The following is a 72,089-nucleotide window of genomic DNA, read 5'->3' as shown; positions in this document are numbered from 1 at the left end:
TCTTAAGCTGTTTATATTGTATGAAGTAAATACTCTCCAAAGTCGTCCTTTTTATCTATTTGTTATTTATTTGGTATAAATTTTAAAAATTTAATAGATTTGTTTTGAAAATGATTATTTTGTAGTCACTATTTAGTAAATATATTTATTAATTTAATATAAACATCTTTCGTATTTATTTTGAATTATTATTATAATTATTATATGTTACTTTACTCTCTTTTTTTTCAAAAATAATATTTTAACTTACTTTCATATATAATTTCAAATTAATATATTATTTTAAAATATAAAAAATCATTATCAACAATAAATAATAATTAAATATACATTATTTAAAAATTAGATGTGTAAAATCACTGCATGTGACTTACAAAGTAGCATTTTAGAAGACGAGATGATTCTTATAAAGAGAACAAAATAAATAAATAAAGCAATCTCAAAAAGGTAATTAATATATAATATTATTTTATTAATATAGAATATACTAATAGAATAAATATAACATATAATATAATAAAATATATATGACTAAGTTATAAAAAAAGATATTTAATATATATTTTTTATATATATAAAACTCGACCATAAGCTAGAATAGATGATAGTAAACGACTAAAACTGCAAACAAACCTATTCAAGCAGATTATCAAAATTCATTACTTTTTTTCCCTGTATATGTCATTGTCTGTCTCACTGTGTTCTCTTTTTTCATTTCTGTGCTACAAAACCCCAAAGGTAAATTTGTACTATGGTAATTTTTTTTTTAAGAAAGAACCTATACATTTTAGGGGAAAGACTCTTGAAGGGGAGAAAAAAAAAAAGCAGTAGCTTTCCAATTGCAATGCTCAAAATTTCATCACTCATGCTCTGGTTTACGGATCAGTCGAATTTCTGGGACTGGCTTCTGCAGTATGGATGTACCCTGGAAGACCATCATTTGGTAGTCTCTTCTATACTTGTCTAGCTGCAGCATATGCATAATCGTAGAGAGAAGATATGTTATTTTCATCTGTAGATAAGACTACAATTTAACCAAAGAAAGCAACCCTGCAGGCTGACAGAAATATTACGATCATACCTCCTCCTTTGTTATCTTGCTGAATCCGAATTTCTTCGTCCATATGGATTCTGCTTCATCAGCTGCTGGAAGCACGAGGTTTTTCACATTTAGGAACCCAAGCAGCTTTTCTAGGCAAGTGAAAAGGCATTGGAAATAACCCTGCATAGTCAAATCTTGTTTTAGTTACAAATTTCCAAAGAGCTTGGTTGGGTGGGAAATGTTTTTTCACAAGCAGTGAATGTTACCTGTCCTTCACCTTCGGTACTAGTTGCAACTAAGGGAATTTCAGCCACCTCCTGCCCAAATATCCTAAAAATACCAGCTGACACCACCACTTGACTGCATGATAGGAAAAGAAAGATTCAGGGCACTCAGATACAGCCCTCACTCTATAAAGATAATACTGAAAAGAAACTTGATGAAATAAGATGAGAGACTCACTTGACAGTTAACATTGCACAGTACATGCCACCAAAATCTTGGTCCTTCACACTTCTCCTGCAATACCATTTGGTGATATTATTCACAGAGCTGACTTAATGGGAGTTCAGTGCTACATTATTAGCAAACATTAAGTAGACAAGAATAAAATATTGCTTACCCATATACCATTGATGGAATGAGATCACCTTTACTTGATCCAGAGTCGCTTATAGGGTCAAAGCGTTCCTAATAAAAGCACAAACATCACATCATCAATAAATTAGTACTAAACCAGATAGCTTCTGGTTTACATCAAAGACAGATCAACACAAATTACAAAAAGATGCGTAATCCCTGATGCACTGCAGTGACTACAAGAATTAAAGCTCACATGAATGCCATAGAGGCTAAAGAAGATGGCCAAAAACAAAATGTTTCCTAGCTAATGATGCTGGTATCGAAATTGATCATCAGCAAGAAAACTACATACATGGAAGATCGCAACAGCTTTGGAAAGCAATACTCTAGTGTCATCAGAAGATATCATTTTTCCACTGAGAACCCTCCATCTTATATCAAGACTGGCCTTGCTCTCCAACCTATTTTTTTCATGTTTCTTCTTTACAACAAGCAGAGACGAGTCAGGAAGCTTCTCTTCCCCACGAACTATCAATTTCTGTAGAGCAGAATGAATTCTATTGCAATCTGTGCAACAAAACCACTTTCCTTCTGGCAACTCCTGTAGAAAGCATGGTGTCCAACTCATTTATTAAACAGGAAAAATCAGGAAAACGATGAAACTATTTAACAGAGAGAAATGGTACCTTAAGGTCATCCATATTATGATCCCTCAGACAGCCCACGTGATACTCTCTCTCACACTATGGAAAAATAAAATAAAATGGGTCATTAAGTGCCAGTAACAGGGTTAGAATATTATGTACAAGCTTGAATTTGACAACCACATACACAAACAGAACCAAGAAGCTACCTGATCACAAAGTATAACAGTGCGTGGACCAAATCCTGATTTGCTAAAAGCATGACCTCTGCAAAATTTCAAGCATGTTAATACAGAATAACCATACAAATTCTGAAAAGATTATAGAGAGGAGAGAGAAAAAAACTGAAACAGCAAAATTTAAGCCTCCGCTTGAGTACAGCACCAGAACATGTGGAGATCAGAAATTAGTCAATTTGCAAATAAAGACAAGCTTTAGTATTGGCTTAACAAGCAATTTCTCAGCAATGCAGACTGTGAATCAATCCAGAGATTTTAAAAATCTAGAAGATTCCAGGTCTATGCTATAATGTTAGATTTAACAACTGCTTGTAAATGGAATCCAGTTAATAGCAAATCTTTTGCTAAGCATAAATGTTATAAAATTATTAAAGCTAAAAGATTCCCATTCTTTAAATGAAGTGAGGACAGGAGGGTTTATTGAGGATGAATAGGAATGATTCATAACAACAAAGACATCTTCTAAATGGTAATAACAGAACGGTCCTGACCTGCATAGCACACATACGCTGGGAACTTCTGTCTCAGGAGTTTTGATGATTCGAATGGATCTCTTTGTTATCTGTTCTATTGGATCAATTCCCGCAACTCTTCCAGCAGCTAGAGCATTGGCATTACGTTCCACAAACTTTTCCTTTTGGAAGGTATTCTGGCAATATCTACAGTGCCAAGTACCAGTTGGAATGCTTGGTAGAGAAACACACTCTGCAATCAGCCAGTATCAAGAGCTCAACAGGAATCCATACCCATAACAAAAATGCATTTCTGGATAATGAATTAATTTTAAATGCTAACCCCGTCCAAATGACCCAAGGCACAGTGCACACAACCCAAGAGAAACACAAAAGCACACAAAAACCAAATAGGAAGAAATCCTAAAAGTGGGCACAATATGGTAATAGATTCTCATCTCCTGATGCTAAATTGAGTTGCAAGGATGGGGAAAAGGTGGAGGAAACACAATCCTCATATGACAAGTAAGACCATTAATCACATGGGTAAGTAACTGGAACATGTCACCAGAACACAATTAGGACTCCACTAGAGCCATTCCCTTAAGATTTTCATTATGGGCAAGACAACTAAAGGCAAAAGCTGTAACCCTCAAGTTCAAGGAAAAAAGACTCTAAGATAATAGTTATAATTTGACAAAACTGAAGAAAAAGAATTGGATAGACACATGCATGCGTACACACAGGAAAAGAAGGCAGACACTGAGAAATTCTTTTGGAAGTTGTTAAGGGTAATAATCATGTAAGCTTATCCCCAAAAAAGAGAGCCATCATTAAGTTTGGAAGATAATAGAATATTGAAGGAAAAAGTTGAAAACCGACCTTTGTGAAAAGCCCTTGGACATGTATTACAGCAAAATAGATTCCCTCCTTGCAAACAGATGCTACATAGGTCATCACTCTCATTTGTAGAGTACTTCTGATTTTTCAACAGGGATATTGACAATTCATGGAGAGATACTCCATTTGATGTGTAAATGTGTTGAAAACTGTAAACAAAGTAACACCACGTGAAAAACATATTCATGTTTATAGATATATACATACAATAAATGCACATAGTTTCCTTATATTCCATCCATGCTTAAAATTGGTGGTACTTGCCCATCCCAATATAACCATAATATCAAACACTTTTAAAAGATATACAGAAACTACATGCCCTGGAGCTCACAACTGGAACATATCAATCATAAGATTAAAGATGACCAAAAACAACAAAACTTGACAACCTAGAACTGAAGAGAGACTTACGGCTTGCGACGACTTGCCCAACCAGCATGAGCCTCAAACTGAGAGGGGCTTATCTGCACATTTAACATGAAGACTATAAAAGGACTGAGAAAAATTAGGAAGCAACATTTAATTGGGGAAAACAAGTAAGGTACCTCCGAATTGCAACAGGTACAAAGTATTCCATATCCCCTTTTATAACCAACAAGCATTTTCTGCAACACACCAAATCACCTCTTACATTAGACATGTTAGAATAAGACAAGGTTTATGGTAAAATAAACTAACACTAACCTTTCCACGAACAAAATACCCTAGTTCAGCTCCATTTGGCAACCCATTTTCCTCGAATACCAATTTATGCATCCGCAGATCTCTAAGAAAAAAAAATCAAGAGATTAGCAAAACAACAGAAAGATAAGTGACCACATCAACTATATACAGTAGTGAAACGTTAAACACACAAACAGATTATGATTATAATGATAATAATAACAACAACAATAATACTTACTTTCTAGTTACTCTTCCCTGACTCTTAGTTTGTGACGAGCTGCATTTTGAAGCACTGATTGGTGACTTTGGAACCACAGTTGATCTGGGTGATCTGAATTTAACCAAACCAAAAGAAAATGAGGGGTGAATAAGTAAAACTTTAAGAGAAATAATATCTTATCTTTGATCCTACAGAATGAATGAAATACTGCACGAGTAAAAGCAATGCAGTCAAAGCGTTTCAGACAAACAAATGCGAATGCGACCAAAGGGTTATAACATGGTAACATTCCCAAAAACAGTAAGAAGTTTCCATATAGGATGAAATTGCAAGAATGTTTTACTTTGCCTATTACTAATCTAACAAGGCCATTAAATCATAGAATTCTTGGATTTTGTACAAGTCAGCATGGTGATGAACCAAAAGACGGGTTCAAAACACAGAACAAACCATACCTATCACTAGCACCATCAGCCACTTCAATTGAGCTGTCTTGAGAATCTTTTACATCCACACATGAATTACATAGAATCATAGGTTTTCCAGAATCAGCATCAGTAATAGATGCTACAATAATAAAAGGAACTGAATGTTAAACCCTTGGAGGACAAACAAAAATAGAAAAGAGAAAATAAAATATAAAAGAAATGGAAGATTAACCTCTACAGTTCAAACAAAAGCTGGATTTCTTCATTGAAGATCCAATCACCATTCTCAGAGCATTCTCTAATGTGGTCAATGAACTATCTTTGCAGGCATTCATTACATCACGCAGGGTATGCCCATTCTCAAGGTAAATGTACTCTGCAGGACGTTTGTTTGAGCTACCAGCATGATTCTCATATAAGGTAGGAGTAACTACCTACATTCATGATAAATCATCAATAAAAAGAAACTACCATATTCGCTAATACATAAAATAAGGCATCTGAAAAAAACCCATTAATAAATAAACCCTTACATTAACCCCCTTGCAAGCACTGCAAAAACACAATATTCCAGAGCCCTTAATTACTCCTCGAAGCTCATTACTTCCTGAATTTCTTGTAACCTACGATAACAGAAACATTCAAAACCCAACATATTCCAAATAAAAGAGCATGAAAAAAACATTTCATCTACAAATTCTTTTTCCAGAACCATACCTTTGAGCTTCGGGCATACCTCACATTTGCCCCTTCAAGCATCCCTGAATCAAAAAGATCCTTTAACTTTGTAGGGAAGTTTCTAACAAACTTAGTAGACACATTAATTTCGGGCGTTATCAGACTATCCACACCTTTAACTCCATTATCATCACGACCACTTTTCACATCACTGGCATTCACAATAACAGCATCTCCTAAAACAGCTCCCTCCACCGTCTCCACCTTTGGCTTCGACGAGGATCGGGTATATGTACGTAAAGGTTTCTCTTCCTTCACCACTTCCTCTACCTTACTACTACCCTCGAGACTAGCAAAAAAAGGCACTATCGAATCCCTTTTACAGGGCTCACTTTTTATCACCAAATCCTCCTTTCCCTTTTCCCCGTCTACATTCTTCGTTGCATCCTCCAATTCACTTTGTTTCTTTCCAATGTCAACATCCATTTTTGATACCTTCTCTTCCTTTTCATCTAGCGTACCTATTATTGTCTTTTCGGGTTCACTTTCTCCCTTCCCTTCATCGCCAACCACATCTTCAAACATTGTTTCAATGACCACACTTTTAATTTCCTCTTCCACCCTTTTTGACTCCTCTTCTTCACAACCATCCACCTCTGTCTTCGGTTCTTCCACATCCACGACGTCGCTTTTGGCCTCTTCTTCACTCATCAAATCTATCGGTTCTTCCTCAACCTTAGGTTCTCTCTTCAATTTTTTGTTACTCCTCTTACCTGGACTCAACGCTGGTCCATTCTGTGACTTCCTAGACCGAGTCCGACCCAAAGACCCACACATCTCCGCTTGAACCTTCAAAGCAAACTCGAATTCGCGCTTCAGACCCGTTCTTACCCGAGAGAGCACCACGAAATCCTTCCCGTCAGTATGAGTCGCCATTTAAATTTAAAATAAATAAATAAATAAACAAAACCCTCCGATATATCAAGAACCCTAGAGCCAAAAACAAATCAAAAGAGATTCACAAAAACATGCATTTGAGATAAATCAACGGAAGGAAATTTTAGGGTTTTAGGGTATTTCCAAACAGCCAAAAAAAGAAAATAAATAAATAAATCTTAGGGTTTTTCGTGGGGTTGTCTGAATCACATATTGTGCAAGAACACGAAAACCAAACGAGGGAGGAGAAAGATTTATATACGATAACATTCGTAGATGTAGGATGACGAAACTACCCCTTACAGATCGACATCGTTTTAGATTTGTCTGGTGGGTCATGTATTTTTGTTATTTTTCAGGTGGCACCCTCAAATTTAGGTTTTTGAGTTAGTTAGCCCTTCTATTTGGGAACTTTGTAAACTTCAAATTCTAATTCTAATCCAAGTTAACTATAAAACGAATTTATAGGAATTAAATCCTGATTTTTATCTTTATATTTTGTATTATATAGACTTTTGGAAAATAAAATAAAATTTAAATATTTCATAAAATACTACTTTAATGCAAGCGAAAAGTTTTAAGGGGGAATGTTTATAAATATCTCCTATCAATCAACTTTAAAATTTACATAAAATTTTCTATTACTCACAATGTCTCATCAACTTATCCATCCAAAAAGGTTTTTGACTTCGCTCTTGCTCGTATGTTTCATGTACTAAATGAGATATTATACATTAAATTAATGATTAGTTAAGTGATTGTGAAAATACACACCCAGTTAAAATTTTCCATTAGATAAAATCAAATATCAAATAGAGCAAGGAAGTAGAAAATCAATTGTGCTTCATTTTATAAAAAAAACAACAAGTTTTAGAATGTTAGTATATATATAATTCAACATCTACCATACATCATACTTCAATTTTCAAGACATAAATGAATATTATATGATTTTTATTTTATGAAAACTATCTTTATGATTCACAAAATTAGCCAAAGCATCCAACAAATCAATATTGAACCCTATATTATTATATTTCATAGAATTTAAATTCAAGATATTATTATATTTCATAGAATTTAAATTCAAGTATTCTTTTTTTTTCCAGAAGATATGGTGTAACTCTAATTCTATTAATAGATGATATATCAAACTATAATTATGCATTTGATTTCAGAGTGAAAATTGTAATAAAGAAAACGTATAAGGACTTGTTAGCAAACATCTAAAGATAAAACCTCAGACTAAGGACACGAAATTAAAAACTCAGCAGATGTAGGGGCATTCTCGACTGTTACCAGCTGCTCCTAGTTTCATTTTCGCGGCTGAGCCAATTAACGTTTTCTCCCACCAATCAGATTGCGCCAAATAAGTTTGCGAGCTCTTTAGCGGGAGACACGTACGTCCACATGGATTCATTGCTCGTGAAGTTCACGTCGAGCAGCCGTTGGTTTGAATTACGCGTTCCTCACTAGAGTTTGGCCTACTGTTTTGCGTGGCGCGTCAGAGAAAATAATAGATTATGCGAATGCTGGAGAATACCGGGGAATATGGTCGTATAGTGAAAATGAGAAATTTTTACAGTGGTGGCGGGAAAGGATATGGCCGTTTGTTTATTTAAAATATTGTAATTTTTATTTAAATATATTCATTATTTATTTGTGTTAAATTGTAGATTAAAAATTAAAAAATTAAAAAATACTCTAATTCTATTTTTATTTTCAAAGATTTAGAGTCTCTAATTTTTTGAATTAAAAAATTTAGATCCAATTGTTGTCATTGTTTTTTTTTTTTTGAAAATGGCTTCCATAGACTATTGGAGAAACATAAACATACATGGGCGAGATCCAAATCCAAAGACAAAAGCAACAAATTGTAGCATGCCCTAATACAAACAGGAAAATACCAAAGAAAAAATAGAAGATAAAAGAAAAAGAAACTCGAAAGGCTGCCCCATAAGCGGTTGATGAAACCCGAAAATCTCAAAGCCAAACCAATGAGCTTGCAAGCACGACAATGGAAAGAAAAGAAGACACAACAAGGACAAGTAGAGAGATGCGACAGTTCCGACCCAATGTATGCAGCGAAATTAAGGCAAAGCAGTGTTCAACCCCCAGTCTGAAGTCACTGCACTTTCCACCTGAAACAGAACCTCTTCAACCCAAAAACGATCAGATGTCCAACGAAATCCCAACACCACGAGTTGGTGAGCAACTCGATTCTACTCTATAAAGCAATGGCAGACTATAGCCGCTGCAAAAAAAAAGGTAATTAATTGTAACCTCCCTTCTGTAATCAGTGCCAGGATCTTTGACCAGTCGGCCTATGTGCTATTGAGTTTGCATATCACATGAAGAGAGTCCCCTTCAAACACAACCCAAGCTAGACCAAGGTCCTGAGCGAATTCTAACGCCGATAAGAGAGCCAACACTTCTGCAGCAAAACCCGACGAAACCTGACCATAGATACTAGTACAAGCGCCAAGCACACACCCCTGGGCATCTCGCACCACCACCCCCGAGCAAGAAGAGTGTGACCCCTCTATATGCAGCATCGAAGTTGGCCTTAACCAGATGTGCGGTCGAAACATGCCAGCGTGCAGTATGCAAAACCCCCGGAATTGTTCCTGGCATGGCTAGCACCGATAGGCCACCCATGTAGGATCGAATAAAGGAGACCAACTCAATAGACGTCCAACCAAAGCCCTCGTGATAGTACTTGTCGCATGACCACCATAGTGCCTAATCGTGGTAAGGATAAGTGCTAATTTGTCCTAAGTATGTGCTTGACAAAGAAAACCCAACCAACTCACAAGATCTGAATCATTATAAGTACCAGTCCAGGATACGAGGAGTTGATTCCAAACCGAAATGGCAAAAGGACAGTCCTGAAGCATGTGAATAGGCATCTCAGGTATGTGGTAGTGATATATCAATTGTAAATCTTGTGTAATGTGGGTACATAATTGTAAAGGAATCTCCAAACTATTATGTGAACTTTAGGAGGGACCCGAACCTTCCAAATCGTTGTAAACAAATCACGTGAACTCAGTGGGTTAGAGGGACCACAGGGAATAGGGACTTGTTGCATAGGCCAATGAAGCAACCTATAACCACTACGAACGGAGTAACAACTTGTTAGATCACCTTTCCAGACCATCAAATCATGTAACATCCTGATTTTAGGCTTAGTTGGAATAGTGGTTTCGGGACCACAAATTTGACGAGGAAAATTTCATTTTTATTATATTTTTATAGTCTACAATTTCACGGAATGATTTTATGAAAATTTCATTCAAAAATTTCGACATTTGGGCACTCAATTTCATCAAAAGGACTAAATTGTAAAAAGTGCAAAAGTTGAGTTTTACATGTTAGAAGTGTTTAATTGTTATGAGTTTTTAAATCAAAGGTCCTTAAATGGTAATTAGACCATTTTTAAGTTTGTGGACAAAAATTGGAAATGGATGAAATTTTTTTGAAAGTTTAATAGTAAGGGCATTTTGGTCATTTGTATATTAAATGAAATAAAATGGAAAAAATAACACAAAATGGTCATCTTCTCCATATGGTGGCCGAAATTAGCATGGGGGAAGCCATGGCTAGGGTTTTCAAGCTTTCCAAGCTCAATAGTAAGTCCATTCTAGCCCCGTTTTTCAAGTTCTTTACGTTTTTTGAATCCCGGTAACTTGATTAAGCTTATGCTAGCAATAATTCAACCTAGGGTTCGTATTTGGAAAAATACCCATAGGTTAAATTTGTGTATTTTGGTGTTTTATGATAGAATATGAGGTTTTAAATTATGTTAGACAACTTATGCTACTCGGTTTTAAGTGAAAACGAGTAAAATGGCTTAATCGGTAAAAATACCTAATAGTCATAAGTGCATGTTAGAGTGAGAATTTGATGTTGTCATAGAAGGGAAAAATGATCAGCATGTCATAAAACATAAGAACAAGGGATGAAGTTTAATTCCCGAGCCTAGGGGCAAAAGTGTAATTATACAAAAGTTTAGGGGCAAAATGATAATTTTGCCAAAGTTCGTATTAAAGGCTGTTTTGATGAATGTATGTATTAAATAAATTAATTTGGTATTATAGATCAAGAAAAACGAGATTTAAGTCGTGATCGAGGGAAAAACAAAGTTTACAAGGAATAGGCTCGATTGCTAATATTTTGTATCGAGGTAAGTTCGTATGATAATAATAATGCAATGTTATGTTTGAATTATATTTCTTACTATTATTGCATATATTGTATGATTTAATATATTGGAAAAGTTGATGGAATGGTGTTTATGATGTGGAAATATGACATGAAAGAATGTTACATTGAATGCAAGAAAATAATGATACATGACAAGTGATATATGAAATATGTGATTTATGTTATGTAAATTCTTAAAAGCTGATTTTCTATTTGAGTTGTGTCTTATTATACTATGAATGGACAATTGTACTATGGATAGTGAGATCGACACTTCGAGTAAGTTCGTATATAAATAATCTATCAATTCTTTTTATGTCAATATATTTTGATATCATATGAAATGTGGCTGCCTATCAAATGGTTATTTGATGTAAATTATGAATTTAAATTGATTACGGCCAATTTAATAAAATGTTGAAAAGTGAGGAATTTCTCGATTGAACCTTCGGAACAGAAACGATACAAATGAGCTATTGTAAGGTCACGTGTGTAGTTCTAAGTGTAGGCTACTACGTGTACCAGATTGTTGGTCGCATGTGTAGTACTAAGTGCAGGCTACTATGCGTACCTGATAACTTCGATCACGTGTGTAGTATCAGATGGTTAGGTCACGTGTGTAGTACTAAGTGCAGGCTACTACGTGTACCGGATAATTGGTCGCATGTGTAGTACTTAGTGCAGGCTACTATGCGTACCAGATAGCTTCGGCTACAAGTGTGGAAATGAGAAAATGTACACGCAATTGTGTATCTGTTATTATTCCGATGAGTTCAACGGGAAATCGATTAAGTGAAAATAAATGTGAAAGTGATTATGTGATGAACAAGTGCAAGTATATGTTTATTTAAATTTATGAGCAATATGTTCGATATTTGAGCGAGCCTCGGTAAAATGGAATGGATTAAGTGAAATTGTGCAAAAGTGAACTTTAGTAGTAAAACAGTGTTGGACAGCAGCAGTGCATGAATTTGAAAATTTACCAAAAATTGTGGAAGTTGAATTAATTTCAAATAAAATATGTAATTAAATTTTATTGAGTCTATTTTCACATAAAACAAAAAGGGGAAGCAAAAGAATTCCATATTATGTGATATTTGAATTCTTGTGAGATAGTGATCTGAATGAAATCGAGATCCCCTGTTCTGACTTGGAAAAATTGTTAAAAGTTATAGAAAAATAATTTTGGGGTATAATTTATATGCCTAGAATCTTGGATGAGTCTACTTTTAATAAAAATAAACGAGAACATCATCCGAGTTTTGTACTTTGAGATAAATAAATTTTAGTGAAGAAAGGTCGAAACTGTTAAACAGCGAAACAGGGGAGAATTTGAATAATAAACTGTACTTATTGGCTGGACCAAAAATTATGAAAACTTTATGGTAGAAAGATATATGAGTCTAGTTTTTGGGAAAATTTACGGATCTTAATTTGGAGTTTTGCAGCTCTAAATATAAATGATTTAGTGACTGTTACTCAAAAAAACAGCTTAACCAGAACATGTGTAAATGTACAAATAAGTTAGTTTTATTGTGGGAAGCATGTTAGTAAATTGCTTATTATTATTTCATGTGAGCTTACTAAGCATAAAGCTTACCCCCTCCTTTCCATTTCTTTTAGTGTTGTCAGGTTAGCTCAGGGTTGGAGACCGTCGGAGGCAGCATCACACTATCAAGCCAACACCTTGACAGTATAAACACATATGCTAGAATTATCAAGTGAGTGGCATGTATAAGGACCTAATTTTATAACATGTGTTATTATAATTTTGCCAAATATATTGGTCTTTAGTGAGCTAATGATTCTGACTTATAAATCTAGTTATTTATGTTATGTTTGATATTGGTGATGTGCATATGCTTGGTTGTCATGCATGGTTGGTAATAAGTTGTTTAAGTTGTTTAATTGATGAATTAAGTTTAGTAACACTTCGTGCTCGACTCCGGCGATGGTCTTGGGTACGGGGGCGTTACAAATCATCACTTGTAATACCCCCTACCCGTATTCATTGCCAGAATAGGGTATGAGGTATTACCGGAGTTTATGATTTTTTTTATATTCAATATATCCCCTTTATAAATATCTAACCTTCCCTGCAATATTAAATCGAGACCAATCCACATCAACCGAACCAATTCAACATATTTTCAAGATAAATTCATGCATATTTATAAGATAACGTCATCACATACCCAAAACTAGGTTTGTTAACCATACTAATGGCTAACTTTACATTCATTTCACATTAACATTTACTTTATTAGCTTATACATGCCATTGATTTCCAAAATAAAGTTTCTTTATGTACCGAAATCCTGAGGTTGATAGTGTGATGTGTCTCCGACCAAATCCGACCTTCGAGCTCTTAACACTATGAAACGGGGGAAAATGAATCAGGGTAAACACTTTATGCTTAGTAAGCTCATGTAACAAGAATTATACTTACCTAATATTTTCAATACAATACAATAAACATTCCTATATCCATTCAATGCATTATTACCCTAACATGCACAAACTCAACATTCAAGTTTCCATGTACCAATAATATATATCATGATTGATGAGCTCATCAATACATGATTTCCATTTCCTTATATATATTTTTTCATATTTATCCTGTTGAATTTCTTGGAATTTTCGATGAATTTTCAAAGGTACACTTTTAGTGTACATTTCCGAGTTTGTCAATTCATATTCATGTGCGCACATTTCCATTTCAGAGAGCACACTCCCGCGAACCTCATCCTTACAGCGGGATTACCAGTCCAGGCTAAATCCCCTGTAATATGAACTCATAGAGTATTGTCGGGATTACCAGTCCAGGCTAAATCCCCTACAATGACAATTATTCTAATGAGCTTAGATTTGAATTACCAGTCTAGGCTAAATTCAGACCCTAATTCGGATTACCTGTCCGGGCTAAATCCATTTTCCACATATTCTTCGGGAGGGCTATATCAGGATAGGATCACCCGTCCGGGCTAAATCCTTTTTACCGTCAATTACTTTTCAGAGATCCATCGAAATTTCCTTTCATTCAACCGGGATTTCTTCCCATTTTTATCAAATATATCAATGTTTCATCAATTTTCATACAATGAACATTCAAATCATATTCACATCAATAACATACATTTCAAGCATTTAAGAATATAATTCAAGTTACATGAACTTACCTTGATACTTGTTCGTGTACAAAAATCTACTAATCCTGAACTTTTTCCTTTCCTCGATTTAGCTTCGTATTTGAATCTTCTGGATCTAAATAAATAAATTTAATTATCAATTTAATACATTTCATGTTCATATGCAACAATTTCTATAATTTCATTATTATTATTTATAGTTTATTCAAAGCTGTCTATTTGAGTCATAGTCACTAAATTATTTATAACTCGAGTTACGGAACTCAAAATTAAGATCTGTTAATTTTCCCTAAAACTAGAGTCATATATCTTCTAACCATAAAATTTTCAGAATTTTTGGTTCAGCCAATAAGTACAGTTTATTCTTTAAAGTCACCCCTATTCTGCTATCTGATAGTTCTGACCCTTCTTTACTAAAAATTAATTGTCTCTTCATACAGAATTCGGATGATATTTTCTTTTGTTTCTCTTGAAAATAGACTCATTTAGGATTCTAGGCATATAAATTTAAGCCCCTAATTGTTTTTATTCAATTTTTATGATTTTTCAAAGTCAAAAAAGGGGAACTCGAATTCATTCTGACATTGTCTCACAAAATTCATTATATCTCATGATTTACAGATCCATTGCTTACACCGTTTCTTCTATGAGAAACTAGACTCAATAAGCTTTAATTTCAAATTTTTTCATCTTCTAATTCGATTCCTACAATTTATGGTGATTTTTCAAAGTTATTCTACTGCTGCTATCCAATATTGTTTTAGTGCAAGCTATTTATTACCATTTTCCCCCTAAGCTTTTAATAAATAACAATTTCATCCCTACTCAATTAGCCTCTCAATTGAGCTGATTTTTCTCAATTAACACTTTATTCTATCACCTTAAACTAGTTTACAACCTTTAGGAACAAAATTTCAGAAATATAATTTAATTCCAAACATTTTCACAATTAGGTCCTAAAAATCAATTTCTATTGAAATTAATTAATAAAATCATGTCATAAACAAATTAAAGCTTTAATTTCATTCTATTTCATCATAAAATTACAGAACTCAACCATGGTGACTTTCAATTTCATCCATGAAATCAAAAACTAATGAATTTAATAGTAGGACCTAGTTGTAAAAGTCTTAGAAACACAAAAATTACAACAAAAAGGCAAGGATTAACTCACTTGGTGCAAAAATTATGGAATAACAGCTTAGATAACCCTCCTATGGCGTTTTTAGCTGCTGGAATTGAATAAAAATGAAGAGAAATCTAGATATTTCCTATTTAGTCCTAGTTTTATTTAGTTAATTTTGCAATATTCCAATTTTGCCCTTAATTTATCAATTTTTCTGCTGATTTCATGCCCTTGCCGTCCGGCCTAAATAAATTTTGGGTCTAATTGCCTTTTAAATCCTCTCTCATTAGACACTTAAGCTATTTAATCATCCTATCCACTTTTACACCTTTTACAATTTAGTCCTTTTCATTTAATTAACTATCCAAACATTAAAATTTCCTAACGAAATTTTAATACCACATTACTAACATTTCATAAATATTTATAAAATTGTTTTCGACTCAGTTTTACGAGATAGAGGTCCTGATACCTTATTTTACCCAATTTCTTCAATAATTTCTTTTTCTAACTAACCACTAAATCAGTAAAATTTTTCTATCAATATTTTCATACGATTTTCCTATCATATCAATTTTCATGCAAAAATATTGAAATAAATTTCTCTTTAAATCGGATTTATGGTTACGAAACTACTATTCCGATAACCTTGAATTTAGACCATTACATCACTAGCCAAACGAGAGAGAGGAATGCTTAGAATGCGATCTGCCTCAACAGTCACAACTCACTAGTGCGACATTTTTAAATAGGTTGATTATTTATTCAAATTAAATTATGGAGTAAAATTTTGAAGGTTAAAATATGATCTAAGTCCCTATACATGTGAAATTTAGTCTCATTGTATTACTTTTTTTTAGAATTTAGGTTCAATTATTACCCGCATTTAATCTTTTAGTTAAATTCAATAGTGTGACATTTTAAAATTAAACAAAAATCACTTAGTAATGACGTGATTAAAAAATTGCATTAAAAATGTTAATGTGAATTTTTTTCTTAAAAGCATACATTCGAATTTGTCATAATAGAATAATTTTTTTGTTGGAATAATATTCTTTAAAAAATGGGTACAACATTGTAATTGAAATAGTTAACAACATTAACTATTTATAATAATTAATGATATTATAAAACTAGAAGGACCAATTTATGTCAAAAAATAAAGTATATGGATTTAATCCTAGTTTTACCATAGTATAGGGCAAAATTTAAAATTTGACCATTGTTTTATAATATAAAAAAAGTAAGGCAAACTCAAAAAATGCATCTGTCTCTAAGACCTTTAAAGCATTCAAATATATATAACCATATAACATTTTAATTGAAAATTTAACTATATTAACTATTCGGGCTAACTAATAAAATTATGACAATATAGGACTAAATTCTGTTAGAAATAAAAGTATTAATGATTAAATTTTAAATTTGAGTATACTTGAAAGACTAAAAATGAAATTAAATCATTTTCGTGAAATGCAAAAAAAACAAAAAGGAGAAAAGAGAAAGATAATTTGTGGATGTCCACGTGTCACTAAGAGGAAGGAAAGTATTTTTTATAATAAGATAATGATAAATTTTCAATTTTGATATGTTGAAATTTAAAATTTAAAATTTATATTTTAATTTAATATAATTAGGTTTTCTTTTTTGATAATCACATTAGTTAGTTCTTTGATTAAAATGTTGATATATTTTTTAAAAAACACTTTTTTAACACACACAAAAAAAATCTCATTAAAATGTATATTTTTAAGAAAAATCTGCCTCAATAATGTAACTTGAATAGATAATGATATTAACTATTTGGACCAACTAATGGTACTGTAGCGACGTAAAAATTTTCGTTTGGTCGCTAATTGTGGCGATTTAGTGAAAACTTGACAAACTGAAATTTGATTTTAAAATAAAGAGGGGAGTCGCCACCGATCCTTTTTCTTAGGTGTGATCGAACACCTATTAGATTTCTTTTTTTAAAACAAAAAGAAAGCCGAGTTTAGGTCTACGTCAAAAGCCAGAGAAAAATTAGGGCTCGGGAGTCGGTTATGCGCGAGGAAAGTATTAGCACCCCCGCGATGCCCAAAATTGGTATATTGTAAAACACATGTTGTCTTGATTTTCAAAGATACGAGTTCAATGTAAGATTTAATCGTGATCCGATTGAAAAGATGAGAACTTTTAGTTTTTCAGTTTTTTAGAAGGGTGTCCCGTCTTTAACACAAGCCGACAAATTTCATCCAACATAGCGATGAAACCTATGGCTTAATGTTAAATCGATACATTGCCTTACTTATTAAACGAGAATAAGATTTTTGAAATAATGCAAAGCAAATTAATAAATAAAAATAAATAGAAGACAGATCTAGAAGTATATTGAAGCAAATATAAATGCGACAAATATATTAAAACAATAAAGATATACGTGACATTAAACGTAATACTAGAATTAAACATGAAACGGAAACAATGAATATATATAATAATAATAATATTAAGAATATGTATGCCAAAATATATATATAAATAGTAATAGTGTCAGGAATATACTAGATATAGTATTTGAAATATATACATGAAATAGTAAAAATATCTATAACTAGTATTATCAAAATATATACATAATAATATATATAAAAATATTGAAAAATGTATGTACATAAGAAATATATACGCCAATATATATAATGCAAAAAGAAACAAATAATGAAAACTACTAAATATACATATACACGTATATAATGAAATATATAATAGTATCAATAACAATAATAAGGATTATATAAAAATACATATACATGAAATAGCATGAGAAATATATACAATTGATTAAAATATACATATACGTATTACAATACATGTACAACAATAAAAAAATAAAAATACACCATTAAAAAAACATATACGTACATTCGATAAAGATATATAGATAAACACATGCTAATATCAATAATGACAAAAAGACAAAAAGAGTAGTGAAGATATATATGAAATGGAATAAAACATGTAACTAATAATACTAACAATATATACAAACTATGTATAAAAGCATATACGATACATATGTACATTAACAATGATAATAATGTGATAGAAAGACAATTATTGACAACATTACATAAATATATATTAAAGTAAATATATGATAATATTAAAAACACATACATAATATGTACGTACTATATATATAAATACTATATGTATAATATATTAAAATAGAGACATAATATACGTAGATATATATATATATATATAAACAAATGTATGTAATATAATTTTAGGATATATGCGTAAATGTATATATATTTAAAGAATGCATAGGTGATATACAAATATATTAACAAGATAATAATATTAAGCCATTAATAATACTAAATAACATATATAGGTTAGTATTAAGTAGAATGACAACGATAAAATACCAAAAATATAATAATAATAACATTATTAAAATATATTAATATAAATAATATTGAAATTAAAACAAAATAATAAGGAAAAGTAAAAAAAAGGATGAAAATCGAAACAAAAACAAAGTTAGGGGCGAATTTAAAAAGAAATAAAGAAGAAGGATCTGAATGTAAAACGCGCGTAACCTAGGAGGACCAAAACAACAATTACCCCTTTCCATCAAAAAGCAGCGTATCAGTGGGGACTAAATTGAAAAGCGTGGAAAATCCCAGGGCCGAATTAAAAATGAAGAAATGACTCAGTTGCAAAAGCTTGAAAAAGCGGAAGGGCCAAATGCGCAAATTGCCCTTCTGCTCGAAAACAGGATGATCCTGGCCTGGAGCGGGTCGGGTCAGGTCAACCTGACACGGGGCCAAAGCGACGTCGTTTTTGTTTAAATCGGGGGGGACCAAAATTCACCGTTTTGGTCCCCTATAAAAGATAAAAAAATTTTTAAAAATTCATTTGGGAGGGGAGAAAGAAAAAAAAAGGGAGAGAAAAGGGAGAGGGGAAGGGAATCCGGCCATGGGCCGGTCACTGGTCGACCGTCGACCGTCGGCCGCCGTCCGTCGCTGACCGTCGGCCGCCGTCCGTCGCCGACGCCGGCCACCGTGAAAGGTAAAATTTTTCTTTTTTCCCTTTTTTTATTATATTATTTTTATATGTTTTTCTTAGTTTATAATATAAATATAGATGGGAAAATAAGTCTGAAAATGAAATTAAAGATAGAAATAAGAAAATCACCTTAAATGTTTGATGCCTTTATTTTTGGTTGCTGGATTTATGCTATATTCGTGTTTTCCTTATATATATTTTTAATCTATTTATCTATATTGGAAATATTTTGTATTGATCAAAAATCCAATCTCTTTACAGTTTTTCATTCGGCTTTTTATATCCTATTTTTACACTGTCTGTTTCTCTTTTTGATTGCTATTGCGTGCTTGTGCAGGTGGTGGGTGAACGGTGGAGCAGAGCTGGTGGCGCCAGGGGATGGTGACCGGTGCTGGTGTCAGAGGGTAGGTCGGGTAGGTTCGGCGCTGAATGTTAGGTAGCTTTAGGGTTTTGTTTTTTTCTTTTTGATTTTGGGTATTGGGCTTAGTGGGCTGTTAGTTGATTAGGTTTTAGGGTTTGGTGGGTATTTTGGGTAGTGTATTATTGGGTTTGATTGTTGGGCTCCGGGTATGGGTTTGAAAATGGGTTAAGGGGTTTAGGTGATTGGGCTTGAGTATTGGGGTTTAATGTAAAATGGGTTTTGGGTTTAATCTGTAAATGTAACTGGGCCAAAATTGGCCTATAACAGGTACTATAAGAGTATATAGACCAAATTAGATTGAATTAAAGTGTAGATACTAATCATAAATTTAAATATAGTATAAGGATCACAGTCATAATTTAACCTAAAACAATTTATACCTAATACCATTACCTTTATTTTATTTTTGAAAACTTCAATCATTATAATTATTTTAAAAAGTATATATTAACATATCAAAAAATAATGTGGTTGAAAAAGTTTGTGCAATAATTTTAAAATGTACAAAAAAAAATATAAAAAAAACCATTAGTTGAAGCAGTAAAGATAAAAGTTTTGTAAATGCTTATGGTAATCTTCCCATATGCAATATTTTTAATGGTTGTATTATAAATATAAAGAAAACAAAAGTACTATAATAAGAATATAACTTATATTAAATATGAAATGATATTTTGGTAATTTTTTCGATTGAATTGGTAACCGGTTAATTTATAATTGTGATTTAAATAATAAAATATAGATATTGAGCGTGCTAAATTAATTTAATTTAACTTGAACAATTTAACGGTACATAGTAAATCTCAATCATATTTATGGAGTTAAAAATTTTCACTAAATTATAAAAAAAACGGAGGCTTGGCTCTACTTTTGGTGATTCCCCTAGGTAAATTTTGATTTTTTAGTCTAATTATTCATTATAATATTAATTTATATTTGTTATTCTTCGGATTATATTATTATAATTATAAATTTATTTAAAAATAATGAATAAATATGACATTTAAAATTATATTATAAGATTAATTATAACATGCTTTGCCTCCAAAAATAAAAAAACTTTGCTTGGATTTGGATTTTTACTTTGTCTCCATTAGTGCTTTAGCTAAAGCATATGTATTGTTTTCTATTGTTATTGCAAAAGAAGGGGCAAAGGGAAGATACCAAGTAGAAAGTTCCATCCAAATGATGGCGCAAACCTCAATTTTGACTTAAAATTTAGGCAGATTTTGATTGTAACGACCTAAATTTTTTTTTTGCTTTTTGGTCGCTAATTGAGGTGATTTATTAAAAATTTGAAAATCGACTTTTGATTTTATTAAAAGGGGAGTCGCCACCGATCTTTTTTCTAGGTGTGATCGGACACCTAATAAATTATTTTTTTTTGAAAAGAAAATTTATTTGAAAAAAATAAAGGCCAAATTTAGGTCCACGCGAAAATCTAGAGAAAAATAGGGTTCGGGAGTCGGTTACGCACGAGGAAGGTATTAGCACCCTCGCCACGCCCAAAATTGGTATCTTGTTAAACACACGTTGTCTTTAATTTCAAAGAACGAATTCAATTTAATGTTTACTCGTGATCCAATTGAAAAATGATAATTTTTAGTTTTCGATTTTTTTAGAAAGGGTGTCCTGTTTTTAACACGAATCGACGAATTTTACCCAACATAGCGATGAAATTGATGGCTTAATATTAAATCGGTACATTGCCTTATTTTTGAAATTAATTAAAACATGAGAAAAAATATTCCTAAAGTGAGAAATTAAAATAGATAAACGACGCAAAAAATGATATCATTAATGAAAAATATTAACATGGAATACTAGAATATTAGAATAACAGTAATAATGATATTTACAATAAAAAGAAAATAAAAACAAATTACGTACTAATAATAGAATAAGAAAAAATGATATATTTGGTAATAATAATAAATAATAATAATATGTACACAATATATATATGTATATATAAGTTAATAATGGTAATGATAATAATAAAAGAATATAAAAAATATAACTTAATAATATTAAAAATAAAATAATAGGTAATAATAGTAAAAAGGGTAAATATATATAATAAACACAATATTAAAATAATACTATAAATATAAACGACATACATATAATGAAAACACACAATAATACTAATATTGATAATGATAGCAATAATAATACTAATATAATAAATGTAATAGTGATAATAATATAATAATGATAGTATGAATAATATATAAAAAAAAATAATGATATAATAATAACAATATTAAAATAAAAAAGCTACTATAATAAAAATGTTAAAATAAAGTAATAAAAACATTGCTACATATATATATACGTACATAAAATATACACTAACATAATAATAATTATAATAATACTAGCAATAATAATAATTAGTAATAATAATATATACACAACATGGTATTTAAAAAAAATAAAAATAAAATATATATATAATAGTATTTAAGAATATATACATAAGATGATATAAAATACATACATGGAATAATATAAGAAATATATAACTAATGGCATTAAAAATATATACATAATATATATAAAATACATATAATATATATACATATTAGAAATGATAAAAATATTAACACACTACATAAGTAAATAAAATATAATAATAATACTAAAATAATTAATTTAAATAGTAAAATAACTAAAAAGGATTAAATTGAGCTAAAAACAAAATATTTGGGGCGAAATTGAAATAAAAATAAAAGGAAAGGACTATATTGAACATGCTTGGAAACAGTGGGGGCCAAAACAGTAAATATTTCTTCCCATCAAAACTCAGCACATCAGGAGGGACTAAATTGAAAACCGCAACAAATTTCGGGGCCAAATTAAAAAACAAATAATGACTGAATTGCAAAGTAATAAAAAGCGGAAGGGCTAAAAGTGAAATTAGCCCTTCCTTTAAAAAAAACACGCAGATCCTAGGCGGGTCGAGTCGGGTCGAACCGGTCCAAGTCAAAACGACGTCGTTTTGGGATTTAATGGCCAACCCCAAAACGGCGTCGTTTTGGGGGCTATAAAAGGCCATTTTCCTTCAAAAAAAAATTCATTCTTGCACATGAAAAGAAAAAAAAAAGAGAGAGAGAGGGAGGGGTGAGGTGATTTCCGGCCACAAGGCCGGTCACTGTCCGGTCACCGGACCGCCGCCGCCGGCCACCGTGGACGGTGGCCGGAAAAGGTAATTTTTTTTTACGTTTTATAATATTATTTTTTATTTATATTTATTTATTTATAGATGTAGAAGAAATAAATTCGAAAATAAAACGGAAAATAAAAATAGAAAATTCACCTGAGAGTTTTGGTTTGATTTGATGCTATTCTACTGCTTTAATATTTGGAATTGTTCTTATATTTAATCTGATGGTATTGAAACAAAGAAAAATCCTTTTTTTCATAGAAAAATTCCCCATTACATGATTTTTGAATGGCTTTTTATAGCCATCTTTTACATGATTTTCTATTATTTCTTTTTCTATTTCTTTTGTCTGTCTTGCTTGTTTGCTTTGCTTTTGCAGGATGTGGCTTGGTAGAGCAGGTGATGGTGGCAGACAATGGATATCAAAAATGGGAGGAAAATGGGGCAAGTGGGAAAGTGGCTAGGTGGCTAGGGTTTCTTGATTTTTTTTATTTTTTTGGGTTAGGGCTAGGGTTAAATGTGAGCCTAAGTGTGGGTTAATTTAGATGGGTTTTGTTTTTTTTCTTGTTGTAAATGGGTTTAATTTGTGGTAGGCAAAAATTAGCCTGCAACATTAATCACTATAGGAGGGACTAGAACAAGAATATCGAATCATACATGTCTAGGAGTAAGGATTATCGGATTATCTTCATGATGGGGTATTATTGTTTTTGAAGGTCATGATTTTGTTCATTCGAAAAAATGCCTCGTGTAACCACGGTCCAATACTTAACTAACGGGGGTGGCTTGGGACTTGGCTTAGAGATGAAGCTAGAATCATAAAAGAAGTTAAGAACTTTAAGTCCCTGTCCCAAAATTCATTACCTTCTAAATTTATCAGTTTTGGTGCTACTTTTAATATGTTATACCCCTCATTTTCACCAAAGTATTTGTATTTGAAACTTAAGCCTCCATCATAGGCATCAGATTTTCTTTAGAGATTTTGTTTTTCTGAATTATCTTTTCTTCTTCTTCTTCTTCTTCTATATATTTGTTTTTAATGCTTATTTAGATATCAATATGAGTTTTTTAATATGGAAATTTGAGTACGATGATATAATATTCTAATGATCCTTTAAATATATGAAAAATTTTAATTAACGTTTGGAAAGTAGTATTTTAGAAATAGTGTAAATTGAGTAGTAAACAATTTGATAAACCATGTTCTTATACTTTTCTAATATATATTTTGTTGAATTTTAACTAGTTGTCTGCTTTATTCTTATCATTTACATAATAAATGAAATCCAAATTCAAGCGGAGAATTAAGGGTTTGTTTGAATAATGAATTTTAAAATTCTAATGACCGCATAATTTAAAAAATAATAATAAAAATAAATAATATAAAAATAAGAAATAAGAATATCATTAAATTTGTAAAAATATATAAATATTTTTAATAATATAATATAAAAATAAAAACTAAATTTTAAAGTTTATTTTTTCTTATTTTATGGTGATAATTTTAATTGAGAATTTGAATTACTAAAAACTATTTTTGAAATCTCTTTGAAATGTTAAAAACTATCTATTATGTTTATCCAAATAAGTAAATTTATTTTTAAAATTTTATTAAAAATAAAAAATACTTACAATCTTTCACCAAAACACACTCTAAAATATTATTATATTTATGTTGACACGACCATCCAAATATATCATAAATTAATATAAAATAATCTACTCAAAATGGATGGGTGGTGCATTTTCCTTCAATTAGTGTAAAAACAACGGTGATTGTGAGATTAGATATTGTCGCATCCCGAAAATCGGGTTAGAAGAAATTGGATTGTGAAATTATGTTAAAGGAAATTAATGTGGTTTAATGGTTTAGCGTTGTGCTTTGTGTGTGTGAAATTCTGGGTTCAAATATTGTTCCATGAATTTTGTTAATTTTGCCCAAACACCTATCTTTGAGCTTATAGGTTAAGTATTATTTTCGCTCAATTAATGATAAGAATGGGTTTATTAGTTCAGTGGTAAGGTGTCAACTTACTTTTTGGTCTTGTGTTTGAATCTCTACATATGCAAAGTAGGAATTATTTTTGTTTTAAACTCTGGGCAAATTCTGATAAGGATAACTGATCAGATGTATTAGGAGTTAGTGGGTGTTTAAAAAAAAAAAGAAATTATCTCTTAATTTCTCTTTCATGTTCCCTACTTTTTCCCACATTTTATTTTTCACCTTAGTTTTCTAGTGTTGTTGAAATTAATCTGACCTTTTCTTTTCTCAAAATATTCCATCTTCTTTTCTCTATTTTGATCTCTGCAAAAATTCCCTCTCTTCTTTATTTTGTTTCCAATTATTATTATGGAGACTTTATTTTTCTGCTAACCCTTGTGCTGTGCGTTTTGAACGAGAGTTAGTGAGTTCATCATTATGTAAGTGACGTTCATGTTCTTTTCTTTTTATTTTTTCCGTAGTATGTTATTTATTTTTCTGGTTTTGTGTAAGATGGATGGTTCTAATGTATCTTTAGTTCTATTTTGATCGTTAATGGCCTTTTGTAGGTGAGGATTGTTTTAGCATTTACTTATTCAGCGTATAATGGGCGTGGGTAAGCAATCAAATGCGTTGAAGGGACTGTTATGTTTGGTGTTAAGGCTGAATTCAGTGTTTGAATTTGGTATATTATTGTTCATTGATTTGTTTTGGATGACATTTTAAGGTGTTGCAATTGCGTTTGTTAAATCGGCATCGAAAAATGACCAGGTGTGTAACGAAAATCTGAGAAAACAACAAACGACAAAAGCCGAAAATTGGGACTGTCGTCGCCACATGGCCATGTGCTAGTGTGCCAGACCCTGTGCCGTGTGAGCCTAAAAATTGAAAAGTTTCCCTAGAGCCGTATTCGATGTATAAGTCAAATGTGGGCTTCTTGTAGGGTCCGTATGATACAAATTAGGCCATAAATCCCAATTCCTGATATCCTGTTAGCATAAAATATAAATTATAAATGTATGCATGTTAATTAGATATATGTTAAGTACGATATTGTAAGTAGTGTGAGTTTGTAACAAGTAAAAGCTGTGCATTAATTATTTATGTTTAAATGTTAATCAGTTATGATTAATATATGTTTTGAATCGTGATTAAATGGTGATTGAGAAGTACTAATATGTTTACTGATTTTGAAACTAAGGTAAATCCTCTGACTTGTATTCTGTGATTGTTAGATCGGTTGTGTGATAATGGAATATATTATATTCTGACATTCATGTTTTGTGATATTATGACACGATTTTGTTTCTATTAATTTGATCTCTTAATACTAGATAATTTTTTGAAATCGCTATATTTGATTGCATATTAAGCTTGCCATTGTTTTGATTCTATTCTGTGTGTCATATCACATGCTTGGGATTGGGATGATTTTATAAGGAGAAAGTTCTGGCAGTTTAATGATCTGCCTCATTTGGTAGTTTGTCCACATTTTTGTTCTGGTAGCTTGACTACAATATAGTGGCTCGACCACATATATTCTGATTTGACAGTTTTAACTGCAATTCTGGTGGTAATGTCCACAATTATCTGTTGGCGTGATTTGGTTGGACAAGTTATGGAGAACTCTATTTTGGTGTGTAGCTAAGTTGGGTAGGAAGTTTTCTGAAAAAACTCCGCATTTTGGTTTTTTGAAAATTCTGTATTAGCATAATCATGCATTTTTAGTTCTGTTTGCTTGTGCGTCACGAAATTCTCTGTGAAACTTTGATTTGTATATTGTGTTATGTATGATCTCTGTTTAGGTTTAGTTATACACTAAGCTTTATAGCTCACCCCCTTTGTCTTATTACTGACGTTTCAGGTAATCGGTAAATTAGAATCGGACGACGTGCAGGAGCTTAGATGGTTTAATCAGTTAAATTAAAAAAATGGTGATTTTCGTAATAATTTATTTTGGTCTTTTGGGAATTGTAATTAATTTTTGGGCTTTGTTTTGGTTTCTGTTTAATTCGTTGATATTGATATTTGCGAATGTGATACTACAAAACCTCAGAAGTTAAATTTAAAATTCGGTTTTCAAAATTAAAACTCTAAAAGTTTTTCGTTGCAAATTAGATAATCCCTAAAAAATTTTTCTGTAAATAAACAAACGGCTTCAACAAGTATTTTCCTTAAAACTAGAAATGATTTGTCAAAATACTTATTTTCAAACACGATTTTGAACTCAGATTTTGGGATTAAGTTAAGCGTTTCCAAAATTAAGTTTTTCTAGACATTTGTGAAAGTTTTTGCCAAATTTTATATTTTCGAAACGTGTTTTTAGTTTGATTGAAGCAAAGGATTTTAAACATGTTAACGTAATTCCTCAATATCTGGCCATGACTTTTAGGCCGGGTTTGGGGTATTACAATACTGTAACGTGAGACAAAAAGAAAATTAAGCGTACCATGCTGAAAGTAAACATCCATCCAAAGGATAATCGCTTAAGCTTCTCCACATAAGCAATTTATTTTTTTTCTTCTTTTTCTTTTTCTTTTTAACAATTATCTCTCTACCTTACAAGTAAAGCCAGTTAAGACTTCAAATTTATGCTTTATATAAAAGTTTATTCTTCTACTCATCGTTGGTCCAAAGTCTAAAAGCAAATTAGTATATATGGGTTAATGTTTGCTATATATATACATATATTATAATGTATGTTAACAAAATGATAACAAATGCTTAAAAATAAAATTAGGAGAATTTAGTTTTAAAATTTTTAATGATGCAGTGTATTAAATATAAATTTTATTGGGATATTATCCCAGCTACAGGCTTGAGCTAGCTTGGCCTAAGATGCGAGGAGTGAGTACAGCAATGAATCTTGCATCATTTGAAGGAGAAGAAAAGAACATAAAATGAATCTGTCTTGAGTTCCATTCAAGAAACCTTAAAGCCCTCCAAGGGAATCAATAAAGAACAAAGACAATAGGGAAAATAAAAAAGAAAAAACATTCAGAATTCCCTTCGGCTTTGTATATATATTGAAGAAGTTGATTAGGCAAAATATTCGCCAACTTTTTATCCTGTATAAAACAGGTAGCAAGCATCCAAATCATAACTGTCCCTCAAAAAAATGGCTGGTAATACAGCACAAGCTACACAACAGCCAGTTAAGCATTTTAACCTGGTAAGATGTGTCGCCGTTTGCTTGCTAACCCTTATTGTTCTTGTTGGTCTAGCTGTCCTCATCACTTGGTTAGTCATTAGGCCTAAAAGGTTGGTTTACACCCTTGAAAATGGTTCACTCCAACATTTCAACCTCAACAATAACCATATCAATGCCACCTTTGATTTTGTGCTCATGGCATATAATCCCAATACCAAAACTTCCGTCTACTATGACTCCATGGAGTCTGTGGTGTCGTACAAAGATCAAACTCTCGCGTTTGATACAATCGATCCTTTCCATCAACCTCATAGGGACACAGCTCGAGTAGAATCCAAGCTCGTGGCTCAAAATTTGGCACTGTCGCCATCGACGTTTAAGGACCTCAGGGGTGAAAAATCATCTGGAGAGATCGAAGTTGACGTTCATTACAAGTCGAGGGTTCGATTCAAGGTAGGTATGTGGAAGTCGAAACATCGTACTCTAAAAATTGTGTGTCCCTCGGTGAAACTGCACTTTTCTTGGTCCAGACATTTTGAGAATGTACCATGTGAAGTAGAACTCTAGTTTTGTTTTGTCTGGTTTTTTTCCCATTTTTACATGGCTAATTTGTGTTCTAATGTTGCCATTTTGTCCTTTGTGAAAATTGTTTTTCTTTTTAGTTGCTCACACAAAATGCAAAATTAAATGTATTAACCGGTATACACCTCGTCATTGTAAGAAAAAAATTGAATTATTTTGCAGTAATTCAAACCACTTGGAGGTGGTTGGACAAAAAATGTGTTTAAATTCTTAGTTGATAACAGTCCCTATTGGGTATCCTATATATATATATATCACACCTAATTAAGTTCATATCTATAATTAAAATAATCAATTGAGCTCTTGTATTAAATTTGTATTCAATTAAGAACTAAAATAATTAATTAAGCCCCTCTATTAAAGGTTTTCGTCATTGACCACATTGATCGTTAAAATAAATTGACAAACCAATCAAATAGTGATGCGACGGCTTATGGTTTAATATAATATTTTTCCCATAAAATTATTAAAAAATCTTAAAAATATGGATAAAATCCTAAAATAAAAAATTATCAAAAATATAAAAATGATTAAATATTTAAAAAGATGAAAATTGATATCAACTTATAAATTTTATAAAAAATATAAAAGAATCTAATAAATTATAAAAAAATATAAATTAATAAAACATATATAAAATATTTAAAATTTTATAAAAACATATTAAAATTCTAAAAAAATCATAAAACATATTAAAATTGATATAAACTTTTAAAAGAATCATAAAAATTTGAACGACACCGGATTAGTTGGTTAGACCGATTAGATCGAAATTGGCAAGGGTATCGGTCCAGAGAAAGCCATTAGACCGGTTGATCTGGGACAGTTGAATCGATATTTTTATTTTTTATTTTTTAATGTTTTATTTAATTGAACCAGACAAATCAGTCAAACTGGCAAATCGATGGTCTGATCGGTTCAACCATCGGTCCGGTTTTGAAAATCTTGGTTAGAATTTCATTCTGACATATGCTAATAGTTGGATAACAAAATTTTGATTTGATAAAAATATTAAAAAATAAAAAATCAATTCAACCGCCTAGTTCTTAGGTTAACTAGTCTAATGGCTTTCCTCGGACTAGTATTCTTACAGATTTCGGGCTAACCAGTTCAGTTCAAGTATTTATGATTTTTTATAATTTTTATAAGTTTATATCAACTTTAATATTTTTTAAGAATTTATTTTTTAAGAATTCTAACACATTTTTTTAATTTTAAATAAGTTTTATTAATTTTATATTTTTTTATAATTTATTAGATTTTTTTATTTTTTTATAATATTTATAAGTTTTTATATAATATTTTTTATAATTTTAATAAGTTTATATTAATTTTAATATTTTTAATATTTAATATTATATTTAATATTTTTTTATTTCTTCTAATTTTTATATTTTTTAATCGAAAAATTAGATTAAATTAGAAGCTATCATATTTCACCATTTAATTGGTCTGTTAATTTATGTTGATAATCAACATGATCAATGATGAAAATGCTAACGAAATAACTTAATTAATTATTTTAATAAATGAAAAAGATTTAATTGGATGTGAATTTAATTTCGAAAGTTGATTAAATTTTTTTACATTTCGACGATATTTATTAAAATCGTCACGACTCATCTCACCTATGTGGAGTAGGTAGCCATATTTACAAAAGAAAGCATTCCATTGGCCTTTCTTTTTAAAAATTTACCTTTTTTTTTAATGTGTTATTTATTAATGTTATTGAGTTAACATGAAGAAAGTTCGTAAACCATCATAGATTCTTGAAGTAAGGAATCTGGTGTTGAAAAATAGAAATAAAATTATAAAATGGGAAATTACATGACAGGTAACTTAATTATATTTAAATTTTCTTGATCAATTTTAAAACTTTTAAAATGGTTACTTTCGAAATTTTAATTACTTTAGAATTTATCTAAATTGCATTTGTAGGAATTGATTTGACATAGCAAAACAAAGATGGTTGAGTATTGTCGTAACTTTGAGTCTTATACTCAATTTAAAAATTGATTACCAACAATTTAGACCTACACAACATGAACAACATACAACAATAGCAACAATATTGTTGAAAAGTATAGAAAGATTGAGATGTGTCTAAGGAAGTGCCCATTTCATTTACCACCGCGACAAATAACAAATTTTCATATTTAAGAGATTGACAATTTATTGAATTATATCTTTGGGCTAAGCCTAGATTGTGGATTATATCTAGCCCATTAATGAAAATCATCACTTGGAGAAATTTATTTGGAGTATCGGATCATATCAAATCGAGTATATCAAATCTCTTAAATCAACGAATTTGGATTGGATCGAAACATTGAAGACATATTCCAATAGTTATTGTCTACCTTATTTGTTATTATTATATTGTATTCAACTAGCTTAGTTGTTATTTAATAGAGATTGTGATAGATTTTCATTATATTAGTAAGTCTCGAAAAATTCTATATAATTGAGAGACTTGTATAGGTTGATGTACGCTGAACAATTGAGAGTACTTATCTGTTTAAGTGAGGAACATTATTTTGAGAGAGTGCATTTAAGATTGTAAAACCTTTGTGTTGTGGTTTCACAGACTAAGTTTTCAGGGGAAGAATTTAGTGGCGAGATGTCTAGTCTTCAAAGGTAGAAGAATGAGGAATTATATTGGGCTGTGATAAATTTATGATCACTAATTGTAGTTGTTTGGAGATGGTGGGTTTTTCTCACTGAGTTAGGCTCTACAGGCGTAGGGAAACCGAATTGTGTAAACAAACTTTGTTGTCCCCCGCCTACTTTGTGTTTTCGTAGTGCTTGGAGAAGTGCCAACTTCTGCAGTCACTTGTCTTTATATTTAGCTTATTAATTGATTACTTCTTTCTGATCAACAATTAGTATCTGAGCCTCCCACTGAACATAATAGTGTAGATTCTTGATGTTGCTAATCACTAGCTATGGAAGGATTAGCTACCTTTCGATCCCTAACGTTGGTGATTGGTCACTATCCTCATTGGACGACTTACATGAAATCCTATATCAAATCTGTAGCGACGTAAAAATTTTAGTTTGGGGTCGGTTGCTAATTGTGGCGATTAAAAACTTGGAAATTGAAATTTGATTTAAAATAAACCGGGAGTCGCCACCGATCCTTTTTTCTAGGTGTGATCGGACACCTATTAGATTTCTTTTTAAAAACGAGGAAAAGGCCGAGTTAAGGTCTACGTTAAAAGCCAGAGAAAAATTAGGGTTCGGGAGTCGGTTACGCGCGAGGAAGGTATTAGCACCCTCGCGACGCCCAAAAATTGGTATCTCATAAACAAGTGTTGTCTTGATTTTCAAAATATGAGTTCAAAGTAATATTCAATCGTGATCCGATTCAAAAGACGAAAACTTTCAATTTTTGATTTCCTTTTTTTTGAGAAGGGTATACCGTCCTAACACGAGTCGATTGATGTTCACCCAACATAGCGATGAAATCGACGACATGGTGTTAAATCGATATATTGCCTTACATATTGAAATTAATAAAAACACGAATAAATATTTTAAAATAATGAACAACGGAGAAATATACAAGAACGGACGGAAAACGAAAGATAATAGTTGGGAACACATCATGGCACATAATACATACAACAATGATATTTAAAAAAAATGACAATGCGCGTGATATTAAATGTAACAATAGTATCATACAGGAGAATACAATGAGAATACAACGAATATACATACACGGATAATTAAGAGTATATATGTAAAATATATATATAAATAACGATAGTATTGGAAAACATACTATATAATATTCGAAGTATATACAAAATATAGATGAAAATACAATGTCAAAAAGTATATATCTACATAATAATATTAAAATAAATGACGAGTAATAATAATGAAAATAATAGATATAATAGTAAACATAACAATATGTGAAAATAATATTATGTATAAAGATATATATGTAGAATAAAATATACATACTAATAATAAATATAATAAGAATAAATAAACGTAATAATAATATATACATGGGTAATAGGATATTTTAATACATACGGAATGTGTATAAAAAAATAATATACATAATATATAAAATACATATAATATATACGTACGTAACAAAACATATACTAGGGTTAATGATTATAATAGTAATGATGTTAAAACACGAAAGCATTGTATCATAACAAAAATACTATAATACATATATATAACCAAAATATACACTATTATAATAATGAAAATAATAAACAGAATAATAATAGGTACGATCATACTACATATATATATAAAAAGAACGTGCATACTTGTACACTAAAATATGCATCACTATTAAGAATATGATATTATAATAATAATAAAAATAACATGAAATTTCAAATAACTAAAATTAGCATTATATAGATATACATGTATACATACATAAAAACGATATACATTAATATATAAAATAATAATAATGATAAAATAATACTAATATTTAATGAAGAAACGAAAATAAATAAAAAGGACTAAATAGAATCAATAGCAAAGTTTTAGAGTCAAAATTAAAATAAAGGCAAACAAGAGGATCACCTTGAACACGCATGTAACCTCGGGGGGCCAAAAGTGTAATAACCCCAATCTTTTAAAACGATGCGCATTGCTAGGGGCTAAATTGGAAGTCGCTGCAAATGATAGGGCCAAATTGTGAAACATAAAAGATTTAATTGTAAAGTCTCAGAAAAGCGGAAGGACCAAGGGCGCAAATAGACCCTTGGTCCAAAAACACGCGGATCCTAGGCTTCCTTGGGTCGGGTCTCGGGTCAGAGGCCAAAACGACGTCGTTTTGGCCCTCTGAACCCACACATCAAAACGGCGCCATTTCCTTTATCTATAAAAGTAAAAAAAAATTCTAAAAAACTTCATTTTCTTCTTGTTTCTGAAAAAAAAAGCTCTCTCTTTCTCTCAACCCTCCCTCCGTCCTAGGGTTTCCGGTGAGCTTCATGTGCCGTTCCTCCGCCGTGCGCCACCGTCGCCGGCCACCGCGGAAGTTCAAGAGGTAACTTTTTTTTTTATAATATATATATGTGTATAAAAAGAGAGGAGAAATAAAATGAAAGAACGGAAAAAGAAAGAAATAGAAAAATTTCGAAAGAAAAAAAAAGAAAATGATGGCAATCACCTTGTATTGTTCCTGTATTCTTTTGTTCTTGCTTTTGATTCTCTACTATATTTTTTGTGTTATTCGATCTAGAATCACTATTTTTTTATTTGAAGATATGTTATATGTATTATCTCCTGTTTGTGAAACTGCTCAATCTAGCCCCCTTTACAGTGTTTCATTCGGCTTTTTATATAGCCCTATTAGTTACATTATTATTTTTTTCTAAATTTACTGTTCGCGTGCTTCCTTTCATCTTGCAGGGGATGCGCACGGTGGAGCAGGTGGCCAGTGCTGGTGTCAGAAGGTTGGTGGGCAAGTGGGAGAGGCTGCGGCGCAAGTGGCAAGTGGGGGAGGGTAGGTGGCTAAGGTTAGTGGAATTAGGGTTTCTGAATGTTGAGTTTAGGTTATTGGGCTGGGGTAGTTGGGCTTCGGGTTTAGTTGTTTAGGCTTAGTTTAGGATGAGATGGGTATGGGTTTTGAGTAGGTTTAGTTATTGGGTTTTGGGGGTGGCCCAAAATTGGCCTGTACAGCTGCCCCTCTTTGCTCATTGTCGTGTAACGGGAATGGAGCAAAGACATAATGAAAGGCCAATTTTGCCTGGTCTTGCTGGGACTTGACTTCATTGGTGCTCTTCTAGTTCAGATAATCTCCTTCCAGTCCACGGCATCTTGTAGCTTTAGATTCAATCCACTACATCTTCTGACATATGCCTTGTAGCTTCAATCTACTCCAATGTAACTTCAAGGTTATGAGATTTGTGTCTTCAATCTGCTTTATTGTAACTCCAGAGAAATAAAGTCTACGGCTTTGATCTGCTTTTCTATTGCTTCTGTGGGATAAAATTTGCGATCTTCTCCTCTGTAACTCTAGCAAAGCAAGATCTGATATCCTCGATCAGCTCCACTGTAACTTCAGGAGACAAAATCTGACATCTTCAATTAGCTCCACTGTAACTTCAGGAGACAAAATCTGACATCTTCAATTAGCTCCAATCTTTATTCTTGACTCGGCATGTGATCTTGAGTTCAACTCGTCTCTCGCAATATGAATTGATTTTTGAAAAAAACAAAAAGGTATAACTCAACTCTCACAATATGAGTTGCTTTTTGAAAAACAGAAATTAAAAGGCTCAACTCACCTCTCGCAATATGAGTTGATTTTTTTGAAAAATATAAATTGAAAGGCTCAACTCACCTCTCGCAACATGAGTTGATTCTTGAAAAACAGGAATTGGAAAATAGAAATTGAAAATACCTCAGCATGCCCCGAGGCTCAACTCACCTCTCGCAATATGAGTTGATTCTTTCAAAAACATAATAATGAAAATAGAAATTGAAAATACCTCGGCGTGACCTGAGGCTCAACTCACCTCTCGCAATATGAGCTGATTTTGAAAAAGTAGAAATTAAAAGGTTCAACCCACCTCTCGCAATATGAGTTGATTTTTGAAAAATATAAATTGAAAGGCTCAACTCACCTCTCGCAATATGAGTTGAAATTAAAACACAAAAATTGAAAATACCTCAGCGTGCCCCGAGGCTCAACTCACCTCTAGCAATATGAGTTGATTTTGAAAAACAAAAATTAAAAGGCTTAACTCACCTCTCGCAATATGAGTCAATTTAAAACATAAACTAAAAATACCTCGGCGTGCCCCGAGGCTCAACTCACTTCTCACAATATGAGTTGATTTTGAAAACAAAAATTAAAAATACCTCAACGTGTCTTGAGGCTCAACTCATCTCTCGCAATATGAGTTGATTTTCCTTGGAAAGCATGAATTAAAAACATCAAAATACCAAAACCAGTCCTTTGGTAGAACTCGGGTATCTTTTCCTTTGATTCAGTGCGACTCTCATTCAAGATTTCTTGCTTTACTGGATTACCTGTATATGCCATGCATGATGTCATCATGATATGCACATGTTTGTCTTAAATGCCTTTATGCCTACATGATTATGCAGTGCTCCTTAAGCATATTGGTCGTATGTCCTTTTCGCCACGATTGTTGAGGATCTGCGTTCATTGCTTTGATTCTCGACCTTCTCTTCAAGCCTCATACCTGTCTTCGAGCTTTACGAGTAATCGACGTTTCTCAGATATCACCCTTTTGCCCCTAGTTAAACTTTGTTCTTGCTTTGAAGATCTTGCACTTATCAAATTCTTATCTGGGTAATACTCAACATTTCTTTTGTTCAAAGTATGTCATTTCACCATTTATCATGTAAACAAACACCTAATGAGATGCACGAACAATGGTTATGTAGGGACAAAACTGGTATCTCATATTCCTTTTTTTCAAATGTGGCAAACAAAGCAAGTTGAATAATGAGAGTAAAAAATGTCAACAAGAAAGAAAGGATCGTATTCAACGGATACAAATGCTCTAGATATTCAACACATGAACTCTTCACGTTCCTCAATCAAGAATCTTTTAGAGTCTGGCTCCTTGCGTAGAAGATTTCGAGCTTTCAGACATACTTCAATTACTGTAGCCTCACTACTTGACCTATCGTTCGACTGCCAGGTTTGTTTCATTAGGACGCCCTCTCGGGTTTTCATCCTAATCTTTTGTACTAATCAAGACGTCCTTTTCGGGTTTTCGCCCTGATCTTTTTTTTTATTTTATTATTAAGATGCCTTTTTCGGGTTTTCATCTTAAGCATAATATTTCTTCACTGCATCTGAGTTCACTGGATTCGGTAGCTCCTTCCCATCCATCTCGGTAAGGATCAAAGCTCCGCCTGAGAATGCCTTTTTTACAACGTATGGTCCTTCCCAATTTGGTGCCCATTTTCCTCGCAGGTCTTTTTGTATTGGGAGAATCTTTCTCAGCACGAGTTCTCCTTCATGGAATTCTCTTGGTCGTACCTTCTTGTCATGGGCTGCGATAATTCTCTTTTGGTACATTTGCCCGTGACAAATTGCCCTTAGACATTTTTCTTCAATGAGGTTCAACTGATCATATCGAGCTCGAGCCCATTCTGCTTCTTCTAACTTTGATTCCATCAATACTCGCAGAGAGGGGATCTCAACCTCGATAGGTAGCACAGCTTCCATTCCATAGACTAGAGAGAAAGGAGTTGCTCCCGTAGATATTCGCACAGATGTGCGATATGAAAACAGAGCAAATGGAAATTTCTCGTGCTAATCTTTATATATCTCAGTCATTTTCCCAATGATCCTCTTAATGTTCTTGTTAGCTGCTTCAACAGCCCTGTTCATCTTTGGGCGATAGGGCGAGGAATTATGATGCTTTATTTGGAACTGCTCGCACACTTCTTTCATCATCTTATTGTTCAGATTCGTGGCATTATCTGAAATGATTCTTTCAGGCAAACCATACCGGCAAATGATTTCCTTTTTCAAAAACTTGCAAACTGCAGTCCTCGTCACATTGGCAAACGAAGCAGCTTCTATCCATTTTGTGAAGTAATCGATAACCACAAAAATGAATCGATGTCTATTTGATGCTTTTGGAGAAATTGGCCCTATAACATCCATGCCCCACATAGAAAAAGGCCACGGAGAAGTCATGACATGAAGGGGCGAATGGGCTACATGAATTTTGTCGCCGTAGATTTGACATTTGTGGCATTTTCTTGCAAAATTGACGCAGTCACTTTCCATCGTCAACCAATAATAACCGAGTCTCATGATCTTTCTGGCCATATAGAGACCATTGGCATGCGTTCCGAAAATTCCCTCATGGACTTCCTCAAGTATTTTCCTAGCTTCAACATCATCCACACATCTCAAGAGCAACTGATCTTTCCCTCTCTTGTATAGGATATCCCCATCAAGAACAAATCTCGTTGCCATTCTTCTGATTGTTCTTTTGTCGTTCTCATTTGCTTGTTCGGGATATCTTTGATTCTTGATATATTCTAAGATATCATGGAACCATGGACGTCCGTCTGCTTCTTTTTCAATGCTACAGCAGTGTGCAGGGACCTCGTATATGCTCATTTTGAGGGGCATTATTTCTGCTTCTTTACTTGCTTTGAACATTGAAGCCAAAGTGGCCAGGGCATCAGCCAGTTGGTTCTCTTCTCGTGGGAAGTAATGAAAAGTTATTTCTTTGAATTCCTTGATCAATCCAGCCACTAAATCGCTGTACTTAATCAATTTTGAGTCCCTCACTTCCCACTCTCCACGGATTTGGTAGATCACTAGGGCTGAGTCCCCGTACACCTCCAAGATCTTGATGTTTCGTTCGATAGCTGCACGAAGCCCAATGATACAGGCCTCATATTCTGCGATATTATTGGTACAGAAGAAGTTTAGTCTTGCGGTGAACGGATAATGATTCCTGTCTGGTGATACCAGGATTACTCCAATTCCATGCCCTAGAGCATTTGACGCACCATCAAAGCACATCTTCCATGACTTCTCTTTTGATGACTCGGATTCTATTTCTGTGATATACATTAAGTCTTCGTCTGGGAAATCGAATCTTAAAGACTCATATTCCTCTGTCGTTCGAGTTGCTAAGAAGTCAGCTATTGCGCTCCCTTTTATCGACTTCTGATTTACATAGGCAATGTCATATTCCGAAAGGAGGATCTGCCATCGCGCCATTCTTCCTAATAGTGCCGGCGATTCCATCATGTATTTTATTGGGTCCAGCTTTGAAATTAGCCATGTCGTGTGATACAACATATATTGTCTGAGTCTCCGAGCTACCCAAACCAGAGCGCAACAATATTTCTCAATGGACGAATATTTTGCCTCATATTCAGTGAACTTTTTGCTGAGGTAGTAGATCGCTTTTTCTTTCTTTCCTAACTCGTCGTGTTGCCCCAGTATGCAACCCATTGAACTTTCGAACACAGTCAAATACAAAATCAATGGTCTTCCAGGAGTTGGCGGTACTAGCACTGGAGGACTGGACAATTATTGTTTTATCTTATCAAAGGCCACTTGGCATTCCTCGTTCCATTCTCTCGGGTTATGTTTTCGAAGAAGCCGAAAGATTGGGTCGCATTGGTTGGTAAGTTGAGCGATAAATCGGGCAATGTAGTTTAATCTCCCTAAAAATCCTCTAACTTCCTTCTGCGTGCGCGGAGGTGGTAATTCTTGGATGGCTTTTATTTTATCTGGATCAACTTCGATACCTCTTTCACTGACAATGAAGCCTAGCAACTTTCCCGAGGTAGCCCCGAATGTACATTTGGCTGGATTAAGCTTTAGCTGAAACTTTCTCAGCCTTTCGAACAACTTCTTGAGGTTCATTACATGCTCTTCTTCTCCTCGAGATTTAGCAATCATATCATCGACGTAGACCTCTATTTCTTTATGCATCATGTCATGGAATAACGTCACCATAGCCCTCTGATATGTTGCCCCAGCATTCTTTAACCCGAATGGCATCACCTTGTAGCAGAACATTCCCCACATTGTTATGAAGGTAGTTTTCTCCATATCCTCAGGGGCCATCTTGATCTGATTATACCCCGAGAATCCATCCATGAAAGAAAACAATGAATGTTTTGCTGTGTTGTCCACCAACGTGTCAATATGTGGCAAGGGAAAATTATCTTTTGGGCTTGCTCGATTCAGGTCACGGTAATCCACACACATTCGTACTTTTCCATCTTTCTTTGGTACCGGGACTATGTTAGCCACCCATTCTGGATATTTGGAGGCTTGTAGGAAGCCAGCGTCAAATTGCTTCTTGACTTCCTCTTTTATTTTCAACAGCATTTCAGGCCTCATCCGTCTTAATTTTTGCTGGATGGGCTTGCATTCTGGCTTTAATGGGAGCTTATGGACCACTAAATCTTCATCTAGCCCTGGCATGTCCTGGTATGACCATGCGAAAACATCTTTGTATTCGCGGAGTAAAGTGATCAAACTATGCCTGGTACTTTCTGAAATAGAAGTCCCAATCTTCACTTCTTGTTTCCTCTCTTCAGTGCCCAAATTTATTGTTTCCACAAATTCTTCATGAGGCAGAATCTGTTTATCCTCTTGTTCCACCATTCTTAACAATTCAGGAGACGAGACATAATCTTCAGCATTTTCTTCGGCTTCAAATTCTCCTAAGCAAACAGCCTTCTCAAAATCAATTTCAAAATTCGTAACGGGCTTATTCATGTCGTCAATATCTGAGCACCTGAAAGTTGAATGGAAAAGGAAGCTATAGGGGGACATCCAAGTATTGGAAACAACAAACAAAATGTTATGTCATGGCAATGAGGCAAATGTAAGGATAGGCTATGAAATGAGAAAATGATAATGAAATTAGTGATAATACGAAAAATCGTGACAAAATGCATCTTCATTGATATTCATTTAAATGATAAAGAGCGAATGCAAGCTCTTACAAAAGAATTCTATTATATCTAAGGACACAATAGAAGGTTAATGTTTAGCATTACTCTGAAGACTTATAAACTACAAGAAGCTCCTCAGCAGTCCAATTGTTCAACATGAAACCAGGAGGGCAAGGGCATATCCTCGAGACATCTTTACTTGCACCAGCTTCTTTGTCAATGACATTTATACTGACATTCTGAAAATCCCTTTCAATTAACCCCAGCATGTTTCGTGGATCATCTTGTCCAGGGTACATCATTCCCGCAGATGTAAATGTTTTTGACAAAGGAGGGTACTCTATTGGTTCCCATTCTGGTTCTCGGCCCAAAATTCTTGCAATTCTTCTCTCTTGATCCTTCTTCCACTGTCTTCTTCTTTGGCGCATGTCAGGCTGGAACCCCAAACCGTATCGGGCCTTGTGGTGCACTGGCTTTAAAGCCCTAACTATTCATTGCAGATGTCTCCCTAAACCTCTTCTCGCACGAGCTCCCCTTCCTACGGTCAACTTGGCACCCATTCTGGTATTTCTCGATAGTTTTGGCATCGAAATTCTGTTTCCCTCAGCGATGAAAGTGGCATTGACGAATTCAAGGGATCGAAAGGAACATTCCACTACGTCCTTGCTTACTTCCAGGTATGGCGCATCAGCAGAGATAGATGCGACAATGTCTTCTTCGCCCTCGACTGTGACCAAACAGCCATCCATGATAAATTTCAACTTTTGATGGAGGGATGATGGGACTGCTCCAGCAGAATGGATCCAAGGTCTTCCCAAAAGGCAGTTATAAGAGGGTGTAATGTCCATGACTTGGAATTCGACCTCATAGATGTAAGAGCCCACTTCCAAAGGGATTTCAATATTTTCCATGACTTCGCGCCTCGTCCCGTCGAATGCCCTTACCATGGAATGACAGGGCTTTAAGTAGGACAAATCTATCGGTATTCTGGAAAGCGTAGCCAATGGATAACATTTAACGCTGACCCATTATCGATGAGTACGTTCGGTATTATGTAGCCTTTGCAGCGGGTCGTGATATGCAGCGCTTTCACCGAACCTCTACCATTTAGCGGTATCTCATCATCACTAAAAGAGATGAAGTTGTCCGCATTCAGATTGTTTACCCACCTATCAAGCTTTTCGACAAATATGTTGTTGGCCACGTAAGCTTGATTTAACACATTCAATAAAGCATTCCGGTGTGGCTCTGAATTTAACAGTAGAGATAGAACTGAGATTCGTGCTGGCTGCTTGCTCAATTGTTCCACCACACTATATTCGTTGTGCTTAATAAATTTCAAGAATTCTTGAGCTTCTTCCTCATTCACAGGATTTTTAGTTTCTTGCACGGGTGGAATTTCTTGCTCGACTTCGACTTCGTGCATCACTGCTTTCCCTTTTTGCTTCGAGTCGCTACTTTTCTTTACCGGTTGAACTTCTTTAGAATAGCATCGTCCACTTCGAGTAAAATGACCTACCTCCCCAACATCTTCAGTTATGGCTTTGGACTTTTCAACTTCCGGTGTAACGATATTAACATCATATCTCCACGGTACTGTTTTGTTGTCCTTATACGGGAAAGGAGATGGTACTTCAATTACCATCTGTGGTTTCAATGGCTCTCTCATCGCGTCGTAATAAATTACCAACGGTTGATCAGCACTATAAGGGGGCCTTGATGATTGGCTATCAGAGACGCATACTTCTCTTTCGTTGGCATCTTCCCTCTAAGGACCTTGATCTCCTTATTATCCATCCGGTCTTGAAGTAACCTTTTAAAGTCCTCACATGACTGAATGTCATGCCCAACAATCCCATGAAAATTGCAAAAACTTTGACCTTCTTCTCCAAAAATTCTATCAGAGTGACAGAGCAATCCTTTCTTAACCAATACCTCCCAGATTTTCTGCAGAGGCGTCCTTATTTCTGAAACATATCTTCTGACCTTCCATTCATCCTCTTTCCCCACTGTGCTCACATTCCCTTCGGTATGGTTAGGGAACGGGTTCCCCGTAGCGTTACTAGCACTATCGAATCGTAGGATACCCGCGTCAATGAGTCCTTGAAATCTCCTTTTGAAAGCGAGACAGTTCTCAGTAGAGTGCCCTTGGTTCCCTGCGTGGTATGCACAACTAGCGTTTGGATCGTACCACTTTGGGAGGTTTAAGGGGTGCCATGTAATGGGGAGAAATTAGCTGTTTTTCTAAAAGTTTTGGGTACAATTCCCCATACGACACAGGGATGGGGGTAAATTGCGGTCTCTCGGGATTATGCCTTGCTGGTCTTGGTTCGTTTCTGGGTTGGTTTTGGGCGGGTACCGTGTTTTGTGGGAAAGTGGTGACGGGTCTTTGGTTGTTCGTGGCGTATACGGGGTAGGACGGATGTGGTGCTTGGTAGTAAGGGGTTTGAGGGGGATAATAGAAATTCAGGGGTGGATAATTTCGAGGTCTGGGTTAGTTAGGATACGAATTGGGAATGTAACGACTCCCAGTTCCCACCATGTGGGCTTCTGGCTCTTTCTTCCTTAAGGGTGCTGCTTTTCTTGAGCCTTCTGATCCTTCCATTCTACCGCTCTTGACGGCATTCTCTATGAGTTCACCGGATATTACAATATCCGCGAAATCTTTCGTGGCACTTCCCACTAATTTGTCATAAAACGATACCTTTAAAGTATTGATAAAGAGAATGGTTATCTCCGTTTTTGTTAGTGGAGGTTCCACTTGAGCTGAGACGTCTCTCTATTTCTGCGCATACTGTCTAAAAGTCTCTGATGGCTTTTTCTCCATCATTTGCAAGGTCATACGGTCTGGCACCATATCCGATACATGCTTGTACTGATCGCAAAATGCTGACGCCAAGTCCTTCCAAGATCGAATCTTTTCTCTACTAAGTTGATTGTACCACCGAAGAGCTGACCCTGTTAGACTATCTTGAAAGCAATGTATGAGTAGTTTATCCTCGTTCACATAACCGGTCATTTTCCGACAGAACATAATGAGATGTGCTTTTGGGCACCTTGTCCCATCATACTTCTCAAAATCAGGCACTTTGAACTTCGGGGGCAAAATTAGATCATGTACCAAACTGAGTTCCTTGGCACCTAGTGCGGAGAAGACTTCAGTGCCTTCTATTGCTTTGAGTCTTTCCTCTAGACTCCTATATTTTGCGTCATGGTTATCCAATTTCAACTTGGCTACCTCTGCTGGGTCATCCAGATCTGGAACTAGTGGATCAGCAGGACTAGCCCCTGGGTTCGACGCGAATATTCCTTGCCCCAAATTAGTGGGTGGAGCAGGTGGCATAGGTCGATGTTCCAAGCCAGTGGGTTCCTTTTGAGTATACCCTCCTTGTGTTGTATATGCGGGCGGTGGAGTGAATCCCGGGGGATAGAGTGGATCCTGATCGTGGTGAATTCTTGACTGAGGTTCCATAACATCGGGGTTCTGCATTTTTCCTTTGACCAAAGTTGTCATCATCTCCATCATTTTAGCCATCTGATCTCTTTGCTCGAGTGATTCCTCTCGAGATCTCACCATTAGGTCTCTCGTCTCTTGTTGCGATTTGGCCAGTTGCTCTTGTAATTCCTTTTGAGCTCTTTCCATCCTTTCAATTCTCTCATTGAATCCAGCTTCCATTACTCTAGCTTGTCGGCGCGTTTTATAGGAATGGCGTGGTTCCAGATTTGAAATCTTGCAACTGCGGATTATACGGTTCTTTAGTTTCGGTGGATGATTATGGTGATATGTACACGCGATGAATGAATGACTGAGTATATGAATGGATGAATGTCCAAAGAATAAATGATGCATAAATGTTAGTTATGAGTAAACATGCAAGAATTTGGTGTTGATTTCAAGATAGCCCCATATTTAGGCATTTCATTTATCAACATAGTCTATTACACAAAGTTTTCATTTTTCCAACGGTTACACAAATTTCCTAGCCACATTGCCTTGTTTCTTTACTTGCTCTAAAAACTCTGATATGCTCGATCTTTGGCTCGGAGGGAATTGGCAACTGAGAACTTCGGCTTCATCTGATAATTGAACAACTTGCATAGCTGCTTTGCGAATTTCATTGATCAAGAAGTCAAGTTGCATTTCTTTTTCTTTGAGAGTTCCTTCATACGCGTGAATGTCCCTATCGTACTGCTCACTCTTTTCTTCTAGAGCCTTCAGGAGGTTATCTAATTGTTGTTGACGAGATTGCAGCATATTTTCTAGATCTCGTGTTTTCCTTTTTAATTCTTGATGTTCAGACTGACTATTCGCCAATTCTGCAGTCACTATTTCATACTCGGCGTTCTTCCTTCTTAACTCTATCACAGCGCGCGCAGCCTTTTCCTCCTCTTTCTTTGCTTTTTCCCTTCCAAAACTCCATTCCTCCCTTGATATTGCTAATTTCTTCCTTCCATTCTGCTGTCAACTTGCCCAACCCGCTATTCTTTATAGTGTTTCTTAATTTCTTGTTTTCCAAATGAAGGTCCCTTAAGTCGTTTCTCACAATCTCGGCTTCTCTTTGTACTTTTTCAGTTCTGGACCTTTCAACCTGAACTTCAATCTTCAGTTGATAGTTTTCTTCTTGAAGGGCACTAAGGTCCCGAGACATCTTGGCCTTTTCTCGTTCGAATTCTTGTCTTGCCATTTCTAGCTCAGACGGCGTTTCCTCCGAGAAAGGATTCTGGATGGTGTAGTTTGTTGATGAGATTTGCTGACTATTTACCCGTTGCTTCCTCCATATGTCGTAATCTTGGGTAAGGGTATCAGCATACAAAGCTAATTCCATGAAATGAATTTCCTTCCAATACTTTGCAGTGTCTCGGACTCTCTTCATATATCCTTCACCCGCGAAAGCGAACTCGAACTGTGCTAATCCTCCAGTTGCGGGGAGGAATTGTCGCGAAGAAAATTGCCTTTGGACTAATAGCGGAACATATCCAACTCCTCCTCATAACCCGAGTAAAGGTACCCAATCTTGGCTTCCACATTTGTATAGCAGAACTGAAGGACGGATCCAGGGTGCTCTCCATGTTATATTCTCGGCGCGAAGATTCTGAAAAACTGATACCCAATGTTGCTCGGTGACTTCCTTCGGCCATTCTTTCTTGAGGTAAGCTTCTAGCGGGGAGAATGTTTTAGAAAACATATGGAACGGAGTGCGCTCTACCTTCCAGAAGTGACTCAAAATCCAAACATTGAGCAACTGCGCGCATCCGATAAATCGTCTCTCCCCTTTTCTTCGACAACTACTCAGGGACCTGAAGGTCTCGGCTAGGATGGTCGGGACAGGGTTGATTCCTTGTTTTAACCTTTCGAAGAAATCAACTACTGCAACTTTGAGATGTCCGAGAACTTTTGGGAAAATGACCAAACCATAAATGGCCAAAGCGAATAGATTTACCCTTTTCAGCATGTCGGGATGGTTCAGAGCCAAATCTCGTAGGGAGGACCATGGAATGCAAATGGTTTCATTCTTCTTCTTTATCTATTTTTTAGCCCATGCATCAGTCATGTCTGTCAGTCTCACTAACTTTTTCTTGAAGGTCATCGGCTTAGGCTCCTTCACATATATTTTGCCGAATTGTACATTGTCGATGCGGAGTAAAGCAGCATACTCTTCTATGGTTGGAGTCATGTCTTCTTGATTGAAGGTGAAACACTGATAAGCTGGGTCCCAGAACCGAACCATGGCTTGAATCAACTGTTCGTCTACACGGATGGTGATTAGGTAAGCTATATCTCCATACCTCTCAGTGAAAATGTCTCTAGTGTCTGAATCCCACTGATTCCAAATTCGAACCAAATCCTCAAAGTTATTTTGGCGAACATTTACAATTATATGTTCGGGCAAATTGGCGACACACCCTTCCACTAGACTATCCCCCTTTTCTCTCTGAGTTTTTAGAGACCAGTCCCGAACCACGGCATTTTTCTCGGTTATTTGTGTAATTGACTCCTCCATCAGAAACCCGTTTTTTGGCAACCAACTTTTAATCAACACCTTCCTAATATGATGCCTATGATGCATGATGAAAATAAAAATAAAAACAAACAAACTTGGTTAGTAAACACAACAAATATAATTTGAAAAACAAATTAAACTACCCAATCCAATTATTTTGCATAAACAGTGTAAATGAAAGGCAAAAGGCATTTTCCCCGTGTACTTATTTTGGTGACTATAAGCGGACAGAGGTTCGGCATGGCTCTAATTGGATAGCTCGTATGGTTCGTTATATGCAGTCTCGGTTCTAGACAGGTACTCGAATTGCTCGTACTATCATCTGCTAAGATCAGCACGAAGCCTCGGTCATAACCTATCACAGGCTCACGAGTTCAATTCGAGGGATTACATTTACTTATGCCTATGCGGAGGGACAAGTTAACTCACGAAAGCATAAGTCATATGTAACCCGAAAGTATTCACTAGCCTGTGCGGAAGGACGAGTTAACTCACGAAGGCGTAGCGTTTACTTTCACTTAAACGGACGGAGCCCGAGTAGAGAACTCATGTTATGCGAAAATGCAAGTGCACGGTGTGTGGGGAAAAACTCATAAACCTTTACGTTTTACTTAAAGAAACTAAAGCAAAATTAAAGCCATAAAAATTGAAAACTGAAAAACAACCAAATAACAAGATAGAAGAAATATTTACAACACGATACAAATGCATGAATTTTGAAAACGAGACTTTCGGATCACGACCAAATATTTACTTTGAACAAAAAAATTTGAAAATTTTGACAAAACGTGTTTAATTCGACTCGACTCGCAAGTTTTGTCCCTAGTGGAGTCGCTAGCTGTAGCGACGTAAAAATTTTGGTTTGGGGTCGGTCGCTAATTGTGGCGATTAAAAACTTGGAAATTGAAATTTGATTTAAAATAAACCGGGAGTCGCCACCGATCCTTTTTTCTAGGTGTGATCGGACACCTATTAGATTTCTTTTTAAAAACGAGGAAAAGGCCGAGTTAAGGTCTACGTTAAAAGCCAGAGAAAAATTAGGGTTCGGGAGTCGATTACGCGCGAGGAAGGTATTAGCACCCTCGCGACGCTCAAAAATTGGTATCTCATAAACAAGTGTTGTCTTGATTTTCAAAATATGAGTTCAAAGTAATATTCAATCGTGATCCGATTCAAAAGACGAAAACTTTCAATTTTTGATTTCCTTTTTTTTGAGAGGGTATACCGTCCTAACACGAGTCGATTGATGTTCACCAAACATAGCGATGAAATCGACGACATGGTGTTAAATCGATATATTGCCTTACGTATTGAAATTAATAAAAACATGAATAAATATTTTAAAATAATGAACAATGGAGAAATATACAAGAACGGACGGAAAACGAAAGATAATAGTTGGGAACACATAATGGCACATAATACATACAACAATGATATTTAAAAAAAATGACAATGCGCGTGATATTAAATGTAACAATAGTATCATACAGGAGAATACAATGAGAATACAACGAATATACATACACGGATAATTAAGAGTATATATGTAAAATATATATATAAATAACGATAGTATTGGAAAACATACTATATAATATTCGAAGTATATACAAAATATAGATGAAAATACAATGTCAAAAAGTATATATCTACATAATAATATTAAAATAAATGACGAGTAATAATAATGAAAATAATAGATATAATAGTAAACATAACAATATGTGAAAATAATATTATGTATAAAGATATATATGTAGAATAAAACATACATACTAATAATAAATATAATAAGAATAAATAAACGTAATAATAATATATACATGGGTAATAGGATATTTTAATACATACGGAATGTGTATAAAAAAATAATATACATAATATATAAAATACATATAATATATACGTACGTAACAAAACATATACTAGGGTTAATGATTATAATAGTAATGATGTTAAAACACGAAAGCATTGTATCATAACAAAAATACTATAATACATATATATAACCAAAATATACACTATTATAATAATGAAAATAATAAACAGAATAATAATAGGTACGATCATACTACATATATATATAAAAAGAACGTGCATACTTGTACACTAAAATATGCATCACTATTAAGAATATGATATTATAATAATAATAAAAATAACATGAAATTTCAAATAACTAAAATTAGCATTATATAGATATACATGTATACATACATAAAAACGATATACATTAATATATAAAATAATAATAATGATAAAATAATACTAATATTTAATGAAGAAACGAAAATAAATAAAAAGGACTAAATAGAATCAATAGCAAAGTTTTAGAGTCAAAATTAAAATAAAGGCAAACAAGAGGATCACCTTGAACACGCATGTAACCTCGGGGGGCCAAAAGTGTAATAACCCCAATCTTTTAAAACGATGCGCATTGCTAGGGGCTAAATTGGAAGTCGCTGCAAATGATAGGGCCAAATTGTGAAACATAAAAGATTTAATTGTAAAGTCTCAGAAAAGCGGAAGGACCAAGGGCGCAAATAGACCCTTGGTCCAAAAATACGCGGATCCTAGGCTTCCTTGGGTCGGGTCTCGGGTCAGAGGCCAAAACGACGTCGTTTTGGCCCTCTGAACCCACACATCAAAACAGCGCCGTTTCTTTTGTCTATAAAAGTAAAAAAAATTCTAAAAAACTTCATTTTCTTCTTGTTTCTGAAAAAAAAAGAAAGCTCTCTCTCTCTCAACCCTCCCTCCACCCTCCCTCCGTCCTAGGGTTTCCGGTGAGCTTCATGTGCCGTTCCTCCGCCGTGCGCCACCGTCGCCGGCCACCGCGGAAGTTCAAGAGGTAACTTTTTTTTTATAATATATATATATGTGTGTATAAAAAGAGAGGAGAAATAAAATGAAAGAACGAAAAAAGAAAGAAATAGAAAAATTTCGAAAGAAAAAAAAAAGAAAATGATGGCAATCACCTTGTATTGTTCCTGTATTCTTTTGTTCTTGCTTTTGATTCTCTGCTATATTTTTTGTGTTATTCGATCTAGAATCACTATTTTTGTATTTGAAGATATGTTATATGTATTATCTCTTGTTTGTGAAACTGCTCAATCTAGCCCCCTTTACAGTGTTTCATTCGGCTTTTTATATAGCCCTATTAGCTACATTATTATTTTTTTCTAAATTTACTGTTCGCGTGCTTCCTTTCATCTTGCAGGGGATGGGCACGGTGGAGCAGGTGGCCAGTGCTGGTGTCAGAAGGTTGGTGGGCAAGTGGGAGAGGCTGCGGCGCAAGTGGAAAGTGGGGGAGGGTAGGTGGCTAAGGTTAGTGGAATTAGGGTTTCTGAATGTTGAGTTTAGGTTATTGGGCTAGGGTAGTTGGGCTTCGGGTTTAGTTGTTTAGGCTTAGTTTAGGATGAGATGGGTATTGGTTTTGAGTAGGTTTAGTTATTGGGTTTTAGGGGTGGCCCAAAATTGGCCTGTACAAAATCTATTGGCGAAAAAGCTTGATATTCAATCCTCACAGGATGGGAGCCACCTATAATGGACACTGAAGATGGAAGAGTGATTAAGCCTGAGATTGAATAGATAACCAAAGAACGCCTTGTTAATGCTAAATCTAAAACATTGTACACAAACTTTTGTGGTGTATATCAAGAGTTTAAGAGCAAGTATGTGACAGCCCTAATGTGACCCTAGTCGGAAAGTGGTTTCGGGACCACAAAACCGAGTCGTAAAAATAATTAATTGTTATATTCTATGCTTATTATGTGTGTACATGCATATGTGGACGTTTCATTCCCTAATTTTGCCAATTGCATGAGAAATTATTAAATAGGGATCAATATGAGACATGGTGAAATATGATAGACTAATTTTAAATGGTTTATTAGTGCATGTCAACACAAGGGTGGACTTGCATGTCAAATTGCCCAATTTTCTTTATAGTGGCCGGCCAAGATGGGTGTTGATGGGCAAATATATATGTTTAATTAGTTATTAAAATAAGAAATGGCATTATGTGAGAAAAAATAATATTAGTGAAATAAAGTAAAGAAAACAAAGAGGAAGGAAGGCTCATCTTTCATCTCCTTCATTGCCGAAATTGAGAAAGGAAAGATTGAAAAAAAAGAAACCAAGGCATTCGGCCATGGCTAGTTCAAAGGAAAGGTATGCATTGTGATTTTATTCTAATTGATGTTGAGATTAAGTTGATAAGTGTATAGTCTAGTTAACCCATAGCTAAATTCATGAATTCATTGTTGGGAGATAAGAATGGAAGTTGCCGTATGTATGGGTATATATGCACTTTGGAAAGGAGATTTTTGGGTGTTATTTGAGTTCTCTTTATGTATGTATGTGCATGAGTATTCGGTCATGTTATAGATTCATGTTGAAAAATGTTAATGCTACATGTGTCATATAAATGTACTTGTGAATGAACTTGAGAATATCTAAATTATAGGTTGGAGGTGCCGAATGTAGTGTTGGATGAGTTTTAAAGAATAAAAATTTAGGTGACTAGAGGTTAATGACATTCGGCCAAAGGCTTGTGTGCTAGCAAAATCGGTATAAATGTTGTTCGATGTGTTGAATTGAGTAAGTTAGATGTTGGAACACTTAAGGATTTGGCATCTCTATGACATTAGATATAAGTGTATGAAAGGCTAAGTTTAAGTAGTAAGGCCGAATAGGTTATAGATAAGGCACTTGTGAGTCTTTGGCCAAGCAATTTGCAAATTAGATTAGGGTTCTTGTGACATTTAATGTTGAGTTTAATTTGGTATATTCGGCCATCTAATTAAGTATATAGGTGATGTTGAATTTAATCTTGCACATTCGGCTATATGGGTGTACACAATTGTGATACTATCCTTGATTGGATTATCGACAATAGGGTGATAGTATATGGTTGTTAACCAAATAGTTCAAAAGCATGGGGTAGAAAGATAAGAATTGGCCATGTGTCTCCTATGCTATGAAATCATTAATATTTTGATATAAATATTTAGCAAGACGGTTAAACTAGTTAATTTATTGATTTAGCTCAAGAAGTTAAAGGTGGAGAGGCAAGCAAGGGCAAAGGAAAGAACATCGAGTAGCCGAGTTGGAATCGTTTTCCCCAACATAAGGTAAGTCACCAAGCATATATTTGTATTGATCTAAATAGACATAATGTCTATGTAATTATGCCGAATGGAATGATAAATTTATATACATGTATGCATGTCGTGATGAAAGTGTTGAATGAAAAGAAAAGAGGTGAGATGTATTGAGTTGTTGATTTCGGCACTAAGTGTGCGGGTATAAACATTTATGATCATGAGATTGGCACTAAGTGTACGGGTTTAAATTGTACAGCACTAAGTGTGCGAGTTTGATTATATAGCACTAAGTGTGCGAGTTGATTATATAGCACTGAGTGTGCGGACTTAATATATATTTTTGAATCACTATGGACACTAAGTGTGCGACATTATTGAGTTGATCACGGACAGCGGATCGGGTAAGTACCTTGAGTTCATGGCTAATAGGCGCTATGTTTATATTTGGAGTTGAGCTTGGTAAGTTTGAACCTATGTGACAATTATAATTGAAGTCACGTACATAAGATTTATCGTGGAATAGGTGAAAGGTCGTTTAGTTGTATGATTGTAACGAAAATAAAATGATGTATGAAAATGCCTCAAATATCCTATTGATTAGTATATGGAATGTGAATGCATGACTTGGTATGAGATTGAACCGATAGGTCTAAGGAACTATGGCATGGTTCGGTATGGATGGAGTAACTAGCCTCGTTCCATTTTGTTTCCTCTTGTGATAATGTTATTAATGGATGGTAGTGCATTGCTTATGACTTACTGAGTTATATACTCACTCGGTGTTTCCTTGTCACCTATTTTAGGTTTCTTGGACTCGTCTCTTTTTGCGTGATCGGGCCGTCATCGAAGTCATCACACCAGCTAGCAAGTTTTGGTACTTTCTTCTTAGTCGGTTTAGGAGAACATTTCGGCATGTATAGGCTATTATGTTGTGTTTGAACTTTGGTATGTAAACTTTCAGCCATGCGAAAATGGCATAAATGTTAATTTGGACTTTGGGTCCTATGATACTTAGTTATAAAACGTAGTAAATGGGTTTTATAATGTGGTCATGACTGATATTGGGGCCAATTCGGTTTTGGTTGAATAATAGTTGAGGCCTAATCGATTTTTATGCCATATGTCATGGTTGATTAATTTTGGTGTTAAAATTCATGATATGGCAATAGTGTAATAGGGAGATGTTTGTCAATGATTAGCCTTTGGCATGGCTAGTCATGATCATAATTTGTGATATGCATGATGAATTATTAGTTAGATCAAGGAGATATCACGAAATAGGCATAGTTGCTTTAGTAACAGATGCTGGCAGCAGCAGTGATGTGAGATTGAAAAATAAAAAAAAATAGTAGGAATGGAATTAAATAATGAATAAATTATGTAATCGAAGCTCGATGAGTCTATTTTCATATGGAAGAAACGAAACGACCATATGAGCTGTATGTTAGGAGATAATTAAACCCTTGTGAAACAGGACCAGAGCGATTTCTGGATCCCCTGTTCCGACTTTAGAGATTCGCCATAAATTAATCAGAGACAATTAGAAGTCATGCCTTATATGTATAGATTCCCTTTTGAGTCTAGTTTCATTAGAAACAAATGGCATAAGTATTGAAGCTCTGTAAAAGGAGATATCTAAGTCGTAATGCACAAAGGTCAGAGTAGTCGAACCCAGGAACAGGGACGACTTTAACTAATAAACTGTACCAATTGGCCCGACCAAAAAAATCTACAAAAATTCTACCATATAGATATACGAGTCTAGTTCCGGGGAAAATTTACGGAACTGGATTTCGAGTTTCAGAACTCAAGATATGATTTTTAAAGCGACTAGTACACAGATTGGCGTCTTGTCTGGGAAATTTTTAATAAGTGGTTTGAAGTTTGTTAACACCTCGTGTTCGACTCCGGCGACGGTCTCGAGTTCGGGGTGTTACAATGTACCCATCCTGCACATCAGTGAAGTTGTAAGAGCATGTCCATCCAATACACCAATAGGCTCATAAATGCATAACCATCAAACATACCAAGGTATACATAAGTATAGAGCTCGAAGGCATCGAATCATATCCCTCCACAAGACTCCACACACATAATAGACCGTAATTGACATGCAAACTATACTCAAATTATGTTTGCCACTGTTAATAGGACATTTTAAAGATTGTATAACATCATAACGTGCATCATTCATATATTTCCATCATAACAGTTCAACCAACATCGTTCCATATCATAATATCATATAAATCACTTTGAAGCCATTATATCCAAGTAACATCCCATATATACATATATCATCAAGTTATCATAGTAATTTCTTAAGCCTAGATACTTAATAAATTTATGTAAGGAAAATAAATTATGCTAGCACAAACTAAAGTCGTCACTCAGTGATCGCCTTTTGCTTCCCTTTGTCTCTCATGGTTCCAATTTTGTCTTTAGCTACATTCGATAATACAATTATGGAAACGATGTTAGTTTCACACATTCAACATAGAAAAACATGGAATTAAAACATAATATGCATAGTCTAAAATTAACCTCTTAGAACCTTAATGTTTGAAATTCCTGTAACTCATAATTCTCCTGATCGAGTCTAATTACATTAATAGCCATCCAACTATTGCTAAATTTAATGTACTCAATCACAAAATCTTTACTAAAAACTTCATTCACAACACTGTTACTAACCCTCAAAAGACCTTTGAATTTGTCAGTTTCAATATCATTATTCACGATAACATTTGGAGAATTAAAGTCCTCAAAATCATCTCCTGTGTAACTTTTTAACTGTTTGTATTGGTTCTTTTTTTTTATTCCTCGAATCTCCTCATCTTAATTTTCACTAAAAAACTCAACATCAAATGATAAAGCATCTCCTGATTTTGTTCTACTTGCATATCATATTCTTCATCATCATCCTCATACTCTCTCACCAATATTTTCGAAAATATTTACACTATCTTCATGCCTCACAAGTTCAATTTCAACATTGTTAACGTCAATATCTGCCTTGCCAGACTCATTTTTTCAACCATCGACATCGCCTCCTTAGTTTTCACCTCTAGGGACTAAAGGGTTGTCATCCAACAACTCAGGAACATCAATAATACAGATCTACAATGCCACATTTAACCAAAACATTTATCAAATCAGTTACGTAGAATCATCATTAACCAACATGAAACTGTAGGTGCAGGCCACGGTAGGTATGCTAAGATAAATAAATGGCTTATCAACACACCCCAATTCTCCAACATAGTCTTCTATAATAACAAGAGATAGCATCTCAAGATCAACTTGAAAACTATCACTTCTGTCATTCACATACAAATATTCTTACCATATATTTAACATTTTGGCTGGTCATCATATATGCTGCATATAATAAAATTTAATTTAATGATTTTCTTCAACCATAATAAAATTTATTTTAAAATAAAATAAGAAAAAAATAAAAAAATATTATTTTTACTTATCTGTCCAGCCAAATCAACAATTAATTTCCATGTAATTTATTAATTTAAATTACTTGTCATCAAATAATGCCAAGTAATTAAAATTAAGGGCTTTTATGAGTATAGATTAAAAAAAGGATTCATTTAGATAAAAAAAATTAAGGATTTATTTAAATAATCACAAATTCTAGTTAAATTTAAAATGATATTTTTTTGAATATGTGTGGAAATCATGTATTTAGAATAAATATGCGTGTTTAAAAATAACATACAATAAATAATAAAATGTATGGTTTAAAACTGATTAATAATAATACATTAAATATGTACGATCTTAAAAAAAATGGTGGGGAAAATGAAATTTAAACTTGCAAATATATCGTATTAAGAAAACTAAATGCACTACAATTGTTTATCATGGTGTTGTCATCAATCTTAAGTTAGTGTCGAACTTGTAACATCAACTCAATCAATAATATTATTAATATAGAAATTTTATCACATGCATATGCCCGTAAAAACATATTTAAAATATAAGTGTGTGTTTTTAATCTCATCATAAGAACACTCATGTTGTGAGTAAATATATTTATATAAAAAAATTGAGACATTAGTTACAACCAATTTTATAGATTTTATATAAAAATATAAAAAGACAAAAATGTTGTTATGATAATTTTTATTATTATTTAATTGAGTTTGCATTTAAAAATATTTAAATTATTTTTATAAAATAATTAAATTATATCTAAAATTATCATATGTAATTAGAAAAAGAACTGGATAACAAAACCCTTTAAAAGAAGTAGGGTGTTTGAATTGCCGTTATCGCCGCGAAATTACCGGTCATCCTCATTTCCCCCTCGCTAGTTGAAATTCCGCAATTACCCTTCCCAGACCTTTATTTTGAAATTTCAACCCCAAACGGCGAAAAGAAATTCCAAATTCATAAAATGTTAAATCCAAAATTTGGAATCTTTCATAATTAGCCCCACTATAAACGGACCATAAGGGTCCGTTAACAAAAATAGCCAATTAAAAATAAAAATATTTACGTGTCCCCATTTTTCTCCTATTATTCACAAAAAAATCTCTTCTTCCCTCTATTTCTCTCCAGTTCTTTCTCTTTCTGTCTCTCTTTGGATTTCGTTTCCTTCGAAAATCAAAGAGCTCAAGCTTCTACGGTGCGTTTTTTTTTCTTTTTTCGCTCTTTAATTGGTGGCGTGTATTGTGTTTTGTTGTTGTTCGGATCTTCAGTTTTTTTTTTAATGTAGTTTGGCAATGTTACTTTTCCTGTTTGGTTGCTGAGAATTTTGGGAAAAAAAGAAGAAGAAGAGAACATTAGATTTGAATTTCTAAGAAATTGGAAAAGGTTAATTTGTGTGTATGCGTGTGTGTCTGCTCGCCTGTATTTTTATTTTTTTGGCGTGAGACTGTTAAAATTGAGATTTGGATTTTTATTATTATCTTTCTACATTTTCTCAGTGGCCAAACAAGGGATTATTTTTTTCCAGTACGTCAATTAAGATTATAGTTTCTTATCGTGTTTGGTGGAGTTTGTTGTAAATAGTTTATGCTTTCTTTAATTCTATTTTCTTCCTTATTTTATCTAGGTGAGACGTGACATTGAGGAAGTTGAATGAGTATCAAGAGTGTTACAATTGTTTTATGAAAATAAGTTAGGAAAAGAAAAACTAAGATTCCTAGTTGTTCTTTATGTGTGTGTTTGCTCTGAAGATTGATAGTGTTGATGCAAATGCTGATTAAGGTCAATGAGGACGAGATTTTCTAGATTTAGGTGTTTATGGAAGTATTGATTATCCTTCCAAGCATTTAAAGTAGTGGGTACAAAGAGTTTGGTAGTTTAGACATTGCAGCAGTATGGCTATTGCTGGTCTACACAATGTTTCTGTGCTCGAAAATTCTTTTCCAAGAGAGTCTCAGTCTCAACCATCAAGGTCAAGAAGGCGGGAAAGTGGTAGCACCCGGGCATCCTCAATCTTGCAGATGTGGCGGGAACTAGAGGATGAGCATGTGGTGAGTCACGCTCAAGAGAGAGGAAATAAAAGAATGCTCCAAAAAAGGACTGATGACCTCTCGATGACGGATTCTGACAGCCAAAATGATGAACATATTGTTGTTCCAGAGGATATGAGCACGAGTGTGAATGAGTTTGGACAATGGTCCCAAGATCGATTCAGGTCACGGAGTGGGAATGCGGATTCAAGTAATTTTAATTGTGAACACTCATCTGATTTGGGGGAAGTTGAAAGGGAAAGGGTAAGGCAAATCTTTCGGGAGTGGATGAACAGTGGTGGTAGGGAACGTACATCTAATGTTTCCCGTAAAAATAACAGTTCAAGGGCCCAGTTGCTTGGTGAAACTGAGCAGGAGAGAATCAGACCTATAAGGGAGTGTGTGCAGATGAACAGTCAGCAGAGAGGTGCTTGTATTCAGAGTAGAGAAGAGCAAGCAGCTGATGCTGGTGTCAATATTGAACATGTTCTTGATGGATTGGAGATTAACCAGAATGAAGACCGAACTGAGCATGTGCATAGGGGCATTCGGAAATTATGTGGCAGACAGGCGCTGCTTGATATGCTTAAAAAGGCTGCGGGAGAAAGGCAAACAGAGGTTCAGGGGTTGCTGGAGCTTCGGGCTGTATCAAATTTTGCCCATCGCAAACGCATTCAGGTATACTAGATGCTTTAAAACTATTGCCATTTTTTCTTTGGTGGCTGGCTATTGTCTTTATATCGTTTCATTTTGTGCATGTTCTTCCAGAATTTCAAACATAAACGAAGAAGAAAAACACTGTAAGGTAGATTATAACTTGGTTGTTTGGTCTTATGGATTCTTGTTGGTAACTGAAATTGTTTTGCTTGATTTTGAGAGCTATTGGACTGGTGTCAATCACAAAGCTAATATTGTTCATGCAATGGGACTGCTAGTTGCCTCAATTGCCCCAGTAGCTTAAAAGTCATCTTTTAAGTGTATTTCATGTTATAACAACAGTATTAGATGTGTTGGTTATACTTTCCCCTTAAATTTCTTGAAAGTAGCTACTTTGCAATTATGAGATGTATATGGAAAAGAGAAAGTCCATATATCATACTAACGAGAGTAGATGTTTAATGAAAAAAGTAATACTAGCATGACTGTTTCAACAACTGCTTGCCCTTTTATCTTCTTATGGTTGTTGATGTTACCGCAATTAGCTTGTAGCTTGTTCTGGAAATTAAATGGTTCATAGATTTATAGTTCTGAAAAGACTTAGGCTATTAGATGTCTGTTGTTATTGGCTACTAAAGGCTGTCAAAATTTTTAAAATATTTATGGATCTTCTGTATGTGTGATTTATTTGAAAGCAACCGTAGTTTAGTTTAGCTTGGTATCTTTAGATCAAGGGCATAAAGATCCTATCTTTAATGTTCCATCATCTTGATTTTTACATTACTGAATGTGGACTGGTTTTACTGTAATTCCTTTTTTCCATATCGTGTTTTCTTTTTGCAGTCATTGTTGAGAGGTAGATTCTTGAGAAATGACAGAAGGGTTGCTGGTGACAAATCTACCTCCATAGCAGCCAGTGAATTAGGCCTATTAAGACAAAAACAGACTGTATCTGGTCTAAGGTACTGAAAGAATTCCACTCGTTTTTCTGTAAGCATTTTTTTATGGAACTTAATTTGAGATAAAATTTAAGCAAGCGGAAGTTGTGCTGCCAGCTTCTCAAGCAAAGCAATGTAGTTCTAGTCTTATTATTTCCATTTTCTCCTGACTATTCATGAAAATCTAAAGCTGGATTTAGATTCTTGAGTTTAAGACAAGGACTTTAGACCTTTAATTTAGTTTGGATGTTTTCACAGAAGCTTAAAATAATGCGGCTTCTATTGATTTGACTCAAAAAACTCAAATTTACTTGTCATGTGAGAGGTCCCTTATCAATGACAACGTCAGGACATTTTGATTCGTGATGCAGGAAGTTCACAAAGATGATCATTGAACTAGATAATAAGTTTACGATTCCTTGTTCATCTGATTTATGTGATGTTATTTTCACCATTTGGCAGTAACATTTTGCAAACCGTGCCTTTTTTCAGGGAAGGTTTTTTCTCCAGATTGGATAATTCTGGTTGTAGTCCTGCAAGCAGTAAATATTGCGATACACCATCTAACTCTGACACTAAGGCTAACAGAACAGAACAAAACCATGTTGATGATTCAAATGAAGTCATAGATATTTTAAATGGACAATCTGAACGTGAGAACAAGAAAACTGACAACCAGAGTGTTTTGGATGGTATAACTGATTTAGTGGCTGATGTTGTTGAAGATGTAAGTTGGCAGGACCAAAGCGGAGATGTTACTGGACAAGTCCTGGATGGGGACTGGAAAGAAACTAATGCTAGTGAGTCATCCCTTGAAGCTTCACAGAATGAAGCTCGAGAACATTGTAACATAAAAGAAGTTGGTGAAGCATCTCATGAACATTTTCCCCAAGATGGCGAGAGTGGGACCTTCGGGTTAATTAATGTCGTAGAAAATTTAGAACAGAATCTAGTTCAATATATTGATGGGCAAGAATCTGCTTCTCAAGTTGAACAACTGCAGGAGGATGATCAGGAAAATGAAGACGCAGTGTGGCAGGAAGCTAGTGTTGAGTATAATGTATCGATGGATGGTCATAATGAAGAAGCCTCTGGCATGCACCATGAAGATGGTGGGAATGACGATGGTAGCTTGCTTGAGACAACACGGAATTGGTTGCAATGGTCTTATGGTCAAGAACCCGGTGGGAGAGCAGACGCATTTTATTTTCCTGAAGATAATGTAGAGAGTATGGAGCTCAGGGAACTGTTAGATAGGTGTAATTCTGTAACTGTTGGTTCTACTTTGCTCTAACTTCTCATTTTTCTTGAAGCACCTCTATCCGAAACCTGTCTTTGATACATATTCAGACATCAGTATGGGATATGTTCCTCTAAAGACCATACAAATGCATAGGAAAATATAGAAAAAGCTAAACATACCCTTGTTAGACGCATAACTGTATCTCACAGTGACACTCAGACCTGAGTGTTGACCAGTTGTTTTACTAATACAACCTATTTTTAATATTGTAGGAGAAGTGTCTCAACTCTTCTTCATAGTGGTTTCCGTGAGAGTCTTGACCAGTTGATGCAATCATTTAGGGAAAGGCGAAATTATCTCTATATTGACTTGGAGCTAAATGAAACATCTGCTACTCCTGCTTCAGTTGAACAAGATGTCGAACAGCAAAGCAGGGCTCAGAGTGAGGGTCAGGGAGATGCTGAGGTTCCTCCACTTGCTCTTCCTTCACCTAGGTTGCCATACACTCCTGCTTCTGTAGAACAATACATAGAATGGCATACCATGGACCGGAATGAGGGTCAAGGGAATGTCGAGGTTCCTCCACTTGCTCTTCCTTCACCCAGGATGACATATATGCGACCACTTTGGGACCAGGATTCATACCATTATAATTGGGTTCCACATGATGTGCATCAGCAGTTTGGAATTGTACGTACATCTCTTCTTCTTGCCCACAACTTTCTTCTGTTCTGGTTATCTTTTGAAAAGTTGATCGCTCTCCTCTCCTAATTTGTTAGTAGATTTTTCTAACCAAATCCGATTTTTTTTTATTTGGTACATTACAAATTGGGGAGGGAGATCCAACAGGGTTCAAACCCTGGTCATTGGAGTTCCAAACAAGGGGTTTAATCACTGCTCTCATTGTCAAAATCCAATATTTCTTGTACCATATTGTTTCTTTTTATTTTGTTTGTTGAATTTAAAATTGTTGCTTGATATTGCTAATGTAGTGATCTCATAATAATCATGCCTTGTTGGTGAACTTAAGTTTCAGCAAGCTTGCAGAATGGATGAATTCAGATTGACCTATCTAACTCATTTGGTCTCCATTTTAATTGAACCGTGTTGCTAATTTGGTGCAGGAGTGGGATATCATTAATGATTTGAGGTTTGACATGGCAAGACTGCAGCAAAGGATGAATGGCATGCAGAGGATGCTTGGGGCCTGCATGGAAATGCAACTCGACTTACAGCGATCAATAAGACAAGAAGTCTCTGCTGCCCTCAACCGTTCAGCTGGTTCACGAGGTTTGTTTCTTCTATCCTATCATATTTGCTCAATCGGGTAATTCTGCCTTCGGGATTATCCCGGAAAGTGATTCCCTCTTCTTTGTATCTCTCCTTGGTCTCTTACAAGTGGCACTATTTCTCTTTGATTACTTTTATAACCCTCAAGCAGCACTACTTATCCTAATTAGTCCCATTTGAGGATCAAGAGGAATAAGATTCTGGCACCAGGGTATAAGCTACTACTATATTTTTAATGTCCTAACAATATGTTTTTTCACACTATAATTTGTTAGTTGTACACATAATTTGCTTGTCCGGTTTGTTCATTATCCATCACGATATTCTGCTGCACAGGGATGATTGATGACAGCTCGTCCAAGGATGCCCACAATTGGGATAATGTCAGGAAAGGGCTCTGTTGTATATGCTCCAAAGGCAATATCGATTCACTACTATACAGGTAAATCTCATGAAGTTCGTCCTCCAATTACATATAAGATTTCAGGCCTTATTTAACATTTGTTATGATATCTGTATCTGCCATATTATTATTATTATTACAGATGTGGGCACATGTGCGCTTGCTTTAAATGTGGCAATGAATTGGTCCAAAGTGGAGCCAAGTGTCCAATGTGTCGTGCACCGGTAATTGAGGTCGTCCGTGCTTACTCAATCCAATAAAAAGAACAAAAGAAAAAGAAACAATTATAGAATCTCTCATCAGCTTTTGCTTCAGGATCACTCCAGGTATCTTATTTTTCTTTTTTATCTTTCTCCTTTCTCTTTCCCCTTTCTGAGATCATTGCCATGATTAGGTATGAATATGATTGAAACAGAAAATCCAATCTTCTAATGCATTATTAATCTATTTCTACTGCTATAAAGCTTCTGGCTGAATTTGGTGTAACTTAATGACATCAATTCTAAAATAAGGAAGTCACTTAGTAAAATAATAACAAAGTAAAAACAATATTATTATGGATTATGGTAGACTTATCAAATTAGAATAATGTGTCATCTACTATTAAAAAACAAACCAAATTCAATAGAAAAAAAAGATCAAATTTTGATTAAACATATCAAATAAGGATAAGTGTTTAATCAAGTGACACCAATTTAATAGTAAAATTAGTTTCTTATTCCGAGTTTGGTTGCATATTTAATTAAAATAATTTATGTTTATTTTTTAAAACTAGTTACAAAATAATATTTTTAAATTCTTTGTAATTTGTATTATGATCCATAGTCGTTTAGAATGAAAAACTTAATATTTAAAATAAACTTAATTAATTATTATTTGTGATAATATATTCAAAGCCAAATAATGATGATATATTATTTAAAAATTTAAGAGAAAAAACAAAAAATCATTATTTAAAATTATTATATAAACATATAATGTTAATTTAAAATTTATAAACTTTGATTGTAAAACTTTTAAATGAGCATTAGCATATACTAATGTAGTTCATTTATGCATTATAAAATGTTTTATGATAATATTTAATTTACTTTTTTGTAATTATATATGTATAATTATGAATAAGATTATGTAAATATTATATTTTAATAGAACAATGTTCCAATTTTTTAGGATGTCCCTGAAGGGGTGATAGAACAATGTTAAAATAATATTAACATTTATTATTTATTCTAATTAGGTATTTTGAAAATTATGTATAAGAAAAATACTTAAATAAATTTTTTATATTTAAAAAATAGTATTTTAATATGTATTACTTAAATTTTAGTTAAATTTACATGTGATATTTGAAAATAAATATAGTTTTTTGAATAGCTATTACTTAAAATTTTAATTTTTAATGTTTAGTTAAAATTAAAAAATATAGTTTTTCAACATTTTTTAGTTTAACATTTAAATATAATAATAAAATTATCAATTAATTAATTGAAGCTATACGTTAAGTACTAAGATGTTTTTGTTAATTTATAGAAGTAAGATTTTACAAATAAAAAAAAAAGAAAATTTTTTCATAAGTAATTGAAAATGCATAAGGACAAATGTAGATAATATTATTAAGTTGTTTTTAATTAAAAATAACTATAAAATTGTATTGCTAAATTAGTAAAAAGGATAGGCGAAAAAAAATTATGTCAACAAAGCCATATTTTCTTCTTTTCTTTTTGGTTGTAACAAGACATCACTTAAAATTTAATTTACTTTTCTTTTGAAATATGATTGTCAGCATGTATATTTTATATTAAATAACTGATTGAGTTGGTGTTAAGTATCAAGTAGAAAATTATTAAATATCACATAATTCCTCTTTATCTTTTTATATTTTTATATAAAATTAAAAAAAATATATTACATAATAAGATTTGAACCCAAAACTTCATAATTTTTAATATTTTCATTTCATCATTTCAATCAAAATTATATTTACATTTATTTTTTATGTGAATATTTCATAAATATATTTATCCATCTCAGTTTTAGTCTTTTAACTTTTTTTATATTAGTCATTCTCTCTTTTCATTATTTTCTTTACTTTTTTAATTATAAATATCTTATTTTTTAAATAAATATTTCTTATAATCATTATTTTTCACTAAGAAATTAGTTTACATGGGGCTAATTTTTATTTTTTAATTATAAATATAAAATCATTATTTTAGTATCATTAATCCGGATAAATATTTTGCAGTCAAGATTTGAATACTTTTTTTGATAGTGAAGAAAGTTATGGTAGACAATTATGTATTCTATTTTATTATATAATTAGAATCTAAATTGTTCTATATTTATTTTATCTTGAAATGTTCTATGTTTATTTTATTATAATCATATTTAAACTATTTTTAATTTATTTAAAATTTGATAATATTCCTTTTAATCTTGTAGGTTGTACATTTTTATTAGATTTTGTCCTTGGTGAAAGCTCCTGTTGCCCAACTGTCAAGACCGTTTTGTGAAAAAAAATATGTTACAACTATTGAAAACGTATAATAAGATGTAATTGTATATTTTAAAAAAATTTGACTTTTTTGTATGGTTATAGCGGTTAATTTGTGTCTGTTAATATGTGTCGAAATCTTATCATGTGTCTTCATAAATGTTATCAATTGGAGAGGAGGATTGATCATTATACAGTGTCCCAAACATCACACAAACTTCGGTCTGATGGTTGATATTGCTTTCTTTTAAGTCCAACATTCCTTGAAAATAATGTAGAAGCTGTGGTTTTTAATACATCAAAATAATTGTTAATTATCATATATAATATATGTCGAAACCATTCTTTTGAAAACAGGGATCGACTTTGTTTGAAAGTGAAAATTAAAACGGGAGTCGCCACCAATCTTTTATCAGGTGTGATCGGATCACCTTTATTTTAATAAATCAATTTTAGTTTACTAAAACAGGGCCTTTGGTCTACGAAACTTGAGAGAATGAGTTCGGGAGTTGGTTACGTGCGAGGAAGGATTAGCACCCTTGACACGCCTAAAAAATTGGTACCGAATTGATTAGTTAGTGTCTTAATGTCGAAAATTAAAAATCGGGAAGGGACTTGAAATACGATCTTTTCTATTAATAATGATTTTAAAATTCTTGAATTAGCTAAAATCGATTTGTTTAAAGATTTCATTATCTCGAGATATCGGAGTATCACATCCTGTAAGTTAGGACACAATACCATGAATTCCCGAGCACAAGGTCGTCTTTTAATTTAAATTGGAAATCCGTGCATTTCAAAACTCAAAAGGATATTTAGCTATTTAGAACCAACAAGAGAACCGAAACCCCGTAAGTTAGGGCACAATTCTTCGATGTTCCAAAATGCGAAACATTGCCTTATTTATTAAAATTAGTAAAAACATGAATAAAAATCTTTAAAGTAATGAACAACAGAATGATATAAAATAGGCGGGAGACAAAAATAAACGAGTTGGAAATACATTGAAACAAATAATAAATATGACAACAATATTAAAACAATAACAATGTATGCGATATATTAAACGTAATAATAGTATCCAATGTGAAATAAAAACAACGAATATATACATAATAAAGATATTAAGAGTATATACGTAATATATATATTTATAAATAGTAATAGTGTTAGAAATATACTATATATAGTGTTTGAAGTATATACATAGTGAAAATATAACTAGTAATGTTAAGATATATATAATATATACATATGTATGAAAAAGATATAAAAAAATATGTACATAATATAGTGTAAAAAATACATACATAATATAGTGTAAAAAATACATACATAATATAATTAAAATATATACATAAGATAACATGTAGAAAAAAATATATAAATAATATATTATTAAAGATATATACATAAAATAATATAATATATATATACGTAATATATTAAAAGAATATATATAATATAATATTAAAAAATATAATAATAACAAAAAAAAGAGAGGGAGAGAGTGGGTGATTTCCGGCCACAAGGCCGGCCACCGTCCGGTCATCGGACCGCAGCCGGCCACCGTCGGCGCCACCGTACACGGCAGCCGGACCTCAAAAAAAACTTTTTCGGTAAAAATGGATAAGCTTCCTCCTTTTATTTTTACTTTCAGATAAAAGAAACAAAATAAGATTGAAAGAAAAAATGATAAGCAAACAAAGAACTTAAAACGAGAATAGACCAAGAAACCTCTTTTGCTTTGATATTTGATTAATCTCCAAAAAACTACTCTCTCCAAAAACTAGCCTTTACAATAACTCTTCTCCTTGATTACTCTAAAAAAACCTCTCAAAAATCCTTTACAATAACTTTCTCCCCCAAAACTTTTTCCTCCCCTAAATACAAAATATGAGAAGGCTTATATAGCCATTTACAAAATATTTTTTTTATTGTTTATGTCTTCATTTGTAGGTACAAGTGGTGGTGGAGCAAGTGTGGCTAGTAGAGTAGGTGGTAGAGCAAGTGTGGCTAGTGGAGTAGGTGGTGGAGCAAGTGTGGCTAGTGGAGTTGGTGGTGGCAAAGGCTAGAATTTAGTTGAGAAAAGTTTAAGTTGTGGGCTAGGTTTTTTTTTTGTTTTGATTTGAGCTTAGGGTTTGGACCATTGGGGTTTTGATGTAAATTGGGCTTTGGGTAGTTAAGATTTTGGGTTTTGGGTTTAATTTTGGTGGGTTAAGTAAGGTTAAATTGAATTTAGGTGTAAATGGGTTAAAATTGGCCTACAACAACTACCCCTCTTTGCTTATTATCGTGTAACGGGAATAAAGCAAAGACACAAAGAAAGGCCAATTTTGCCCGGTCTTACTAAGTATGGACTTCTTTGGTGCTCTTCTCATCCAGGTAGTCTCTTTCCAAACCACTGTATCTTGTTGTCTTGATCAAATCCACTGCATCTTCTGATATATGCCTTGTAGCTTCGATTTACTCCAAGGTGACTTCAAAAAGATAAGATCTACAGCTTCAATCTGCTCTTCCATCGCTTTAGTCAGATAAAATTTGTGGTCTTCTCTTCTGCAACTTTTAGAAAGGCAAGATCTGATATCATCGATCAGCTCCACTGCAACTTCAATTAGCTTCACTGTAACTTCAAGGATATAAAATCTGTGTCTTCAATTAATTCCAGTCTTTATTCTTTACTCGGCATGTGATCCTGAGCTTAACTCATTTCACGCAATATGAATTGACTCTTTAAAACTAGATATTAAAAACAGAAATTGAAAATAGCTCAGCACGTGAGCCAAGGCTTAACTCACTTCTCACAATATGAGTTGATTTTTAAAACAAAATTTGTAAAACAGATTTTGAAAATACCTCGGTATGTGACCCGAGGCTCAACTCACCTATCGTAATATGAGTTGATTGTTGCAAAGCATAAATTGAAAAAAAAAATCAATTGAAAATACCTCGGCGTGTGATCTGAGGCTCAACTCACCTCTCGCAATATGAGTTGATTTTTTTGACAAACATAAATTGAAAAGAAATTGAAAATATCTCAGCGTGTCCTGAGGCTGAACTCACCTCTCGCAATATGAGTTGATTTTTTGGAAAAACAAAATTTGAAAAACAGAATTTGAAAATACCTCAGCGTGTGAGTCAAGGCTCAACTCACCACTTGCAATATGGGCTGATTTTTTTGAAACACAGAAATTGACGAACAGAAATGGAAAACACCTCAGCGTCTTGAGGTTCAACTCACCTCTCGCAATATGCGCTGATTTTTTTTTGAAAGACAGAAATTGAAAATATCTCAACGTGTCTTGAGGCTCAACTCACCTCTCACAATATGAGTTGATTTTTGACAAACAAAAATTGAAATTACCTCAGCATCTTGAGGCTCAACTCACCTATCGCAATATGAGTTGATTTTTTTGAAAAACAGAAATTGAAAATACCTCAACGTGTCTTGAGGTTCAACTCACCTCTCGCAATATGAGCTGATTTTTTTTTAAACACAGAAATTGAAAATACCTCAACGTGTCTTGAGGCTCAACTCACCTCTCGCAATATGAGTTGATTTTTGACAAACAAAAATTGAAATTACCTCAGCGTGTCCTGAGGCTCAACTCACCTATCGCAATATGAGTTGATTTTTTTGAAAAACAGAAATTGAAAATACCTCAACGTGTCTTGAGGCTCAACTCACCTCTTGCAATATGAGTTGAGTTTTGACAAAAATTGAAATTACCTCAGCGTGTCCTGAGGCTCAACTCACTTCTCGCAATATGAGTTGATTTTTTTAGAAACATAAATTAAAAAAATGAAAATTGAAAATACCTCAGCGTGTCTTGAGGCTTAACTCACTTCTCGCAATATGAGTTGATTTGAAAAGCAGAATTTGTAAGGCAAAAATTGAAAAACAAAAATTGAAAATACCTCAGCGTGCCCTGAGGCTCAACTCAACTCTCGCAATATGAGTTGATTTTTGAAAAATAGAAATTAAAAACAAAAATTGAAAAACAGAAATTAAAAATACCTCGGCATGCCCCGAGGCTCAGCTCACCTCTCGCAATATGAGTTGATTTTTGAAAAGCATAAATTAAAAAAATGGAAATTGAAAATACCTCAGCGTGTGACCTGAGGCCCAACTCACCTCTCGCAATATGAGTTGATTTTTTTGAAAGATAGAAATAGAAACATCAAAATACCAAAAGATGTCATCTGGTGGAACTCAGATGTCCTTTCCTTTGATTCAGTACAGCTATCATCGAAATCTCTTGTTCTGCTGAAATACATGTATATGTCATGCATGATGTTATCATGAAATGCACATGTTTGCCTTAAATGCCTTTTTGCCTACATGATCATGCTATGTGCCTTGGGCTTGCTTGTCATATGTCCCTTTCTGTCATGATTTTTGATGATCTGCATTCATTGCTTTGACTCTTAACTTTCTCTTCAGGCCCTGTACCCATCCTCTAGCTTCACGACTAATCAGCGTTTCTCAGATATCGCTCTTTTGCCCCTGGTTGAACTTTGTCCTTGCTTTAAGGCTCTTGTACTTATCAAATTCTTATCCGGGTAATGCTTAGCACTTCTTTTGTTTAGAGTATGTCATTTCACTATTTATCATGTAAATGAACCACATAATGAGATGCATGAAAATGGTCAGGTAGGGACAAAAGGGTTGTAATATCTTGATTTTAGGCCTAGTCGGAATAGTAGTTTCGTGACCACAAAATCCGAGATAGGAATAATTATTTTATGATTATTTTGAGGTCTATGATATGATTTCATGATTGTGCGAAAATTTCGTGAAGAAATTTTATGCATAAAGTGCTTAAATTGAAATTAGGGACTAAATCGAATAATTTGCAAAACTTGCATTCTAGAAGTTTCTAGTATGAAATTGTTTTGAAATATTAATTAGGAGGTCTTAAATAGCAATTTTACCAATTTCTAAGTCTATGGACAAAAATTGGATATAGATGGAATTTTTGGAAAGTTTAGTAGTAAGGGCATTTTGGTCATTTAGGGGTAAAATGAATTAAAATACAAAATTAAAAGCCAATTTTGCTCATCTTCAACCCCATGGCCGAATGTAGCAAGGAGAAACCATGGCTAGGGTTTTTCAAGCTTCCAAGCTCGATTGTAAGTCCGTCCTAGCCTCGTTTTTAACGATTTTTACGTTTTTGGAGTCCCGGTAACTCGATTAAGCTTATGCTAGCAATAATTCAACCTAGGGTTCATATTTGGAAAAATACCCATAGGTGAAATTTGTGTATTTTGGTGTTTTATGATAGAATATGAGGTTTTAAATTATGTTAGACAACTTGTACTACTCGGTTTTAAGCGAAAACGAGCAAAAGGGCTTAATCGGTAAAAATTATCAGCATGTCATAAAACATAAGAAAATAGGCTGAAGTTTAATTTACGAGCTTTGGGGCAAAAGTGTAAATATGCAAAAGTTTAGGGGCAAAATTGTAAATTTTCCAAAATATGATTTTGGGTCAATTTGAATAATGTGAGTCCTAATTAGACTATATTTTAAATGATAGAGCAAGGAAAACTGAAATTCGGGCTAAAATGGGGAAAATACCAAGTTGTGGACGAAATGGTAAAAGTAGCCATTTTCGCATACGAGATAAGTTCATATGTAAATGTTGGTAACATAGTTACTGTTTTAAATGTTTTAATGTTATTTAAATGATATGATAATTATTATGAAATATTATACTTGTGATAATTGTTTGATAATATGTCAAATTATGTGATATACTTGGAAAATGTGAAATACTACCGAGCATTGGTATCGTCATTTCGTAAAAGATGGTTGAGACACATGATCGGGAAAAAGATCCCGTTGAACCTTAGGAATGGAGTAGGATACAAGTGACATGTCACTAGGATATTTGGGCATCCGAACTCGTTGAGTTGAGTCCGAGTTCGAGAGATGTAACTAGGCATCTGAGCTCGTTGAGTTGAGTCCGAGTTCACTTATGGATGCGAACGCCCGAGCTCGTTGAGTTGAGTCCGAGTTCACTTATGGGCGGGTTACATGGTAGCTTGGCTACATATGTGGCACTTATGTGCAAACTTTCCATGTATCCGAATTATATTCCGATGTGTTCAACGGGTAAAATTCTACTCAAATGGAGGAATACTCGAGATGAAAGGGACATATTGGTAAGTGTTGTGAAATGAATACTTTGAACAGGTATGTACTTAAACCTCGGGTTGAAAACTCGATATAACAACAATATGGTAAGATGATAAATGAAAATGTGATATGAATGTCTTGGTGATGATTATGCAAATGATGTTTTATGTTTGCTTATATAGTTGTGTTACTTGCTATTTGCATGTGAGCTTACTAAGCATTTATGCTTACTTCCTCCTTTTCATTCCTTGTAGTGTTGACAAGCCAGCTCGAAAATCGGGAACGGTCGGAGGCATGCTCACACTATCCGTATACCATCTTGGCATAATGGCTTGCATATTTTGAGTATGGCATTTATAGCATTATAATCATTTTGTATATATGGTCTTATGATATGGTTATTGAGTGGTATGGAAATGCTTGGTAATGATTAGCCATTGGAATGGCTAATCATGATCATAATTGGTGTTATGTATGCTAAATTGCTAGCTAATTCATGGAAACCATGAAATAGGTAAAATTTACCATAAAATAGATTCAGACAGCAGCAGTGACGTGAGTTTGAAAAATCATTAAAAATAGTAGAGATACAATTAGATGGTGAATAAAATCTGGAATTGAATAATTATGAGTCTATTTTCATATGGATGGAACAAAACAGGTATATGAGTTATATTTTATGAGATGTTTAAATTTTTGTGAAACAGGGCCAGAGCGATTTCTGGATCCCCTATTCTGAATTTGGAAATTCACCATAAATTTTACAAAGATAATTAGAAGTCATGCTTTATATGTACAGATTCATTATTGAGTCTAGTTTTATTAGAGACAAACGGCATAGTCATTGAAGCTCTGTACAGGGAGATATCTGATTTGTAATACACAGAGGTCAGAGTAGTCGAACCCTGAAATAGGGGAGACTTTAACTAATAAACTGTACTAATTGGCCTAACAAAAAATTCTAGAAAAAATTTAGTAGATAGATATATGAGTCTAGTTTTAGGAAAAATTTACGGAATTTAATTTCGAGTTTTGGAACTCGAGATATTATTTTTAAAGCGACTATGATGCAGGTAGCTAGCTTGTCTGGAAATTTTAAAATGAATTGTATGAGCTGTTTAAGTAATGAATTAAGTCCGTTAACACCTCGTGTTCGACTCCGAAAACGGTCTAGGGTACGGGGCGTTACATTTAGTGGTATCAGAGCAGGTTTAGTCGGTTCTCGGACTAACCTAGCTTGTGTAAAAGTTTAGCTATACATGCCACTGATCTGTGATAGTGTGATGTCTTCCGACGCGTATGAGTACCGTCTTATTTAGACAGGGTACTCTCCAACCGAGCTGTGCTGACCATGTTCAATGTTATGTGAAGGTATTTGAGTAAAATTATGATTATGATAAGTCTCGGTTCAGAAAAGTATGAATAAAGGTTTATGATACATATATGATAAATATTCATATTTGCTCAATGCTCATATGATGTAGTGTATGTGGCTTACTTGATAAGATGAACGGAATAAATAGAAAGTAGTAGAGGTATGAATAAAGGTCATAATATTATGATACGAGTGAAAATGTCCTTTTCTTGATTTGGACGTCGAATGTTGATAAATGTTAATGATATATAATTTTTATGAGATAAAGGATTATAATGAAATGAACTTATCTATGTTAATTAAATTGTTGGATTGAATTATATGATTGTAATGATATGTACATGATGATGCACGAAATGAAAGTTGTGATTGTGATGCAAATATCTATGTTTGTTTGGCCTTATATGATGTCATGAGCATGAATTAATTTAATTAAATGAATGGATAAGTAAAGCTATCTAGAAAACATAGAATGTATGCATAAGTATATTGTCTAAATGGGACAATAGGAAAATTTGTGTAAGCCAACATGAATGTTGCATTGCCTGAATGAATGACATGATTTTGATGATGTTGCTATGATGATAGAAGTTGTGTTATATGTGTATGTATAAGAAAGTCGAGTCAGAGGTCCTACAACCCCTCCCCCTTACCGAAGTGGTACTTATAATGGAATTTCATGAGATTTGTATTGAATAAGTTTCCGGTTGAGAATCCAAAGAGTTCAGTGATAGAATAATTATAAGTATGATTAGAGATTGAAAATGAGCTGATAAGTAAAGTCAGAGTCAGTAAAGTATCGGATTGATATAAAGATCATTGGAATTATGCACTGTCCTAGTTACAGAAGGAATTCTCTTTGGTAAATCGACTTACTCAGGTGCAAGGTCGAGAAAAGTGTA

General features: G+C 33.7%; 3 protein-coding genes across 4 annotated transcripts; 2 read left to right on the top strand and 1 right to left on the bottom strand.

Moving 5' to 3' along the window:
- Window positions 1–636: 636 nt before the first annotated feature.
- LOC107889082 (uncharacterized) lies at window positions 637–7,019 on the bottom strand. Its single transcript, XM_041076412.1, has 18 exons — window positions 5,894–7,019; window positions 5,710–5,799; window positions 5,409–5,610; window positions 5,204–5,315; window positions 4,767–4,859; window positions 4,547–4,628; window positions 4,408–4,467; window positions 4,274–4,326; window positions 3,842–4,008; window positions 2,999–3,212; window positions 2,478–2,535; window positions 2,311–2,367; window positions 1,977–2,225; window positions 1,665–1,732; window positions 1,505–1,561; window positions 1,309–1,402; window positions 1,082–1,222; window positions 637–967 (listed from the first exon to the last, which is right to left on the bottom strand). Exons 1-18 carry the CDS (start codon window positions 6,788–6,790, stop codon window positions 860–862), a joined length of 2,802 nt encoding a protein of 933 aa, XP_040932346.1. The 5' UTR covers window positions 6,791–7,019; the 3' UTR covers window positions 637–859.
- A 20,958-nt stretch (window positions 7,020–27,977) lies between these two features.
- Window positions 27,978–28,757, top strand: LOC107890277 (uncharacterized protein At1g08160). Its single transcript, XM_016814753.2, has one exon. The coding sequence runs from the start codon at window positions 28,023–28,025 to the stop codon at window positions 28,620–28,622; it is 600 nt and encodes a 199-aa protein (XP_016670242.1). The 5' UTR covers window positions 27,978–28,022; the 3' UTR covers window positions 28,623–28,757.
- A 26,888-nt stretch (window positions 28,758–55,645) lies between these two features.
- LOC107889083 (uncharacterized) lies at window positions 55,646–63,862 on the top strand. Of its 2 annotated transcripts, XM_041076411.1 has the most exons (10): window positions 55,648–55,810; window positions 56,240–57,320; window positions 57,411–57,447; window positions 58,143–58,261; window positions 58,730–59,494; window positions 59,753–60,170; window positions 60,605–60,770; window positions 61,107–61,212; window positions 61,316–61,499; window positions 63,619–63,862. In XM_041076411.1, the coding sequence occupies exons 2-9, from the start codon at window positions 57,106–57,108 to the stop codon at window positions 61,431–61,433; spliced, it is 1,944 nt and encodes a 647-aa protein (XP_040932345.1). In that variant the 5' UTR covers window positions 55,648–55,810; window positions 56,240–57,105; the 3' UTR covers window positions 61,434–61,499; window positions 63,619–63,862. The 2 variants fall into 2 exon arrangements, with proteins under 2 accessions (XP_016668874.1, XP_040932345.1); XM_016813385.2 differs by lacking the exon at window positions 57,411–57,447 and having other exon boundaries at window positions 55,646–55,810.
- The last annotated feature ends 8,227 nt before the right edge of the window (window positions 63,863–72,089 follow it).

Source organism: Gossypium hirsutum, chromosome A09, assembly GCF_007990345.1.
Source record: "Gossypium hirsutum isolate 1008001.06 chromosome A09, Gossypium_hirsutum_v2.1, whole genome shotgun sequence".
Taxonomy (NCBI): domain Eukaryota; kingdom Viridiplantae; phylum Streptophyta; class Magnoliopsida; order Malvales; family Malvaceae; genus Gossypium; species Gossypium hirsutum.
The sequence above is the reverse complement of the archived record's forward strand: the minus strand, read 5'-3'. Positions and strand labels throughout refer to the sequence as shown.

Bases quoted from the DNA above. Each gene is read 5' to 3' on its own strand.
- LOC107889082 (XM_041076412.1), bottom strand. From the start codon at position 6,790: ATGGCGACTCATACTGACGGGAAGGATTTCGTGGTGCTCTCTCGGGTA. The intron at 5,800-5,893 runs GTATGGTTCTGG...CTGTTATCGTAG, and splicing joins GGTATGCCCGAAGCTCAAAG to GTTACAAGAAATTCAGGAAG. The intron at 968-1,081 runs GTATGATCGTAA...CATATGCTGCAG, and splicing joins GCAAGATAACAAAGGAGGAG to CTAGACAAGTATAGAAGAGA.
- LOC107890277 (XM_016814753.2), top strand. From the start codon at position 28,023: ATGGCTGGTAATACAGCACAAGCTACACAACAGCCAGTTAAGCATTTT.
- LOC107889083 (XM_016813385.2), top strand. From the start codon at position 56,508: ATGGCTATTGCTGGTCTACACAATGTTTCTGTGCTCGAAAATTCTTTT. The intron at 58,262-58,729 runs GTACTGAAAGAA...GCCTTTTTTCAG, and splicing joins CAGACTGTATCTGGTCTAAG to GGAAGGTTTTTTCTCCAGAT. The intron at 61,213-61,315 runs GTAAATCTCATG...TTATTATTACAG, and splicing joins ATCGATTCACTACTATACAG to ATGTGGGCACATGTGCGCTT.